Source organism: Schistosoma mansoni, chromosome 5, assembly GCF_000237925.1.
Source record: "Schistosoma mansoni strain Puerto Rico chromosome 5, complete genome".
In the NCBI taxonomy this organism is placed as follows: domain Eukaryota; kingdom Metazoa; phylum Platyhelminthes; class Trematoda; order Strigeidida; family Schistosomatidae; genus Schistosoma; species Schistosoma mansoni.
In genome coordinates, this window is record NC_031499.1 from 4,973,049 (window position 1) to 5,042,094 (window position 69,046).

The 69,046-nt window shown below is 34.8% G+C and overlaps 3 protein-coding genes across 4 annotated transcripts in view; 2 read left to right on the forward strand and 1 right to left on the reverse strand.

Moving 5' to 3' along the window:
* The window catches only part of Smp_156960.1, a gene marked incomplete at both ends in the record, with an annotated part of 88,301 nt that extends 75,930 nt beyond the window's left edge, over nt 1-12,371 (forward strand). For both annotated transcript variants that reach the window (XM_018797702.1, XM_018797703.1), the window contains 4 exons: nt 249-494; nt 2,833-2,946; nt 5,417-5,512; nt 12,294-12,371. In XM_018797702.1, the coding sequence (XP_018652718.1) occupies nt 249-494; nt 2,833-2,946; nt 5,417-5,512; nt 12,294-12,371 (534 nt within the window). The remainder of the gene's footprint in view (nt 1-248; nt 495-2,832; nt 2,947-5,416; nt 5,513-12,293) is intronic.
* Nucleotides 12,372-15,527: 3,156 nt separating this feature from the next.
* Nucleotides 15,528-28,143, forward strand: Smp_156950 (putative partner of ralbp-1; the record flags this gene model as incomplete). Its single annotated transcript, XM_018797704.1, has 7 exons — nt 15,528-15,630; nt 17,762-17,967; nt 19,688-20,100; nt 22,112-22,748; nt 24,359-24,787; nt 26,388-26,434; nt 28,041-28,143. 7 exons carry the CDS (start codon nt 15,528-15,530, stop codon nt 28,141-28,143), a joined length of 1,938 nt encoding a protein of 645 aa, XP_018652720.1.
* A 3,100-nt stretch (nt 28,144-31,243) lies between these two features.
* Nucleotides 31,244-55,282, reverse strand: Smp_156940 (hypothetical protein; the record flags this gene model as incomplete). Its single annotated transcript, XM_018797705.1, has 9 exons — nt 31,244-31,339; nt 34,131-34,233; nt 36,473-36,687; nt 42,023-42,439; nt 44,929-45,085; nt 46,093-46,379; nt 50,769-50,888; nt 52,364-52,641; nt 55,246-55,282. The coding sequence occupies 9 exons, from the start codon at nt 55,280-55,282 to the stop codon at nt 31,244-31,246; spliced, it is 1,710 nt and encodes a 569-aa protein (XP_018652721.1).
* Nucleotides 55,283-69,046: the final 13,764 nt, after the last annotated feature.

A 69,046-nucleotide genomic window follows, 5' to 3' on the forward strand; every position in this document is an offset into this window, starting at 1 on the left:
CTGTGAACCGATTGTACATGAGCATCAAGTACTGAAATTGGCGCTGTGACCTTGAAATTCTTTCGAAGCTTCTGATTGGCTCGTCCATAAATGATAGTCTCGTCCACGCTCTTATTCAATCGTTCCATTTCGCTATTCTAACTATGACAGTACCTTCTTCCTCAGATTTACATATATATATGTTTCTTTTATTGAATCTAACCTTCTTGAAATCATCTTTTGTTTTAAATCTTTAATTCATGAACTAGGAATTGTTGAAATCACATGCAAAACAATATTTTCAACATTATGAATCAATGAATGAACCAGTTTTATTAGATTTCTATAAATTAATATCTAATTCATTCAATAGTATAATTGGTACACGTTTATCATTGAATAGTCAACTGAATAAACATGATAAGGTTTATCTTATCAATTGTATACAAACATTTTGGAATGAAATTGCACCAAGGGTTATTGCTTGTATGGATAATAATCATTTTGAACAAATTGTAAGTACTTTTTTTGTATATAAACTATATATAAACTATTGAGAAATTTTGAACCATGAATTCATTTACTTAATTACGTACATACTTATGCCTGGTACTCCCAATGGAGCAGAGGCTGCCGACCAGCATTCTCCAACCCACTCTGTCCTGGGCCTTCACTTCTAGTTCTATCCAATCACTGTTCATTCTTCTCATGTCTGTCTCCATTTTACGACGTAATGTGTTCTTTGGTCTTCCTATTCTCATTTGACACTCAGGATTCCATGTGAGTGCTTGTCTTGTAACGCAGTTGGGTGATTTCCTCATTATGTGTTCTATCCACTTCCAGCGCTTCTTCCTGATTTCTTCCTCCGATGGATGGAATCTGGTTTCTTCTCTTCCACAGTAGGTTGTTGCTGATAGTGTCTGGCCAACGGATCCGAAGTATTTGGCGTAGACAACTGTTAATAAACACCTGTATCTTCTGGATAGTGGCCGTCGTAGCTCTCCAGGCTTCCACCCCATACAGTAGAACTGTTTTGAGATTTGTATTGAAAATTCTTTGTTGTTGGTTGACAATTGTTTTGAGTTCCATATGTTCTTCAGTTGTAAATAGGCTGCTCTTGTTTTACCGATTCTCATCTTCACATCTGCATCAGATTCACCGTGTTCATCAATGATGCTGCTCAGATATGTAATGAGTTTTACATCCTCCAAAGCTTCTCCGTCAAGTGAAATTTGAGTGGTGCATGCTGTATTATATCGGAGAATCTTGATTTTCCCTAATAATTTATTTACTACATAGTTTAGTTATATATACGATTGAAAAATACATATCAGATTTTAGACTCTGAAAGACTTAATTAACCATTGAAATAGATGCACAACATGTTTTAATTATAATTAAAGATAGATGGTGGCTGTTAGTGGAATCCAGGACTGTTAGTCACCAGACATCTTTGTTTATAAAGTTTGTGACTGAAGGTAGTGTCGAGGCAATACACGAAGATGCACATATGCCAATAAGAGACTGATCAATTGCAGTCCCAAAACAAAAACAATCGGAAGTTACAAGGAAACACTACAATGTGAATTTAATATCTTCAATGGTGAAATACAAAAATTTATTAAGATGGGGTAATTATTTAGTACTCAGACTATTGGAAACTTTTTCAAGTTTGGTAATAATTTCGAATCAGAGTCAAGAGGGGGATACTAATCAAAATGTATTAAACATTAACCTTAAAACTTTGTCTGTTACTGAAACCTAAATTAATATAATTCGTGAAGGAATAGTTAAATAGATATAAGGGAGAGTGAAACACAAATATTCTTGATGGAGTTTTGTTCTCTGAGCTGGTTGGTTTGTTCGTGGATCTTTCAACGTCCTTCTGAACGACATCATCACAAATATTCTTAATAGAAATGGAAGTTATAACAAATAAATAACTCCATACACTATAAAATGCTTTCCCGTATGATAGTTTACTTAACTGAATCTCTTGGTGGCAGTATACTACAGATCATCAAGTAAAGTGACTAGACTTAAATTCTATGAACATTGTCACAAGTTGATTGATTTAATTATCTTATGTTGAATAACATCTATCAAACTTAATCAAAATCTCATGAGTAAAATATGTAAGAATTTCTATGCAACTTGTCAAAGACTCTGTCAAAAGAACAATTATATGAAACATTTTGAGATGATGGAGAAGATTTGTAGCTCAGGTGGGTGATTTAGATGTAGGTTTGTTCTTTGAACTGGATAGTTTGTTCGTGGAGCTTTCATCGTCCTTCTGAACGACATCATCAGCACAAACTTCGAGTAGAACAAACCATCCAACTCAGAGAACAAACCTACATCTATATGAAACATTTTTGCGAAAATTCTAAACACTTCATTCATAACTGATTGAATGTAAAGTTGAATCATAAATAAACACCTTTTCAAAATGAAGAACTATGTGTAACAATTGTACTTATAAAGAGGGTAAAAGATACATCAGAAATCACTAGTTAAGTGGATGACGCGACGGCATTCGAAGCCAATGGTACTGAGTTCGAGTCTTAGAGTGAACATTAACTGTGGAATACAGGTATATCCAGCTGGTGAGTCACAAATGGGACGAAACATGTGTCCTGGATTCCACTGCTAGCTACTATCCATCTTTGCTTAGAATGCTTGTGAATTGAGGCTATATCGAGGCAATGCACACAGTATGCATATATGATAATAAGAGATTGATCAATTGGAGTCTCAAACATCAATGGGAAGATTCAAGTTAACAATACCAAGTGAATTTAATTACATTTGAAGCTTTTCCTGATAATGATTCCTCGATTTATTTTTGTTTAGTGCAATACGATAATATCAAATGAAATAGTCAAGAATAATAATCTCGAATTAATATCTCAATTTTATTGGGATAAGATTAAAACAAATTTGTTGGATGGAGGAATAAATAGAAAGGTTAGTTACTTTTGATTGATTCGTTGTAATTAGAATAGTTTTCATTTAAATGGTTACTTAATTCCGTAATAAAACTTGACATAGTCATTCGGTTAGTTGTTCACTGTAGGTATTTCTGAGTTCTTTGAGGCAGGTGATTTAAGTAAGGAGCTTTCATTGTCATTCTGAACATTTTCAATGCCTACTTCATATAGAAGTGAGCTTTCTAGTTATACAACAAATGTTATACTGTATCATTTTGATGGATTTATTCGTGATTGGCTGTATTCATTTGCTTTTGGATTTACGTTGATTATGCTGGTTGGTTTACTACTGGTTTTGTGGTTGAGTGTGTAAAATATGTTTCTTCATTATTATCAGTAAATTACTTGGTTGAAATTTGAGTGTTGATTGCTTAAATGAAACTCTCAGTTCTGTAGCATCATTTAGGGGAGTTGGAAAATCCTGATTCCAAACCAATGATGTATATGGGTTCCAGTATTTTGAAGGAACAAATGGCGTATGAATCAATCGTTGGTCACCGTCTACCATGGGACCGCATCTCCTGACGTTGCTCCACTACCTTGTGGATTAGACCTTTAGGTCAAAGGCCCCGGGTGTAGCCCTCCAAGAAAACCACGTGCTTCGGTCTGGGTACCCTGACAGCATCCCAGCCCTCACACAAATCAATGATAACTGTGTGGCACATATCTATTTGGCGCCTCCTTGTACCAATGTTTATGTGTTTAAATAAATAAATAAGCAGCATCATTCCTTATAAAACTTTAGCGAATTAACTAAACGATTAGAACAATAGATTATGACGTGTAATATTCCTCGATTTTAACAAATCCTTTTCCTCCTCCACTCATATACCAGTCTCCGTTATATGAATCATGTATTTCAAACATACTTAGTTCATGTACAAGTAAATCAGAATTCGTCATACAATAAAATAGGAAATAACAATTCTACAAGATCAAGTTAAAAAGTGGCTGTCCATAAATAGATCCTAGTAGCTGTCATCCATTAATTCTTTGCTAGGATATAACAGTCTGTACATTAATATTATGTTTACTGGACGATGACTGATGGTGTTATTCTTTATCTTGTAATCTATGTGCAGAATAAGCTTTTGGATTTCGGCTTTCTGACATCCTACTATTTGAGGATTGTGAACTTATGAATGTTTCGTATGTTTTCCTCATATGTTTCCTCATATGTTCCTCATATGTTTCATGCTTTTTGAATGTCTATTTTTACTAGCTGAGGAGTTTTGTTGTGTTCTTCCACTCAACAGAGTTACCAAGAGTGTTCTTATTTTTCGACTAACTAGCAATATAGGTAAAAAACATGGATGTTATGGTAAATTTTATTATAAAAACCCGGATAACCTTATTTGTAAATTATGTGCATGTATAATTGTCCTAGATATCGACCCCTGAATAGTGATTATGACAAACTGAATATTTATTCTATTCATAATAGCTACTCCAAACCTGTTTCTTACTTATTTGTAACCTTGACACAGTATTTAATATGTCAGGTTTTGCCAACTGTGATAGTTTCTATATATAACATGGTTATTGAGTAGGAACTTTCGTGTGGATTCTATACATTGCCTAAACTCCTTTAAACCATTCTGTTGATAATAATTTGTTTATTGCTATGTAGAGCTGAAGGTCTCATATGAGAATAGAGGTTCGCTATTGATATTGTGGATGGTTCGGCATTACTTTGGCAAGTTTCGCTGACTGTTCACAAGCAAAATTGGTTTTCTGTTAAACTGATTTCTTTTATACTGGTGGTTGCTTTCCAGTGTTCTCAAGGGCTATTGTCATTGGAACATTGTAAGGCATATCACAACTGCTAACACTAATGAGTTTGACTGTCATGTAAGCGGAATAGGTCAACTTTGTCCTGTTCATGTTGTGCATAATTGAATGATGCGATGACTAATCGGAATAATTATACGTGATGTAAATGTGTATATGAATGGTGTGAATGGTCCACTAGGGTGTTGGGTAACTATGTGGTTGAGCTGTACTATTCAGATTATAGCGTTAAAGCCTATAAGCTGTCTGGCTCTGCTGCGAAACGGGATTGAGCTGTACTGTTTGAGTCATCTTGTGAAAGTTTGGATGGTGTCCAACTCACCTGAAAACCAATGTAAAATTACCCTGGCCCACAAGAGATATATTATATAACTGTGAATGTGTTTAATGTTTAAATTTTTATCTAGTTGAGATCATGAGTCAATTGAAGCTAGACTACCATAGAAAACCTGGAAGCACTGGACGGCAGTTTCGTCCTATCGCCGGACAGTGCGCATCTACGATCCAACCTCACGAGATTTGAACCCAGGACTTATCAATCTCGCGCGCGAGCGCTTAGTTGATTTTATCCCAAAAATATCATATACATTATTTGGTTACGAATATGTAAGTACTAATTACCGTTTCTTTTTCTCTTTTCATCAAATAAATTATAGAATATGTTAAAAAGAGAAATGACCCGTGAGAAATTACTAGAATATTTCTATAAAACCTACTTAAATCCTACAAAGAAAATTACCATATTTGTTGATGTAAGTTGTACTGATAACAGTTTTTTCATGGAAAAAGGTTATATCTGATTGAATTCATTTATTTCCTACAATGAATGCCAAATATAAGGCACATACTGAGCTAAAGTCTCGTTTGATTCCCTATTGGTCAATAAACCAAATCTTTAAAATTAGAAAGGTGAATACGCCCCTTTGACTAGAACTTGTATTACTAAGAGTCAGAATTAGAAACACATATCGGGTAAAATACTTCAGTGATGATATTTTTGACTACGACATTAGGCGGAAGGGGGTTCGAACCACACAGGTAGTATATATGGCATCAATATTGAATGGAAGATTTGCTGGTTAATGCTAATTTCAATGAAAACTTTGATAAGAGCTTAATACAGATTACCACTAATTATTTAAATATATGGAAGGTGAGTAATAAATCAAACAATAATAGTAAAATAATGTATTGAACTAATTAAAAAAAGTAATCATGAAGGAAACGAAATGTGATGTTAAGATGAGACTATGGGATCTCATATACTGAGCGCAAAAGGTTAATGTAAGAATATTGTGTTTGGATGGCAGTTGAATCCAGGATGAACGTTTCGTACCATTCGGAACTCATCCCAGGTTTGATGTTCCGACTGGAACTCAAACCCAATACCACTCGCTCCAAACACCTAAATGTATGATCCACTGAATTACCGAGTTAAGATACTCATTGGTTTATTCAACTGGCATGAAAGTACCAGGAAGAGTTTGTCTTTGATTTAACTTCTAGCTCTATATTGGACACACTAAAGCTTGTAACATGATCCTATACGAAGGCAATCTTCTCCGGATCCCTATATGACGACATAGGCTGTTTAGTTGCAGTAATGAATATCAATGATGAGAGGCTACAGATACTGACTAATCGGGGATAGTTTAAAAATTTGAATCTTTTAATTAAAAATACTAGAATTATAAATAACAGTAATAATCTCTACTACAAATAATGACTACAGAATTTACATCAACTTATAGGAATTGTGTCAGCTATAAATCACATTATGAAATCATTGAATGGTTACCCTGTAAGGAAATGCAAAGTGAATCATGTGATCATTTAGTATGTATGATTATAAAACGTTTTCTTTGAAAATAGATAATATATGTAAGATACTAGTATTTGTCCACAAATACCTTCAAAGTAGTGTTCGCGTATGTTTAGACCACTGAATAACCAATGCTGAAGTTATATCCACGGTACTATGTAAGGTTGACAAATCGGTTGATGAGATAACGAATCTTCACAAACTGATGTGGTTAGAACATGTGATATGCATACCCAACTACCACCTACCTCGACGAGTTACCTTCAATATTAAAGAACTAGGTTAAATGAAAATCAGGGGTGCTAAAACAAGATGTGTGATCTGTTTATGACAACTGGTCGGAACTATGTTGATAGGTTTAAACTACCTAGTTAAATTTTAAGCAATAATAACAATTAGTGATTCAAAAGTTTGGGTGACATGACAGAAAATCAGTAACAATAAAATAAAACAGTTTTATATTTATCTTCTCTAAGATCCTGGGTTTAAAACTTCTCTCATATTTTTCAATCTACTAATGAACTGCGTCTTAAATCAAGCTGTCTGTGCCTGGTACTGATACTGTCACTAGCGCGGTGAACGAGAATATAGATGAGGACAACCAGTTACGCATTTGACACCAGTCACAAAGTTCCTTGATGAGATAGAAAAACTATACTCTGATACTTTATTTGCAAAATGTTCATTCATTGTCTCAGGATTCATTGTTCCTGTATTTCCACACCAATTGCTTTCTGCTTCTATTCTTCTCTTCTCGATCTTCTCAATCTTCTGTTGTCAGATATTCCATTCCTGACTCACGATATATACTACTTATGTCGATATAAGTAGCCCACACCATACTACTAATATATTTATGAATTCGTCTTGATAATCTCTGTTCACAGTGTTAATATAACTTTGAAACTTGAACTAAAGCCAAAATATCACAAGTTTCATGTGGTAAAAGGTTAACTGAATGACTTATAATTTAGTAAGGTGATGTAATTATATATGAAAAAGTGAAGCCTATGACCTTCATCGTATTCTTTGAGTTGCTTTATGGATTTTCAAATCTCTACTAACTTAATACTTTAATTCACTTTGTATTGTTTGTTTGTATCTTATCATTGATGTTTAGGACTGCAATTGGTCAGTCTCTTATTGGCCATATGTGCAAACTGTGCGTATTGCCTCGATATAGCCTTAATTCACAAGCATTATAAGCAAAGGTGGATAGTAAGAGATAATAAGATAATAAGAGACTGACCAGTTGCAGTCCTAAACATCAATCGGAAAGTACAAACAAACAATACTAAGTGAATTTAAGCTTCACGACATTGCTCATGCAAGAGGCTATCAAGACTCAGTAAGTGAGTGGTAGTAACGCAATGACGTTCGCAGTGAAAACTACTGGATACCAGTCCCGGAATGAATATCAACTCTGATATGCATGTTCACACAGCTGGCGAGTCACATATAGGACGAAACGCACGTCCTGCAGTCCACTGCTAACAGCTATCAGTCTTTGCTTAGATGACATTTAATTGTTACTAATAACGCTCAGAGTTCTCTGGTTGATTTTCTCCTTTTCCAATTTAAACAGGATACATAAACTAATGACTTGATTGAATCATTGGATATTACTAAAATGAACAAAACGAATTTCAATCCCAATTTGAATTCTTATTTAAAAGATGAAGATCTTATGAATACACCTATAACATTAAATGATCTAAGAACAAAGCAAATAATCAGAAATATAAAACATATTGAATCATTTCGAATGGAGATTACAAAACAGTATCTAGGCTAAACTTCTTCTACATATTCATGAGCACTGACCAGTTAACGTTTCTTTTTCCATTGTTAAAAGATTCTTTTTGTTTTTCATTTGATGGACAACAGGAACTTACCAATTTTCATCATTCATTATTGACAGTTAAACAAAAATGTTTCCTTTTTTTGTATAACTTTTACGTATAATCTTAAATGAGAACAATAATTAAAGCTCTACAGTTACTTAATTACTTACTTACTTACGCCTGTTACTCTCAATGGAGCACAGGCCGTCGACCAGCATTCTCCTGTAGATGGTGTCATGTCTTGATTGACTATGATCACCACTACAATGAGATTACGCGCACAAACACTCCTTTTACTTTCTCCAACCCTCATCCTCTTTTCATCATCATACTTATTAGGGTCGTATCACTTAAGGTGAATATTTAGATCAGAGAAAGAGAGAGAATTAAAATGAAGTTATATTGAATTTCAGACTTGAGAAAGTTCGAACTAACAAAATGGATAGCGGAACGAGAAGTGACTTTGATACAGTTAAACAACAATGGGTACGGTAAAACAATCACTGGTACAATTGATTATAATAATAATAATTGTTTCCATTACACCAATCGCGTTCTCGTCGAGAAAAGTAGGTCACCACACTCCAAAGCTCTACAGCAGTTTTTTTCGAAATAAAGAGAAATCCAGCTCTTAGCAATAGGCTTATGATAGAGATCATTAGTACATCTAAAAGCGTTTGATTCCTTTAGTCAAATAATGTTGACTAAAAATGATTAGTCATTTAATTTTGTATAGGTAAACGTCCATTCATTCTTCACATATCCTCTATCTATTTGGACAATGAATATTAACGGTATATATAAACCTCAAACTGTTCATTTCTATTATGAACATGTCATAAAACATTAAGACTATAAGAGTAAGTTTGTTATAATGGATAATCAAACTGAGAGTTTTCATTTGAAAGGACAATTTTTATTGGATTTTCAAAGGAAACCACACATAGATTTGCGGCTTTCATTTAAACCTATCAATTATTTGAGCACCTGTCAGCATGACTTTGATAAGTCAGTGAGTAGCAACCAGTGTTATAGTGATGTCGCCTTTTTCAGTGACATAACTCTGTCGCTAAGACTGAGACCAGGCAACTAAGCCAAGTTATTTATGATGTAATATTTGGTGGCTGAAGGTAGTTAATAGGAAGCCTTTGGTTTATCCACAGAGTTAGCTGATGCTCACCCAAAGATCGTTACAGCATTCTTCAAGGAGCTGGTGCTTTCGGTGGAATCTAAATATCCACGTTGATGGATAAACTGTTTCGTTCTATTGAAAACCGAATTGGAAAAATTTAATCTTCTGACATTAGCTAATTGTATAACATGAAGTTGAAAAGAACCGACTATTTTGATTCTTATTAGTTCCAAATATTGTATGCCTATTGATTGGTATATTTTAAAATCATAAAAACAGGGCGAAGCTTCAGTTGTGATGCAGACTTTCTACAATTCATCTTAATGAGCAATTATTCAGACGTGGTAATTAGTATTAGCCATGATGAGATTAGTAGTTATAATTCTGTAGCATTTGTACTAACCAATGATTCCTTCCTACTTGATTGGGTACTTATTACGAATTACAAATATAGTATATCCAGTTGTGCTCATTTGGTTCGACCTGCCTTAAATTGCATTGTTTCGAGAATTCTTCGTTAGTACATTAATTCAAATGCCTCTGACTATTATACAAGGTTTTTCTGTCCCTTTTACAAATTTTGATAGGGAAATGAGATGGAGTTGACTGGAAAAATGTGATGAGTTTGTGAGAAAACATATACATAGGGAAGAGTAATCGAACATTGGAATCAAGGGTTATGGAATATGTGCTTAGATGGCTTCAAAACCAGTTAATATCAAATGTTTCGATCAACATGGAAAGAAAACCATGTTCAACGATAGCATAACACATAATTGAAACGGAACACAAGATTGACAGGCAAAGATCTAGTAGTATCGCTCACTGATGGAGTTTACTGAGCACTTGAAAGTCAAACTGCCATAAAGTGATTAGTAAGTAACCTAGACAATTCGCAAGGTTTTGAAGAAGCAGTCAAATCAAGAGTTTTAAATGTAATTTGAATTCAGACACACTATGTCTGATAACGTCCATCCTTCAAGTAACAAAAGTAATGCCATCGTAATGATGCATGATATAGGACGAATCTTCAATGATATTATGTTATTGCGACGATTTACTAGTTAAGACAATTTTAATGCCTGACTGAAAGAAGTACCAAATCTCCCCATTTTGTGGAAAACTTTGTCTATTTTAAGGAAAGTTTGGGGAAATATCACAAAATCTCCAAAATGTTTCCAAAACCGGGAGATAAGGTGACAGTGGACCTTAATGTAGGTAAGTGCCGAATACATCTAACAGTGAAGCTAGTCGCTGTTATTTGTGACAGATCAGTTTGTAACAGCCATAAACGTACAGCAGATTGTGACAAATGTGAGGTTTTAGAGACACGGCTTGATGTGCGAGTGATTTTTCCCAGTGGCGAACATGACTTAGGAAGTGATATCACATTTATTAATCAGCCTTAATCTATTCATCATCGTGGTAGATGGTCATTAGAAAATCTGCCGATAGATATGTTGAAAGTGTTTCCATCAGAACCGATGTACTTTATATATCTAGCCGTCACAAAAATTTATTTCTTTATGGAAAGACCCAACCATTAAGTGACTAAAGATAATGAATCAATATGATTTTACATCAATCGGTGAAGCCGTAGAGTGTTATGGACAACACAAGACTTGAGACTTCTAAAGGAGATGTCGTTCACTGCATGAAATTTTTAACTGGAAAGCAACCGAATACAGGTTGTTTTTACCGTACTTAGGTCCTGTAGTTCCTCATGATATGTTATCGTTGGCATTTTACGGAAACTCTCAACGTATATCATGATAAATCTGTTTGTCATCACACCCGAAGTTATTATGAATATTACAGTTACCATATGTAATGTTTCCAGAATTTTTAACGCCTTTACACTGACTTGTAGCATTAACTGAAACAGTATGTCATCGTTCTGGACAAGAAAAGGAAGCAAGTGTTGATCACTACTAGCAAATGGCTGCTGAACAAACAATTTGGTCTGTGCGCGACCGATCCTTACGGAATCCGACCTGTTGATCACGAAGCTGGACGTCAATTGAATCTTTCGCCCGGTTCAGTTAACACTATGATGAAAACTTTTCCTGATACTGATAATGGTGTAGTGTCTCTGTAGCTTTCACATTTGCTGAGATCTCCTTTCTTTGATATCTTGATGAGCTGTCCTTTTGTCCAGTACGTCGGCACTTGTTCCTCTTCACAAATCTTCTTGAATTGAATATGAAGCATGTTTGCAGTTACTTCAATGTCAGACTTCAGTGCGCCATCTGGTATATTGTCAGATCCTGCTGTTTTCCCACTCTTGATTTGTCTGGTGATCATCTGATTTCTTCTCGGAACTTGTTGTTGAGAGTTATCTTGAATTCGTTGAGTTTGTTACTAGTTCGAAAGGAAGGCTGTATCGAACCTTTATAATGCTGTTCTCGCAGTTGTCCAATGTTTCTTTAGCCTTAGTCTCATCTTGGACACAACTAGGTGGTGATCTGAAGGTATGTCAGCTCCTCTCCTGGTTCCCATATTTTTCATTGTCCTTCGGAATTCTTTGTTGATACAAATATGATCTATCTGGTTCTCTGTGGTGTGGTCCGGTAGCATCCGTGTAGCTCTATATGTGTGTTTGTGTGGAAATATTGTGCTGACGCCCCAACTGGCAATTACTTATACCTTACTTGGATTGAATATCTCTTTCCATTTCTATAATAGTTTCTGGCTAACATTTACCTACAAATAATTCTTTTCTATCTTATTTTCAGTTAGCTTTACAAGTGCTCACAGACCTAACTGTGTGTTCTGAATTCAGCGAACATGTCTATACCACCATTGATACGTAATCAACGTCTCATTATGGGTTCATATGGTGGATGATTGCTATAAAATAGGGCATACGTTTATCTACTATTGGCGCTTTGGCTGTTTTTATATTACATCTGTTATACATAAGAGTAATATTTCTATTCTTTTTTTGTAGAACTGTCAACGAAAGTGCTAATTCTACGCAATGAACAGAGAAAAAGGGATATCACCATGGCAAATAATATGATGACATATCTTAGTGGTGAAAAATGTATATGTATTTATTCCTAAAATTTTAACAAACGATATTATTTATAACACATCAATCTTTTTACCAAGCAAGGCTTATCTATTGCGTTCGTTATTACATATACTATCGAGATAGGGCTACTTCGATAAGGTGAATAAACTGCGACTGTGTGTTGGCACTTTCCTTCTAAGAATTGTACAATTGGTTTGCTCGAAAACATTCATTCATCATCATTGTGTGTGCGACAGACACGTTCTTGCTAGTAGCTATAGTTTGTTTGCCTTCAAACTGCGTTTATTTTGTGAGGTTTGCTGAAGAAAAAATCTATGAATATGTACGTAGTAAAATGCGGGTACCCGTTATTAATTCCAAATGCTTTACTAGAAAATAAGTAATTTTGGAGTTTTTCCACAGAACGTCAATGGGTTTCGCTAAAGCTTAGGAAAGTAATAGGAACAACCAGAAACTCAGAATAATGTCATCGAAATCCGGAAAAAATTTTGGAGTTTGATCCCAGAACATAGATGAAGTTCCCCAAAGTTTTCGAAAGTTCTGGTGACATTTTGGGGAAATTTCGGTTTTCCCTAATATTTCCCCAAAGTCTAAGGAGATTTCATCATATCTCAGGTGGTTTTTAGGTTTTCATGCCATTTTCCGTAAAATCTATATTATGGCTTCCCCAAAATTTCTCAAAACTGCACAAAATTTCCCTAAACTCCGGTTATTAACTGTTGTTACTCATTTACAACAGCTGCCGACATCTCATTGAAACCAGATGGTTTTATTTCCCCAACATATATCAGCTTGGAATACTTTATTGAGATACGGAGCTACAAGATAGGATAGGCCACAACTGTTGGTTAGAGCTTTTATACGCCGACAGGTAGTCGTAGTTGAGTTGTAACGTGAGTTCGCTGAGGTTGATCTTAAGAATCCTAATTTATGAAATCCTTGGAAGATTCTATTTCAGTACAACATAGTAGTACACTCCTGTGGGCACTAGTTTTGTCTCGACGTTATGGCGGCGACTGAGCACACTTCTGATGGACATCGAAAGTCCAGGAATAGCCGTCCGATAAAAGCCAGGAATTTAATTCGACCTTATAGCAGTTACAACACCTCGCTTCATCATTCCAATTACTTTTCTGTCTAGCTTTTGCCTCACCAATTGATGCACAGGTGGAGGCATCTCCGTACCAGTACTTCCTGAGTACGTTTTATTGAGCTTCATGGATTTAGGGGTTTCTCCCCAATTTTTCTCCAAACTTTGGGGAAAACGACAAATGGTGAGACCTATTGCTATGAAGACTGCCTCTTCCCTGATTGTCTCTATCTGCATTTGTTGATGTGTACGAGATAGGAGATCTATGCCATCCAAATCGTCCAGCTGTCCAAAGGGTACACCATATTCTATGCTTTTTATGAGTATTTGGAGCTTTCATACTGTAATCAAAGACATGTCGTCAGATTATCATAGTCTCTCCTTTTATCATCCCCATCTTCTTTTTATTTTTAAACTTCTATCTGCTATTACTGCTTGCATTGTTAGGTGAGTAATTTACTTTTCAGGAACTTATCCTTTTTTGATCTTTTGAACTTAATTTCCGTCCTAATTATAATTTTTGTTGTGACTGGCCAACATCATTCATGACAATATGGTAGCTCCTTTTACCAAAGACTCTATTTACCTGAGGCAAACGTACTCACACAGATTACAAGCTGTACAACTCCACATAAAACTGCCAAACTGACTAGGCTTCGTGTAATCACCCATTGGAAATTACCGAAGGTTTGAAACTGTCTGAGAAAACAAGAAGCAAGCTGGAAGAAATTAGTCGGTTTATCCCAGCTCATCACAAAGATATTGGATATTGTAGTGAATATCGGAACAGACACGCTTACTCCCAGTCTGACGTGATCTCGTTGACCTTCCATCGCCTACCGAGAATATCTACCGTTCAACTACTATAATGGAATATTTCAGCACTTCCAAGGATGAGAACTGCATCTTCGCTATACTGGCAGATAGCTGTACTCAGAAATTTGACATTCATAATCACATCAAGGTTGAAACATTGTGCAGTAAGTTCAGCTATATCGACCGACTATTCTCTTCGTGGTTGTTTCGACTGCAACATATATTCATTCACTTGCATACATAGGACTTGTGGATGTGTTCCTAGACACACGAGATGTTGTTTCTTAGAACAGTCAAAGGCAACAATCATCTTCTACCAGTACTCAAATAATCACTTTATAATTCTCCACATCTCAATCAACTAATCACCTGCCTAGTAATTGTTGATATCCAGAATCTCTACTGCCCTGTGACAGTAAGAAGTGAGCGCTAAGAAGTCAATAATCATAAATGTGTTAAGCATTGAATAGTGGACTGTAAAGCGCAGGTTTTGTCAACGTCGTTACAGTCCCGTAAGTTGAGGTTTTGCGTTTTGTTTCGTGAACTAAGATTGATCCTCATAGTATATGTTCACATGCAACAAAAAACTGTAACTCGTCCACACGTATTAAAAAATTAAAGTGGGTCTTTCAAAAATGATCCAGTATTTAAAAGTAAGTTGGACAGTAGCTAGCTGATATTTATCGCTTTCAAACATCACTCTTATAGAACTCAGGTATATTTCTTACCAAACAATTCCAGTTATGCGATTTGTAAAGGTATTCGTCGAGTTACTATAACAGAGTTATCACTGTGCACCATATTTACTTCGATTACACTTAGTGCTTCTATGATGGGAAATTTAATATTTATTCAGTTGAAATCTCTCTTTAGAATCTTTCAAATTACTACAAAGTTGTAGTTCAGTTATATCTATTGTCATGTTTGTTGACATGTCATAAAAGGGTTTATTTAACGCATACTTGTTTTCAGATATTGGTAATGTGAATTTCGTTTCGTCGTTAGTGACGCTGGTTATTGAATAAAATGGAACAAGTACGCCATGGACAAGAGTCATGGGCTCAGTTTGATGACGATGATAGTTCTACGGTTAGAAAACATTTGTCAGCTCCCATCTGTACCTCTCACTGTAAGTATACTTACATTATACAGTATACTTATATTGCCCAGTGTACAATAAATATTGTTGTATGACTTCATAAACTTTCTCCTGTTCTTCATATTCTATCTTTATAATATGGAGTTACAATCAGACTGTTTTTTGTAGGATATAATGATTCAAACTCCTCCTGACAACATGTGGTTTTTGAAAGACCCAGTGGAGGTTCAGCATTTCACTTCAGTTACACATTCTTTCTGTTTAGTCAGTAACTTTGATTACATTACATTTCAATCTTTTGTCAATATTCAGACTGAATAATTGGAGAAAGGAGCGAATAACGAAAATATCTGGACGTATTTCTTTTTTATGTAAGCCCCCAAATGCCCTTGTACAGCCGAGTGGGGAGAATTAGCTCTCCCTCTCTAAATGCTCTCACATGGTCACGTGAATACAACTACTGTCATATAAGGCTTACTCACTGCCTTCCCATGGTGCCGGTGTTGTTTACGAAATTGAGAGGATGAAAAGCGGATGTCCGGCGATTTAACCGGGTTGGTGGACACGGAAAGTTCATCTAGGGGAGTTGGAAAATCCTGATTCCAAACAAATGGTGCACATAGGCTCCAGTATCCTGAAGGAACAAGAGGCGTATGAACCAATTATTGATCACCGTCTACCATGGGACTGCATCTGACGTTGCTCCACGGCCTTATGGATTAGACCTTTAGGTCAAAGGCTCCGGGTGTGGCCTTCCAAGAAAACCACCTTCTTCGCTCTGCGTACCCGAATAGTATCCAAGCCCTCACACAAGTCCAATGATTTATGTAGCGCATATCTGTTTGGTGACTCCTATCAATATTTATGTGTTTAGACAAATAATAAATTAATAAATTTCCTTTATAAACCAGTGGACTTACTCGTTTACTTAGTATGATATAAATTCATGCCAGACCGTAGCAATTCTGTTTGCATACTTTACTTTCAACCAGTTGATCATGAATTTGTACAACCTTTCACCTAACAAGGCTGGAATAACCAGATAATGTCATCGACCCTCTCACTATACGTATCATTTATAACCAGGAACATTGCTGTACCCTCTATGTATATTTCAATACTTATGTTCTCTACAAAACATATGGTTTTAGAGGATTTCTGTGACTGAGCAATATGGTGACAGTAACAATAGAATGAAGGTTAAGGACTTTATAATATCATTGCTTCGGTAGCAAATAATTTAGAGGCAAAGTGTAAAACATAACTTTGGAATTTTATTGAGTCTATAAAAGATGACACAATCTGAGTTGAACACAAGGTTCGAAACAAGAAGGGTAAGTTAGCTAGTAAGGTTGTAAACCTGTACCTATAAGAACGTCTAGGTAATATAATTTAAAAACCAAGTTATTGTCTGCTTTAATGTATGCAGTTTTAGCAGGGATGGGATTAGATTGGAGAAGAGCTAACTGTAATCTAAGTGTAAATAAACTGCATCTTCACTTCTATATACATCTTTCGTTGAAGCTGATTTTTTACATGCTGCAATCACGACAAAAAATTCTGATCAGCTGAACAATTCTTAAGAGGTACTTTTTTAAAGAAATATGACAATGGAAAGTGATGTATTCATTAACTAAGCTAAGCCTTAATTCTTCCATTTACTCACTAAATGTTTTTATGTTCACTTCAAGGCTGGAATCCTGAGAGTTCGGTTCCATACTACGTCATATGCATGGCTTACTTGTGGAGCACCATTTTATTCATATATTTTTCAACAGACTCTGTATAACATCGGTCCAGAATGAAAAATTGTCATATTAACTTAAGTGTCGCGAACCACTTAACTAAACAAAGGAAACTGGATGTTAGTTCTTATACAGATTACTAAAACAGTAACGCTTATATTTGGTGAAATACATGTGATATAGACGTAGCTAACAACATAATTACCTGAATTCAGGCCACACAGTCTGTTTGAAAAATGGTAATGTTAACTGCCTCTTCAAATTAAAGTAGGTGAAGTGGTACTTGAACCCATCAAAACAATTAAGCCAAATTAAATTGATTGCAAATACTGTGATGCATAATAACATTTTTTCATTTCCATGCGACTATATTATCGGCATTTTGAATGTTGTTTGTTCCTATTCTTTTTAATTAGCCTATTTCCCTATGGAAACATCATCTTTCATTAATCAACAACAAACAATCAATTCACATTTTCCTAACTTGGGATTGATTAATCAGAATTTATTGTTTCCTTCCTCTTTGAGTCAATCGAATGAATTATTTATGCTTAGGAATCCTTCAGATCCTACATCATCACCATTTGCTGCAATTCATGGCCGGTCGCCGAGATCAACAATTGTATGAGGCATATCATTGTTTTGTTAATTTTTTGAATTGTGTAATTATTGTACTCGTATGTCTGTTATTACTAAAAAATAAAGGATGAATAAGAAGTTTGTATATATATATATATATATATATGGATCAGTGACTAAGCGGTTAAAACGATTGACTTCCAACCTCTAAGTCACAGGTTTGACCCCGCTTCCGCTTATCCCGGTTTAAGTAATCAACCGGATTGTGTCAATAACCCTCACATTTAAAGTTCGACTTACAACTAAATACACAAACTTGTGCCTAGTTAATTAGTTTATTTAGAATACATATATGATGTACTAAATCACTAACTAGTAGAAACAATATAACTTGGTAGATAGGTAGGTAGTCTACACCTACCAACATGGCTCAGTTCACTTGTCAGTGACTTCATGGATTTGTTTACTATTATTTAATTACATTAAATGGTAGTAAAGGCTAAACGTCATAATGGATTTTAACCTTTCCTAAAAATTATATAGTTACTTTATGACGACCTTCACGGAACTGGAAACGTTCTGATGCCTCATCTTATATCATATTCGCTCATTTTTTTAAATATCTAAAGCTAAACACACTATGCTAAAATTTTCTGTGACAGTTTTACATTATTAGATCAATATGTGGCCGACCGACAAAGTAGACCATTATGTAACTTGGTTTCTGTGCAGGAGCTAACAATACTTCCTGACTGCCTGAACGGAATTAAATGGTACAGAACTTGAACTTTTGGCCTCGGTCAGTCGTAATTAGCGCACAGTCTAGCACTTATATGCATCTGTCCTACCAATATAGTGAAATGAGATTATCAGAACAAATCCCGGTGTAGTTGTAGACGTAGTAACCGCGTCAGTGATAGTAGGGGAGATTGAGCAGGGACTATATAATTGGAGAAAAAAGGATGAATTCGCGAAGCACAATCGTATAGTATAACTACGAGACTCATGAGTTAATGAAAAAACTGGAGCGAATGTATTTGCATCGTTGTGACCGATTCATGTCATCATCAACGTTTCCAAACGTTGATAACGACTTTATCAGTTTCTCAACATTTATTCCCACAGTTCTACATCATTACGCTAACATACATTTACCTTTGTAACTCAATCTTTCTAGATAATGTATACTGTCACCCTTTAAATATTTTAATATCCCCGTCGATGTCAAGCAAATTATGTATTTTATTTCACTAAGAATGTTCAGATTGTCATAAGATGTGTGAGGATTGTACTCAAACATTCCAACCGAAAAGCATATAGAGATATGTTTGGTGTTTAATGCCATGCAATAATGTAGCTACATCACATTAATGTGTCGGTCCATTATATTTTAAAACTTTCGCAGTCTAATGGCTTAAGATGTTCCAGATATGAGTTAGGATAGAAGCCAATGGCGAGGATGCCATAGTTTTCTGTTATATTATTCATAACAGTTAAATGTATCTTTTAACCAAACGGAATCCGCTTGGATTGTTTTCTGAACTAGATTGCACGATTTTTTTTATTTATTGGTTTACTGTTTGTGTGACATCTCATTTCCTTTTCCTTTCAACACTATCATTTTTAATTGTGTTGCACAATTACACCAAATATTTTTAAGTTATAAATAAAATTACTTCAGTATTATTGTAAATTGCACAATATTTACCATCCATAACTATTTACCAAATATTACATTGCCTTACACTTTCATCGGTTATTAGAAAACAGCCCGTCATGAGAATTTAAATAGTCATTCGGAAATGAATTCATCGCATTGCACAGATATACAATTTCACAGTCATAAATTGAATAACTGGTCTAGTTTTAATCAACCAATTGTTCAATTCAAACAACAGTCCAATCCTACAGATATTACTCCGTTAGTTAATACTGCCATTACTTCTAATACAAATACTACAAATTTCCCTCCCAATTTAAATACTTCAAATGATGTTTATGCTGTAAGAAATCAACGTATCGTAGATCCATGGGCAGTTACATCTGATCAGAAAGCTTATTATTTATCACAGTTCCTCAGATTACAACCAGATATTAGTTCAAAACTCAGTGGATTACAATCGAAGACATTCTTTGAATTATCAAATTTACCATCTTCAGAATTATCAAAAATTTGGTAAGTATATTTTTTCAAGTTCGTTTATTTTTTTTTAATATCATTCAAATAAAACCAGATGAGTTCATTCATGGGACGATTGAGAATTAGAAATAAAACTCTCCAGAAATGTATTTAGATTGGATAGATTGTGCGAATAACAGTGGAAACTAGGATTGGGGCGTTTTGTCCTATTTGGGACTCGTCAACCAGATGTACATATATACCAGTGTTAATGTTCGCACTGAGACTCAAAATAAGTACTTTCCATTTAAACCGCCAACAAGTCATCCATTAGGCTACTGAGTCCAGATATCCACCACATTATCCATTAAATAGGGTGTTCAGATCATTATTAGTAAGAGTTTGAATTATTCCTTTAGTGATATTTAAATTTGAATTCTAATTAGTCTTTGTTGGCATATGAGCACTTTGTACAGATTACTTTGGCATGGCTATTTTGTCACATTTTCTAGAATAGGTATGTTGTGGCCAATATTGGTATCCGGGACAGTTCATATACTCAAAACTTCTATCTAAATTATATACGTATGTACGTACGTACGTACGGAACGTCAGAAATTTAATTTAACTTTACTCATTGGGACATTCGTGAGTACTTCTGAATAAATCCAGTACAGTTTATAGAAGTCGATTCAAGTAATCTATATTAAACATTTTTACTTCTGATGAGTTCAAACACTTCTCACTCTGTCTGTGTCTTGTCTCAGGTAAAGTGATCTTGTACTGTTATGAAGCTGTAGACAATAATAAGTAATATGTTTTACCAAATGATATATCTGAACACTTGAAGATTTCTACTTTCAAATAATTCTAAAATTTGGATATGTATTTGCCAATCAGATCAGTTTTGTACATATATTTTTAAGGAATGCTTATCAGACAATAATTTTATGATATAAATTATATAGGTCTCGTAGTGTGCGTACTTCTAATTCTGTTGATTGATATTAGAAACGTTAATCATATTAAATTGTGAATCAATGCTTTAAAGGTTAATCACTTACTACAAAACTTGAAGATTTTAGGTTTGATTCTTGTTGGTCATGGATACTAACTGTTAAGGAACAACTTGCTGGGACGAAACAACTGTCCATTGCTCTTTAATCTTCCATGGTTGTCTAACTAAAATCGATCTGTGAGATAAACTATGAAATCTAACAATTTCCACAAACAGATGGAATAATTATCATTATAATTTTTCTCTATCCTCTAATACTAACAGTCAATTGAGTACCCCGACCGTTGCTGCTACCTTGACGTAGTGGTCGGGCTTGCCTATCGTGATGAACCAATCGGGTTATACTGGCTGGAACTATCGTTCCTCAAGGTCCTACCATGCCAGACAGGTCGGTTGAAGAGCGGTAAGACTAAAAGCAGCAATCCCAACGTCCGAAGTCGTACTGCTGACTGTACAGAGGTGTGACGGCAGTAAGGTGTTTCCTTCATACAACCAGCATAACAGCGATGCTGCCTTCCCACAAGGAGGGGTGGGGTTAGAAAAGGTCGACCCTAAAAATGAACACCTCGCCTTATCCCACAGATTTCCGTCTCCGGCGGTAAGTTCCTTTGAAGAACGGAGCTAACACGTCAAAAATCCCCCACAAAAAGGTCGTGCGTGACCGGCCTTGAGCAGTTGTCCCTTGGGCACTGCGGTCACGCTCCCAGGTCGTTAAGACCAACACTAACCCAACTTCCTTTTCAGGTCCCTCAAGAAATACCCTTCCACGGTGTGGGCAGCCAGGAAGTGATATTAGCCCTCATACCCGTAACTGCACACGAGACCAAGTTGGTCACATCCAAGTCCTTCCTACACCTGCTAATAACTCTCTTATCTCTTCGACTGACTGACTGTATGTACTCAGTCATATTTTGTTATTTTGACCTTATGTTGCAGTGTCTCTGATAGCGTTCTCAGTATAGATTACTCATCATAATTATTGTTTTGTATTGAATACTATTCATCTGAAAAATTTACTATAAATAATTAGTCGTTGTATTTCATCTTCAGGGAATTGTCTGATCTTGATCATGATGGACAATTAACATTGAGTGAATTTTGTATTGCAATGCATTTAGTTGTGTATCGATTAAATGGTGTTCCAATTCCTAATAATTTACCGACAGTTTTATTGGAATTAGTGGAAACTAATTGGTTATCTACAAAATTGTCATCAACATCACCAACTGTAAAAGCAAATACTACCACTACTGCTACTACTACTACTGCCAACAGTAATTGTACTAATAATCACGAATTAACTAACTGTACATTGAATTTTACTTGTCAACAAAATCATATCAGTCCAGTAGGATATAAATCAATAGATATGCCTAATTCATGTCAACACTATGATAATCATAATCTATCATTATTCCTATCATCTTCATCACCAATTTCATCCGTGCCAACTTGTGAAGTTAAAACATTAACGTCATCATCATCAATTCATCATGTCAATACATCTCTAACTGAAATGATTCAATCTACAAATTTTACAGAATTAAAACATCATCATCATCACCATGAACCGAATCAGCAGCAACAAAGACGTTGGTCTTTATCTAGTCAAAGTGATGTTAGCAGTTTATTAGCATCAGAAGAAGGAATGACCTTATTCGAATCAAAATTAAATACAAATGCACAAGTAAATAAGTTTATAAACTAATATTATTTCCTGTTCAATTTTATATATATGTAGTCGGAACTGGACAATATCCTCCAATTATAAAGGCTTAGATCTTTTAAAGATGATCATTACTACTAAATGGTAATTGGTATGAGTTGATATTAAGAGGGTGATTTACCAAAATAGTGTAGATATAAAGGTTATTTAGATTTTTAAATTTTAACTACACCATTTAATACGCCTAAATGTGCAAATTCCACTGGTGTTGTATCCTGCTTAAATTGTCTAGTATAAATCTATTTCCGCAATTCTTCTACAGTCTTGCGGTTTAGTTTTACATACTGTTCTCTGGATCTTTACAATAATATATTCGATTTTTAATTCATTTAAACTCTGTTCTTATTTTCGAACGCGTATAGAGCCTCTGTCAGGGAAGTCCTACTCACTGAATTCTCACACCAGGGGTGTTGTTTACGAAATTCAGAGTAAGAAAAGCGAATGTTCGGCGCTTTAACCGGAATGGTGGATACGGAGAGTCCATCTAGGGGAGGTGGAAAATCCTCATTCCAAACCAATGGTGCACATGGGCTCCAGTATCCTGAGAGAACAAATGGCGTATGAACCAGTCATCGGTCACCGGCTACCTTGGGAATGCATCTGCTCACGATGCTCTACTGCCTTGTGGATCAGACCTTTAGGTCAAAGGCTCCGGGTGTGGCTCCCTAAGAAAACCATCTGCTTCGGTCTGGGCACCCGGGCAGTATCCCAGCTCTCCCACAAACCAAATGAGATTTGTGTGGCACATATATATCTGGTGCTTCCTTGTACCAATATTTATGTGTTTAAGTAAATAAATAAATAAAAATCTTATTTTCGAACATCAATGTAGTTATGACATCCGCGACCGGCACAAACGCTAATACAGTTTGTTTGATTGTTAAAAATCAGCTCACATGAACTTAAACCAATGAAATAATTTTACTAAATTTCATATTAGGAATTGCATGGACCTGAGTAAACTAAGGCGATAAACTCTTGAATGCTTCGTCGGTATACCAACAAGAATGCTAGTCTAGCGATTCCCGATTTCGAGTTGTAGAAAGACCAGAGTTTATTTTTTACCTTGTTCCTTATCATCTAGAATGAAATCTTCATCTCTCATAGTTATCTTGTATTCAGACTGTAAAGTTATTGGTCTTTGGTAGTTTCCAACTATTGAGTCACAAGTTTGAACCCACTCTGCCTGATGTAGTTTGACCAGTATCGCTAGCCCTCACATTAAGGAATTTTAGCTCGAATCCACCACTTATATAAACACATACTTGGTAACCAAGTTACCATAATTATATCACTCTTTATCCCCTTTCTCCCCCCCCCAAATAAAGGATAAAATAAATAAATAAACCAACTGATTCATCAATTACTTAGGTATGAATCTTACTTTAAATGTAAGGGCTAGTGATAATACCGGTTTTTCCATTCCGGAGTGCGTGAAACAGAGTTAGAATATGAAACTGAATGACTGAAAGTTGAACACTTCAACCACTAAGTCACTAGGTTTAATAAGTTTTTATTTCTTATTTTTCATCTTGAAATTTTTTTTCTCTCTGACTTTTACTTTCTGCCAGTTAAAACATCCTATCCCGTTAAGAGCTAAAACATTACCAACAAATGCTGTTCCTGAGATGGTGAATTCAATGATGAGTACAACTCAAGATTATTCTACCGTAGATCATCATCAAAATGATTTTTTGCACGCATATCAATTTCCATTTAATAGTTATAATGATAATAAATTTTGTACTGCAATTAATAATCCAATGATTGAATCAACTCCTCGGTTACAACCACCGCCGATTACAATTCATTCATCTCCTATATTATTCAATAGTCAACATTCCGATTCAATAACATCTCCGTCGTCATCAGTAATACAGAAAGCTCCACCTCCACCACCACCGCCTAGAGCTAATTTATTACTGGTCACTAATATTGATTCTGTTCATAATGATAATATGGGACAGAAATGTGGTGTTTCACTAACTGAAGAGAAAGAGGTTAGTTGTACACACCATATTAGGCTTGTTATAAATTAACTTTTTTAGCGTTTTTTGTGTCGATTAAGAACATATATGTCTGATAGTTCCTTATCACTATCTTCGTCGATCTGTCATGTTACCTGATGTTGTAAAATGTAGGTCGGATAGAAGATAACGGTGACCGAAATATAACATGATATCACTCTATAAGTTCGTTGACTGTTGGCCTGTTTAATGTTGGTAGGTGAGGACTACCTGATTGGGATCTTTGCGGTTATCATTATCTATGATTGGATAGATTGGATGACTTTTATCAGAGTCGATTACAATAAAACAGATACATTCACTGTTTAGTTTATTTTAAATATTGAGTTCCATTATTTCCTTCATACCATACCATTTTGTACCGTCATTTGGAGCCATATTGCCATTATCTAGATTTTCTCAATATTATTTGTTAACTGACTAGTAACCCTTTGTCATACTATCTCAGTTGAATATTTTTTGCATAAATAAATGACTATTTCATTACCTTCACCCCTAGGAAAATAAACAATTAACAGAGTCTAGTCGGTTAGCAGTTCTATTCTTTAGAATAGATTCAAATTTTACTTGTCTTGATATTAACCCACTAAGTGAGTTAGATCAAAATTCACTTCATTGTTAGTACAGATCGTGTAATCCGGCTTAATTATTAATTCATTATTTTTTTTTTCTATATGTATGTATCTTAGTAACAAAAATGTTTATATCTATTTCGTAGTGTTGATTGGCTAGAACTTTGAACCAATCGTAAAATTGAACTATAATCTAAGAATTTGCTTATCTCTGTTGATTGCGCTTGGTTTTGTAACTCAAACGGGTTCATTCCGCCACTATTTTCCATCTCCAAAAGACTATCAACAACGGCGTATTTATCAGTTTAAAGTATGCTTAATAGTATTCACACTCAACTCTTATTTATAGGTTACTAGTGTTTGTTTATAAATGTCCTGGATGCACTGCACGCGTGTATGTTACGATCACTGACTGAGTGAACGATGCTGACGTTAGTTAAAGATAGCAAATCGATTGGTGAGGTCGTGAACCCCCTATCGGCTGAGGTATTCAGAACATGTATTACATATACGTCTAACCATTATCTACGCCCGACGTGCGATGTTTGTTAGTGTTGGAGTAGGCTAAAAGAATGCTAGACATCACCAAACCAAAGTCGAAGTCACTAACAATTGAACTGAGTCATGTATGGAGGTACAGACTACCTAGTTGGGAGACGTTGATTAACATGGTTTAGAATAAGTCTCAATTGAACGGTTGTATTCCTCCTTTATCATCCTTTGAATCCTATAATTATTGTGTACTTTTTATTTCATAAACTACTTTTTTTCGGACTATATTGTCGTCTGTGTTCGATTTCTTCCTACTATTACTGATACTCTTACCACTTCTTTTACCATTACTACACAAGCATTTGTTTTGATCGTTTCATCTCGCTTTATTCATGTGATGTGGCAACTTGAATCAATGTAAATGATTCTACATTTATTATGACTGACCGACCAGTTCAACTAATTACCATCACCTAATTTTTCTTTCACTGTTATTCTTTTATGTACAGGACTTTGTTCCATCTCTTACAGCAGAATTCAACTCAGAAGAAATGAAGTAAGTTTTTTCTTGTACTTGAATTATGATGATAATTTGATAATTACTATTATTGTATAATGTCTTGAAATCAGTTGACTATTATCACGTGCCAGGTCACCAATCAGAACCCCGGTGCTAGTTTGGTTCGTTATTTACTCTATAGCTTTAGTGTCTATGATTTAGTCGATTGCACGCCCGATCAGCACTATTGGCACGGAGCTGACAGCTAGGTTCTTTTTGACCCACTATTCGCTAGCTCTTTTTTATGCCCAGCCTTTAAATGCAGAATTAGCAACCTACTACTATTTATGATTCAAACAAAATTGGTTTATGTACAGACATACTGAACCTCATCAGATCATAAAATAAGAATACATGAAAAGGCCAAAACGTGGCTGTGAATGAAGGAAACTGTAAATAAATAGACTGGCATCAAAATACGAATAGTAATTCGTATGACAGTAATGTATGAGTTAAACGAAAGCTATTTCAACTGCTTATGTTTCAAGATAGCCATCCTTTTTCAGTGCTCAATAAAAGTGCAACATCTAGCATTTTCTCATTCATCTAGTGCATGAGAGTACAATTTTCACTAAGCACTTCATTTCAATCACCTGAGGTCATCTACATATATCCACTTATGTGTATCTCAACTTGACGGAGGAAAAGAAGCAAAAACAATATATATATATATATATATATATATATATATATATATATATATATATATATTGAACATTGAAAGATGAATGCGCTATAAATTTGTAGACATGTATCTTATCCCCTGAATGTTCACACCAAAATCGTAAAACTCATGTTCCGAATTCTGATTACCTCTTCTCTAAGACATACTTTTACCAATAAAGGAAATACCTATTCAATTTTGAGGTTTGCTCAAAAACTGATTAATTCATCTCTATATTTATTTATTTATTTAAACACATAAATATTGGTAAAACGAAGCACTAGATATATATGCGCCGCACAAATCTCATTTGATTTGGGTGAGGGCTGTGATACTGCCCAGGTGCCCAAACTGAAGCAGGTGGTTTTCTTAGGGGGCCACATCCGGAGCCTTTGATGTAAAGGTCTGATCCACAAGGCAGTGGAGTATCGTGAGGAGATGCAGTCCCATGGTAGCCGGTGACCAACGATTGATTCATACGCCATTTGTTCCTTCAGGATACTGAAGCCCATGTGCACCATTGGTTTGGAATCGGAATTTTCCAACTCCCCTATGTGGAATTTCCGTGTCCACCAACCCAGTTAAAGCGCCGAACATTCGCTTTTCTTACTCTGAATTTCGTAAACAACACCCCTGGTGTGAGAATTCAGTGAGTAGGACTTCCCTGGTTGAGGCTATATACGCGTAGTCATGTGAGAGCATTTGGAGAGGGAGAGCGGACTCTCCCCACTCTCGGCCGTACCAGGGCATTTGGGGGCAATTCATCTCTATAAGGTATATGTTTTACCTAATTTTTGTATATTATTTTTCTCATCTTCATAGATTAACCGAATCTCAACAACCATACATCTCCCCATCAATTATTAATAATAATAATAATAATAGTGATGATAATAATAATAATGTGGATATATTAAAACATCAATGTGATTCTATTAGTCAAATTAATGAACAATTAACTACAACATTAATAAAATTACAAAAAGATAGAATAGCATTGAAAATATTTCTGGAACGTTTAATGCCATTAGAAACGATTTAATTTATTTTTATTTTCAATCTTGACAACAACAAAAAATGGTTAACGAATAATTGATTAATATGATTACAAGTTACATAACCTTAATTGTTAACTTACATTGTTGACAATGTGATAACATATACAAATTGTACGCATATATATAAATATACATACTACTCAATAAGAAGGATCCATTCACCCCTGTTACCCTCTCTCTGTCTCTCTCCCTTTCAGTATTGCTTTATTTTTCTCTATATACACATTTATTATTGATCATGTATTCTATTATTTAACTTGATAATGATCAACTTTCAAGTGCCTAAAGTCGGTTACATAATCTTTTCTTACTCTTTATGTTTCTATTTCATATGTTGATTAAGTAATAAATACTATTACTCTTTCAATACACACACTTCGAACAAGTGTATTATTTATAATAATGATTAAGAAATTAATTCTTTAAAAGCATTTTTACCCTTCTATTTTGTTTGTTTGTTCCTCTTTTTTGGGTGTGCACCAGTTTGTTTCATGTTACTTATTACCCTGTTTGTTTGCGTGTGTTTCGGCGTCAATTTATCCTTATCTGAGGTTGAGATTACATTTGATTTTAAATGAAAAATACAATCTATCCCTAATAATAGATCAACTCACCTTCATATAGTTACTTATCTTTGCTTTTCATCATTAGGTATAATTAATTATTTATTCTGTTGCCGGTTTTTCTTCTCAAGACATAATTGATTGGTCCTTCCACGTTATAGTTTATTCTTCTTTTATTGTTGCTTTAATTATACTGTTTTGTTTTATTCTTGTGAGGTCGAAAGACAACTTGGAAAAAACAATTATTTGCCTTTGTGCTAATGTATTATTGTATTGGTACTTGAACCAATGCACATATATATATATGCGCCAAGTTCAAATTCATTGTTTATTCTATTAAGTGTATACCATTAACTAAGTGGTTTTGTATGTAGTCTATTGTCTTGTCTATTTATTTGATTTAAAAAAAAAGGAATTTGTTATGTGTAACATTGTTTCTTATTCCTGACGAATATGTATACTTGTTATTCATGTTTTACGTTATGCGGTCATCCGGTCCCGATACGCGCGCTTCCCCATACTCGGACGCGACCTAGTAAGTGAGTGAAAAGATTAAAGGGTAATCAAAAAGCTGCAATAGGTAAGCCTAGTTCAGATGTGCTCAACTCATTGGTATATACATAAATATCCCTCAAATTTTTAAGCCAGACCTGTACGAATAGTATGATTGACTTCCGCCGACAACCGTCTTCTTTTAACTTCTCTCATTTACCATTTGGTCGTGACCTAGCATGCGTGCGGAAGCACATAATGTGTCTAGATTCTTCAAGCGTATCATAATAATTTTGAAGACTGTTATTGATAAAAATGTGGTAAAACCTTTTCAGCGTTGACAAAAATGATGTATCATTTTGTGGATTCGACTTCCTTATATCAAGTATATACTAGATTTCTTTTAGATAAAGTATTAAGCATCAAACAATTGACCGTTAACAAGTAACCTACATTCAGTGCTATATTGAATAAGGTTATTGTCAAAATCGGTTAATTGGCAAGGTTTGCAACTACAAGACTAAGTAACGTTATCTCGAATGCAAGGACAACTATCAGTTTCCTAGAGCCTCCCGATAAAATTTCGTTTCTTTTTGAATGTTAAAAAGTACGGGATCGAGACTCGATCAGCCATGATCGATGTACAGACTAGCATATGTGTATGTTAAACCAAGTTCACATATCACAATAGCAAGCAAAAACAGAACTAACTAGAAAAATAGCAAAGGAATCGAAATGTTTGTAGTAGCAGTAGTAATGAGAAACACTTAATATTGTTCGCGAAGACAGCCGTTTCACCTTCGTATAGGTCTCCTTAGCAGTAAGCGTCCACGACCCTTCAGGGGTCCGAACACAGCCTCCTGGGATTTTATTGGGAAGCCATAACCGGTGAAGTTCAAACGTATCGAATGTGAGATAGTTGTTACCCACCAAAAACAGTGAATGGTGGTCACGCAATATCGTATGATGATTGAAGTTAAAAAAGAAACGCCATTGAATCCCAGTTCAATGGTCTACGGGCGATACCGGTCCTGGGTTCGATCCCCACTGACAAGTCTGTGTATGTTGAGAAGTTGCATACCGTACCGAAGCCGCTGTCTACAGCTCTTAGGTTTTCAACGGCTAAGTAGCTTAGGTGGGTTCATAATACCAATAGTATCCAATCATGTCCACAAATCTCTATACTGAAGATTATGTTAGAATGTAAAATAAACAAGCATTATATATTTCCATAGTGTATTTATTTTATTATTTTATTTAAACACATAAATATTGGTACAAAAGGGCATCAGACATATATGCGCCACACAAATCTCATTTGATTTGGGTGAGGGCTGTGATACTGCCCAGGTGCCCAAACTGAAGCAGGTGGTTTTCTTAGGGGGCCACATCCGGAGCCTTTGATGTAAAGGTCTGATCCACAAGGCAGTGGAGTATCGTGAGGAGATGCAGTCCCATGGTAGCCGGTGACCAACGATTGATTCATACGCCATTTGTTCCTTCAGGATACTGAAGCCCCTGTGCACCATTAGTTTGGAATCAAGGTTTTCCAACTCCCCTAGGTGGACCCTTCGTTTCCACCAATAGTGTAATAAGAAGACGAAGATTATCAGAACTATATATTTACCTATATTTTTATAATCATGTTTCTTTAAAAAAGGAAAGCAAATATAGCTAGGAAAGCGATATTAGTAATTTACGTCGAATAAAACAAAGTCAAAGGTTTTATAATACACTAAAAAAATCATTTAAAAAAGGATGACATGTTCATTTAAACAAAAGAAGGAAATCATAAGAAACATTGGATTGTCATCCATTGAAATATCATCGTTGTACTGAAGTACAATGCTCCAATTGTAGTTATTGACTTTGGACTCAATACAATAGCATTGTATTTATAATAACAAGTGTATGTATGCATATATATATATATGTATATTACAGTTTAATTAAACGATCTCATATAGTATCATGTACAAAATATTTGTTGTATATTCTAATCATAATGATATATTTTATTGTGCAGTTATCAACTTTGATCTAAACCTTTAACAGCTAATGCACCAGCCCATTGTTCTGAACCACAAGCTTTTCTCAAACGTAATTTGACTTTATTATTTTGTATCTATTAAAATGGAAATAAATATAGAGAGATGTATCATATTCGAATTAAATACAAATATATTATTGATATCATTAGGGGTAAATGCTAGGGTGCTTGTACTCTTCAGATAATAATGGATTATTAGGACAAGGAGAGGAATTTGTGATATCTGAGTAGCTTTTTGAGTAGTGGTAATAGTAATAAAGAGATAAAGCTTTGTATGTAGAAAGCAGGAGTGACTTATGTTAATCTAGGTCACCTTCGGTGTCGTTGTAATATTTGTCTGATCATAAAGCGTGGGACGTTATGATTAAAGCATTTTAGCACTGCTGTGAAAAAAAGATGTCGAATGGCTTTATATTCAACTATCACTTTCTCCAAAGAGTTGGTCACATGTGATAAGTAATCCAGAGGAGATAGTGAAGATGATAACTTTACAGGTGCAATCATCTTGAAATCCTTAATTCAGTAGTTTGTTTTTATTTCATTGAGATAATGAACCGATCTAAGTTAGACCACCATTGAAAACCTGGAGGCACTGAACGGCTGTATCGTCCCAGTATGGAAATCCTTAGCAGTGCTCATCCGCGACCCCGCAAGTGGGAATGGTCTCAGTACCTTCGATCTCGCACGCGAACGCTTAAGCTCAAGACCACCGAGTGTGGTGTATGCTGCTTATACCGACGGATATAAGTAGTATGTGGCAGCAGTGGGATGTGGAATGCCTGCCAACAGATTGAATTGAAGAGAACAGGAAGGGAAACAAAGAGCAATTGTAATAACAAGAGAAGTGGAAGGATTATGAAGCATTTAAAGGGCGGATGATGGAAGATTTTCAAATAATGTATTCAATGCATGGCTTTCATATTTTACGAAAGCACTGAGTAATTTTTCATGAAACAACAAATTGCTTTTCTCTACCTGAGTTTATGTTCATCAAACAAGTAATAAAATTATGAATAGTAGTAGAGAGGAGAATAGGCATAAATTAAGAAAAGATATAAAACAATATAATATTTGTTGGGAAGACTCAGAATATTCCTCAAAAAAGCCCAAAGGGGTCCTGAAAACACTGGGAAACATTTTACCCAATCAGCATTGAATATAATTTCCTCAGAAACATCTAGAAAGTCACGTGTCATATTTCTGACTTGATGATTACCTAACCTGTTACTATGTTTAGCAGGATTCAAAAAACCGATGCTATCCGAAATGCTATAAATACCTTAAATATTCTGTACATAAACTAACCTTGCAGTAAAGCGTTCTTTCTATGGTTCGTGCCTTTTCTCTCGTGTTTAAGTTGTCGTGTAGATTTAGCCTAGGCTTATTAGAAGAGCTCAGGAAACCGATTCAAGCGTTCAGTCAGAAGACTTATCAATATCTTAACACAATGAACCAGTATAAACATAAGAACCTGTTCAAACTAATGAGTTGTCATTCTTCCAAGCACTAATTTTTTCAACCATAAATGCTTCGATTCTAGATTTGTTTTTAAAATTAATTAACTTCATCTATTAATCGCGTCTATTTACGTAATGTTATCAAATCTGTATAGTTTGTTGTGAATCTGACAAGTGAGAAGCTGAACAAGTGCCACTTTAGTGGTTGGCATATTTTCCTCTTCGTCTATTCTTTGGAGAAACAAGATATAATTAACACAGACCTCATCCATCAAATATACCTAATATTTAGCTATGGAAAGAGGTGTTATAGCAGTATGACTAATCGTAAACAAATACGGATTAATATGAATGATCGCTGATTATTAACTTAAAACTTCAGATATATAGATCTTTGGATGTTTTACAAGTCAAATTCTTATAAAAAGGAGGTGATTTATTACAATTTTTCATACTTAAACAACGGATTCGGAATATATGGTAACTATCTTTTCTCAGTTTTCAATAAAAGTGCAACATCTAGCATTTTCTCGTTCATCTAGTGGATAAGTGCTGCATAGAGGAGTACAATTTTCACTGAGCACTTCGTTTCAATCACCTGAGGTTATCTACATATCTCCACTTATGTATATCTCAACTTGACAAAGGAAAAGAAGCAAACACAATGAAAGTAACATCCTGAAATGACGATCATTATTTATTTATTTAAACACATAAATATTGGTACAAAGGGGCACCAGATATATATGCGCCGCACAAATCTCATTTGATTTCTGTGGGAGCTGTGATACTGCCGGGGGGGACACACCTGGAGCCTTTGACCTAAAGATCTGATCCACAAGGCATTGGGGCATCGTGAGGAGATGCAGTCCCATGGTAGCCAGTGACCAACGACTGATTCATACGCCATTTGTTGCCTCAGGATACTGGAGCCAATGTGCACCATTGATTCGGAATCAGAATTTTCCAACTCCCCTAGATGAACTTTCCGTGTCCATTAACCCGGTTAAAGCACCGGACACTAGCTTTTCATCCTCTCAACTTCACGAACAGCACTCATGGTGTGAGAAGACAGTGAGTAAAACTTCCCTGGCAGATGCTATATACACTTGGCCATGTGAGAGCATTTCGAAAGGGAGAGCGAACTTTGCCCACTCTTGGCCGTACCAGGGCAAGTGTATACACTTTAAATGAATGAAAACATGCTAGATATTGTATATATATTGAACATTCAAAGATGGATGCGGTACAAATTAATGGGCAAATATCCTAGTTTCAGAATTCTTTATTACATAATCAAACATAGAGTATTGGACTAGAGCAAATATTACTATTACATTGATACATTAATTAAACTTGTTAAAAAAACACATTTTCTTTTTTACACTTCCACACATATATAAACTCACTTTATATGTACAAAATGTTGGCATAATTTTCGATGGAAATTGACGTACAGAATATTCATAAGTAGAATTAGGATTAGTTAATTCGCATAGTACAGTTAATGAACTAAATAATGTAAATACACAATAGAACACAAGAATAAAAGGAAAATAACATGATTATTGAAATCATACTCATTGAGTAAAACGATGTTATAATTATTGTTAACATTATAGGGATATTAATAATAATGGGACTGAAATGAACAATGGAAAGTTTATATAGTTGAGATTATGAGTCAATTGAAGCTAGACCACCGTGGAAAACCTGGAAGCTCTAGACAGCTGTTTCGCTCTATTGTGGGACTCCTCAGCAGTGTGCATTGATGACCCAGCCTCGTGAGACTAGAACCCAGGACCTATGTATATGTAGGGAATTATTAACAACGTGGTGAAGTACAATACCAATCTTATAGGCTGCTAAGCAATACCATGGTTAAACAACATGACTGTTTACCGCACACCGGTTTTAAATAGTACCCGAATTGAGATTAATCCACTTACAAATTAGACGAATATCCAAAAACTCTCTCCATCAAAATTATTATAGGTTTACGTGAGACTGTTTGTGAAATATATCAATTTAAATCTGCTCTATTGAAAACATATAACATTATTATTACTATTATTATGATTATTATTATTATCGTTATTATTATTGTTTCAACACGTAAACATCGGTACAAAGGGAAAATAAAATATATATGAGCCAAAAAAAGTAGTTATCATTTAACTTGTGTGTAGACTGAGATAATATCTGGGTGGTTTTTCAGGAGACCGATCACAAAGCTTTTGACCAAAAGGTCTAGCCCACAAGGCAGTGGAGCAAAGTTAGGAGATACGGTCACATGGTATCAGGCAACCAACAAGAGGTTCATATATCATTCCCCCCCGGGATCCTGGAAACCAGGTGCACCATTGGTTTGTAATCAAAATTTTCCAACTCCTCTAGGTGGGTCATCTGTAACTATGGACCATGTTTAAGCGCCGGATATTCGGTTTCTATTCTCTCGACTTGATAAACAACACCTCTGAAGAGAGGAGGCAGTGAAGAGTTATATTTGTACCACATATAACAAAGAGATCATTTTGAATGAAATAATGAAAAGTTACATTGAATTTCGATTTTGACATCACACAGTCAGTAATTCGCAACGTAGAACCTGTACTTATGTACATCGCCTCAAGTTGCCATACCCTATTAGCACACTGAGATAAAACTGTCAGGCTGTTATAACTTGTGCCGGCAATTGTTATATCTTGTACCCGCCTATTAGAGAGTAGTGATTTATTGATCGGACCAATGACACGCGAAACCCGTACGAGCAGTCTAGAGTACTTATCCGTCCTGCTTTCTGCCTAGCTCAGTCAGTTAAGTCCAGAACCCCATAAACAGCCTCTGCAATATGAATCATTATTCTCAAACATATTGAGTTTATATACCAATCAAACAGACCATATCGTACCATAAAATAGAAAATAACATTTGTACAGGATTCACCTAAATGTGGCTGTGAATAGGGTGAACAGTAATTAATAGACTGAGTATAACTCAGGAATGGTAAATCGTACAGTAATAGTCTATAGATCAAAATAAAGCTCATAATAAAAGGAACATGAATATGAATAGTTAAGTTATTTAACAATTATATATTGGAAAATACATATATCATATTGGTCCATAAATAGTCCTCAAAAGTTACTATTCATAATCCTCTTCGGGATATAACACAAGCCCAATCCTAGAATATTAGAGGTATTAATAGCGTCAGTGGTAATAGAAAAGATTTGGCATCGAAGATACAACTCAAAAAGAAAGCATAAATTAGCAGGATAAAAACCAAAAGAAGTTATAAGGAATTAAGAATCTCAGAATTCGGGGGAAGATAAAGAATGGATGAACCTGCGCCACTGCAAACAATTTTGAGCCACACTATTCAAAGCCTCGAACCATTGTTTACGACAATCACGCGGATCCTATCTAGATAACATGGCTAAGTCCAATTTTCAGTGACCTCACGAACTGATACCAGGTCCCAGTTTGGCTGCCCCTAGATGTCTTCCAGCCCGCTGCTTAGTGTGAGCGCTAGTGATACTAGTGGGTAGACTACAATTCGAACACCCATGGCCACCCAACACTTTTAACCATCAAAACCATTGATCTACGATTATAGTTATTGTGCTTATGGATAAAATATATCATCAAACAACAGCAATAATAATAATAATAAACTATGGATAAATAAGTGCACATACTCAAACATAAATTAAATATTGAAGTGAATAATAAGTAGACGCTAACTTACTATTCACCAAGCTCCATTTTTAGTAATCCATTGCCTAATTGTTGACGAATACTTGCAGATGTTGTACTGAAAGAATCACTGTGAAAATTCCCTGAACAACCGGGTTTAATAAGTCCACAAAATCCTCGACTAGGCGCTTGTAAACCTTGCATAATCAATGTAACTTGTACGTCATTGGCATTTAATTCACTTGCTTCAATATATGGTTGTTTAGCCTTGGAAAACAGTAGTAAAAATTTAGAAGCATAAAACTACAATAAACACAGTCAAGAAAACTTTAGAGAAAGCTATCATCTTTTTTGAAGAACACCAAAAGAAAACATACTATAACACCACAAACAATTAGGCGACAAATCGTGAAATGGGGAAAAGTGAGGGACGGACAAATAAACACACAATGCAGGATCTGGCACAACAAATCAGTAATCAGGCAATAAAAAGTATAAAATCTCGTACTGAGTATAACATTTACAGGAAGGTACCAAGTAAATATATCTACGCCAATGTGATTGAGTTTTGTCTATTCGAACATACATCGTAATTATTATCAGTATAAAAGAGATGAATAGGAATAACAAGTGTTCAGGTGGATGTTTCGGTAGTACTGTGTTCTGTGAGCTGTATAATTTAATTGCAGAGGTCTCATTGTTATTCCAGACAATATCGTCACCGCCTACTACATGTGGAAGTCAGCTTTTCAGTAATTCCATACCTATCATATCAACTCGTTCTGAGTGACCTTGTTTGTGATTAGCAGTCAACGTGAATTTAAGAACAAATAAAGACAAACAATCATGAATAAGACCATCAGAATGCACTGACATAACATTTGTGGAACAACTGACAAGATTACTCCTAGATGAAATAGATGATGTTGTTGTCGAGAGCGACAATGAAACCTCTACAACTAAACTGTTTAGCTTCGAGAACACAATGCTGCCAATTAATATTTTTTGCTACGAAGGACCAAATCAGAAATGTAAGCAGAGAAAACCTAGACCATGAAAATTAGAAACTTCAAATCTAGTCATTGGGTAGATAAGAATAGAGTCACACCGATTAAAAGATCAGCAGTAAACTGAAACACTGATCAGTTACAATTATATGCTACTACTTTCAATCCATTTCGTTTAATGATGATAACTTACAGTCAAATATCTAGAGGGAAAATAAATGTTTCACACAAAAATAATCCATTCACACGTTAAGATTAATAATTGTTGTTCATGAGATCAAATAGTTGGAGAAAACTAACCAAATACTAACTAGGTGACTTAACCAAGATTAAGTAGATTGCAGTTCAACTCGGAAACCCGTTCGATAAAAAGGCTGCTCTATAAACAACACGGGAGTACTTCAAAGTTTAACCATTTATGAAGAAAATAATCAACATGGGACACAATAATAATGCGAGAATCAAGAATGTATTAGTAAGGGTTTAAAATGAACATCCTGCATCACAATGCTAGCTACAATCCATAAATCTTGATAAGATCTGTAATGATATGGCTATACTGAGGTAGTCTGCACAAGATGTATGTATGCGAACAAAGACTGATTAAAAACTCCGTACCAACGGAATAATTTGAACCGCTACAAATAATGGTATAAACATAGTACTCATTGAACAAGTTAGCGGGCATTCGGACTCAATACCTTAGCGGATAACACGTTAGTACTTGAAGTGAAATGTACTAGGTCCGAATTCCAGTGTGAACATTTAGTGAGACAGGGGTACATATTAGTGAGGTCTCCTATGTGGAACAAAACGCACATCCTGTATTTTATCGCTAGTCACGATCTATCTATTCCAAAAAAAATAATAAATCACTTTTTGAAATAATTTAAGAAAACTGCTCTCTTAGTAAAAAAGTTATTTTCATTTCAAAATTATTATTGGTAGGTACTGGGTTCGGATCTCGTGAGGCGGGATCGTGGATGCGCACTGCTCAGGAGTCCCACAATGAGGCGAAATGGCCGTCCAGTGCTTCCAGCTTTTCCATGGTGGTCTACCTTCAACTGACTCATGCTTTCAGTATATATAAAAAATTACTAAAAATCTCCACAAAAAAACCCCGTTAGTCAAATCAATCGCTGGTTCGAACCTTGCCCTGACTATATACAAAATGACTGACTACTCTTAGACGAATACATAGATTCATATTTTTTTAAATTAAATATATATGATAACTGGTTATATTCTTATTATGCATATAAACGGAGAATCCTTGGCGGTTTGCTTGAATACCTAGGTTATCTGTTTCTTCCATCTAGATATATTTAAATAAACAACGTTTATGAGAAGTTCACAACCTTTCGCTGTACAAATTACAAAAAAGTACAATCAGAGATATTATGGTGGCTGGCGATATACATTGGAAAGACTGAACATTATTCAAATATTGATTCCCGAACTGCTAACATCTCACAAGCAATCACTTAATATTTAACGTCAAGATCGATCGAGAAATAAAAAACAGGAACTTGTTGAAATACCTTGTCCATAGAATTCTATATTGTACCAAAAATATAAAATTGAATAAAGTCAATTAGTTATAAGACAGTCATTTAAATAAGTCAACTTATAGATTAAGTGATTGTAACATAATGAAATCGCTAGTTGAAATAGATCAACAAATTAGAATAACGTTTATAAATTAAGTGAAATACTGTTAAACTGATTTTTAGTATAGATGGACTAATAAAGGTAGACTAGCTTAACACAGTTTTGGATCTTGTTGATGAAGTTTTATGAAGATTAGGTTACTTTCTATATGATGCTTGTTACGGATTGACATCAAATGGGATACTTATAAAAAATCAAGGGTGAATATAACAGTTGTTTCATCCTCACATGGGATCCATCAGTAATGTGAGATCTAAAAGGCACTGAGTTAGATCCTTATTGGGATCATGTGTGTATGTGAGCTGATAAGGACAATGAAACAACTGTTGAATCCACTCTAATTTTTAATCGTAATCAAAATGATGTCGAAACGTAAGACATAATGTTTGCAATTATTCATTGAACAGACTAACAACACTTGATCTGACATTCACTTAGTATCGCTTGCTTGAATCTTCCCATTGATGTTTAGGACTGGTCAGTCTATAATTGGCATATGTGCGTATTGCCTCGATATAGCTTTAATTCACAAGCATTGTATGCAAAGATGAATAGTGGCTAGCAGTGGAATCCAGGATGCGCATTTCGTCTTATTTTGGACTCGTCAGCTGGATGTACCTGCATCTCAGAGTAGATGTTCACTCTGAGACTCGAAACCAGTACCGTTCGCTTCAAGCGCCATCGCGTTATCCACTCAGCTACTGAGTCCTGATAGACACTCGAGGCAATACGCACAGTATGCACATATGCCAATTAGAGACTGACCAGGTGCAGTCCTAAACATCACTGGGAAGATTCAAACCAACAATACTAATGTGGATTTAAAATTCACAACATTGCACAAGCAAGTGATTATCAGGACTCAGTAGCTGAGTGGATAACGCGATGGCGTTTGAAGCGAAAGGTACTGGGTTGGAGCTCCAGGGTGAACATCAACTCTGAGATGCAGGTACATCCAGCTGACGAGTCCTAAATAGGACGAAATGCGCATCCTGGATTCCACTGCTAGCCACTATTCATCTTCGCTTACTTGATCTGACAGTTTCAAACTCGTACACCAATCAGCCTAAGATCAAACAGTAAAGACCAGAATTTATACATAGATATTTTACCAGTGAATCTATAGAGTCCAAACTAATTAACACTGTACGAAATTGAATTTCTTCTAATCTTCATTTTAAGGGGTGAATCAGAAAACTTACTTTCATTTGCATGAATTTATCTACCAGGTTATTCATCATATTTTGTACAATATAATTTTTTTTTCTGAAGAATAAAATCTAACATAAAGTAGTTAATTTATCAATCTGAAAATACATAATTTTCATTTGCATTATAACAGATCAAGGATTCCTCAATGTCAGACAACTATTATAACTCAATAAAGTGATTATGCATACAATTGTACTCAATCACAGAAAATAAATAAAATAGGCATAAAGAAGTTAAAATCTGAAGTTCATTGGGTTTTAAATCAGATTTATTTTATTCGCTAAACAAACTCTCCTCTGATTAGATATAATCAAGATGATACCTGTCTGTTAAAAATTGCAAAATAGAATCTAAATATCGAGATAAGCAGTCTCATCAACAGGTTTGCATTACAGTCAGATAGTGGCTAGCAGTGAAACCTAGGGAATGTGATTCGTCCTATTTACGGCTCTTCACCTGAATAGATGTGTCTCAGTAATGATGCACATACCGAGGCTTTAACCTAGTAACTTTTGGTTGAGCCCAGATAGTCGTTGACCTGTGCGACTGAGGTGTGCACTGCATATGCAGACAGATATAAGTAGTACATAGTAGGAATCGGGAATAAAATGCTTACCAGTAAAAATTGAAATGAGAAGGGAAGGAAAATGAAGAGCAATCAAGACGATAACATAGGGAGAATGACGCAGTGTGTCACAGATAACTGAAGAAAGATAAGCAAATGATGCATTCAATGTATGATTTTCATGTTTTACAAAGTCACGGATTGATTTTGCATAAAAAATAGGTCGGTTTTCCCCACCAATTCTTCGTTCACTAGGCGACCAGCGTGAATTTTATTCGTAAGGGTTTGTCATTTCCGGCGGATAATTTTAAGGCCCCAAGAGGTACACATAGAAAACATACCAGACTCATTCACCAGATACTTGGTTATAAGTCACACCTCAGTTATGCGAGCTAGTGATACTAACCGGTTGCCCGAAATGACGTAGATGGAGCAGCGGGGTTCAAATATGAGAAGCTGAACATCCTAACCACTAAGCTACCACTCCACTTATGTCACGACAGAAACTAATCAATAGTTGTCTTATACATCAAAAGCGGTAAAATGAAAGCTCTTACGAATCAAATCTCATCAACAGTTTTCTTGGTCAATAACAATGACTTCATCTAACTTACTGATTACAAGAAGAAGATATCAGAAAGTATCAAAGATTAGATAACATTCAAATAAAACAACTGACAATGGGAGGATGTATGTGTGTGTGAAACAGACAACAGCAGCAACGACAACGGACAAAGTTAATTATACAAGCGAACTACACTCAAAAGGCATAAAAATCAAGAAGTCACGAAAATTTCGTTGCTTCTTTTGTCTATACAAAAAGGAATAACTGACTTTATTTCTTAAATGTATTACTATTATTAAATGCAATAAATGTACAATTTTACATACACATACAAAATAAATACATTACAATGTTGATTGCCTCTTATTCATCTTCTATTTCCTTTAAACATTATAAACATTCTTGTCTATCACAATCAGTCAGAGAGGAAGTATATCAATCATCACCAGTCGAGTAAAATCACTGTAACTATATCATACAGGACATTTCATACTTTGATATGAATTTTGTTTTTATGTATGTACATTAAATATTAAACAATTTTATGTAATGAATTCTAGAGAGATTGTTGAATCCTGGAACATTTGTTTCAATTAGATTTGGATGTACACAAAGTTGATAATCAAGTTTAGTTGGCATTGTTGTATGATAATTCATGTTAGCAGTATATAATGAAGTAGTTGTTAATGTTAGGTTATTATTATTACTATTATTGTCAGGAATACCAGTTGATAGTAATAATCTCCATGGTTGTTGTGAATTCATAAGATCAGAAGAAAGAAATAAACCATATGGTTTAACTCTTCCATAACATCTATTATCAATGTTCGTCATTGATTTTCTGCCATCATGATATACATGTGTAAACATGTCATTTGATACATCCTGTTGGTAAACATCTATTGAACCATTGATTTGAATTAGTCCGATATATTTGGAAGTATTAGGAATATTTTCAGTTGATGTTTTTGGATAATTATGCGTAAGGATTTGTACAATCTGTGTAAAAATAATGAGGTAGAATAAATGAAAAAAACAGCAGAAATTGAACTTATGAAAATAAAAAATTATGAAAACGAATATACCTAGAAGTTTCGAACCCATCTATGATGATTCCTCAATTAAAGCATAAGTTACCTGATTCTGCCACATCTACGTGTATCTACGAATTCAGCTGCTCCTGTGGAGAAAGCTATATTGGGCGCACTACCAGACAACTGAGCCAACCAGTTAGTAAACACCTACCTTCGTGGTTAGGAAAGGGTACCTTCAAAACAATACACAGCTTTTTTTCTATCATACTTGATAGATAGCGGTCATGTAATAGACAGAAATAGACCATTTTAAGCTATTTATCGTATTCCTACTAGTTTTACTTATAGGGTTCGATAGTAGAGGCTATAAGAATTCGACCTAACAATCCAAGTCATTGTATTCATAAGAAATTTGTAACACCTTTATATCTCCCTTGGCTTTACCCAATGACTTTATCTATTACTTTTATAGTTGAAATCAGGAGTCAGTTGAAGCTAGACCACCATGGAAAGCCGGGAAGCACTAGAAGGCCGTTTCGTCTTATTGTGGGACTCCTCAGCAGTGCGCATCTCAACAAAGAAACCCTTCTGACTTTGTTTATTATTATTTTCTATACTATTTGTTCTTTTATTCTTCTTCACCCCCTCCCATCCATTTTCCTCCCAAGTATACGCTTCATTGTCCAAATTTCTGAACATTTTTTATTACATAATCTTATAGTTTTTATAAATGTTATCTCAGCATCTATATTTTTCAAGTCATTGATCTAATTCCCACTATGAAACATGGATACAAACCTTTATTATTCTTATCACAGCTAGTACACCTATTATAACACTGCCAATTTGTACTCTTTACTTACTATATTTATTTATGTAATTTATTCCCCTGTTATCACTGAATTATAAATTGCCTTGATTAGTTTAATAATTATGTATATGCATATAAATATTGCAGTATATTAAAGTAAATCCTGACGAAGATATAGTCGAAAACAATATTGTTCGCCTACATATAAGCAACATATAACGTGAGACAGATGTACATTAATGCAAGTTAACAAACTATTACAGCACTATGAAATAGGATTATCAACACTAGTTTCAGAGTAGTGAAAGAGGTAATGTAGTGAACGGAGACTCAGGTACAGTAAACTAATATATTGTTTTATGCAAAATCACACAACACCTTTGTAAAATATGAAAATCATCAGAGATTAAACACGCCATTTGCACACATTCCTTCAGTAATTCTTTACATACTCCATATTTCTTCTAATTCTGTTGTTACTCTAACTGATTTCCGTTTTCCTTACTGTCCCCTTCATTTCAATCCTCTGCTGGTAAGCATTCCACTGCAAATTCCTACTACATACTACTTATATCTGTCCACATATGTAGTGAACACCGCAATAATAATATCAACGATATTAAAAAAAACATCAGGCATAAATGGTAACACGGTTCGATAAGAATGAACCCGTGGATGCGCACTGCTGAAGAATTCCAATCTAGGACGAAACAGCCGTTCAGTGCTTGCAGGTTTTTCATGGTGGTCTATCTTCAATTGACTCATGAACTCAACCATTAAAAATGAAATAATTTTAAAACTCAAAACCTAAGGGGGAAACAAAGAGTGCATGAATCGGCACCATTGTGACTGATTCTGAGTTATGTCACCTGACGCCTCCAACTACTGGCTGCAATTAATAAGTGGACCCCAAACCAACTTCATGGACTGATCCTATATTTTGATTTGGTCACCTCTAGCTTTCTTTCTACGAGCTTATATACATCACTGAAACATTCCCCATAAAGATGGATAGTGGTTGGGCATACGTAATACACATCCTATTGAGGTTATATGTTTGAGTCGCGAAACATTTTTGGTTCGAACAACTGGATAGTTTTTCATAGATTGGTAGTATATAATTTGATAAATATTCAGTTTGATAAACGTATATTTTTCCGCACAAAGTGAGCTACCTGGAGTTTAAGAATCGAACTGGCATATATTTTACTTACGTAATTGACTAATAACATAACCATAAAAGACTTAAAAGTATCGAATTCAATCCGACAACTAATGAGGATTGTAAACTATCTGAGAATTCCAAGATTCCTACTCCAAAATTATTCAATATCTTCCACTTTGTTAAGGGGCGAACCCGACTCACCATCCATTGGTTGCAATTTCTAATTTGTCTTAATTTATGATACACAGTGATGATTACCCTAAATGATACCTGTTTAATTAGCCATAAGGACTCAACATTTTACCTCTGGTGAAGTAATAGGTGCATATAGTTGATGAGTTTCGAATTACAGCGAAATTAGTGTTTAGTGAATGATCCCTGGACTTCAATAGTTCTTCAACTAAAGCTATTCTGTGATAAAAATCAACTTCAAATAGAAAAATTTACAATAAAATATAAATTTATTAAACATGCATACTTGTTTACATCTATGTGAGGACGATTTGAAGGTTTCATTTGCATCTGTAACATCTACATTTGATAATTCCATTTTAGGATTGCGAATATCATAAACGTATAAATGACCTTCGTAAGTTCCTAATAGCAAATGATTTGGTGAAAGCCAACTGAGTGCTCTTTAAATTAAAATAATAAAACATATATATGATTGTGAATAAAAATGATTTAAGGCACAAAGAAATAAGTCTAAAAGATCAAGTACATTTAACAAATACAATCTCGAAAGACTAAGACCAGTATTATTATTAATAATGGTTTGAAATAACCTGTTGGTGATATTCATGAATGAAATTTGGTTTGTCTCTGTTGGATTGCTTAGATAAAGCTACTATATTGTAAGTTTTTATCGAATAGATAGATTCTGGTCAGTAATAAAATTTAGGACGCTCGTTTTGTCTTGTCTGAGATTCACTTGCTGTGTAAGGCTGCATTCTACTATTGATGTTCACTTCGACACTCGAACCTAAAGCCCTCAAATTAAAACACATGTGTTGTTCACTGAGCTTCTAAGACCAGATAGACGGTTCTAATTTTTACTTGTTACCAAAAGTTTGAACTATGTCGTTGTTGATATTCAGGACTGACATTTGACCAGTTTATGTTCGTAGGTTTTCAATGGTAGTCTAACAAAAGTCAGACAGTGATTTGAAACTTCAGAGTTCTGAGGGAGCTGATGCTCTCAGTGGAATTAGAACCAATTTCTCTCACCTTTATAGTCCAAGGCGTTACTACTGATTCCCAACTGACTTTCTGAAAGACAGAAATACCCAAAATGATCAACCACTGAGTAGTGATCGATTTTGTGTTTGTCTAGTCATTCGTGCTATCCAAAATCTATCGATTCATTTTTAATGCGGCCATTAATCTGAGTGACGATGTCGTTTGTACTATCTTTCGATGTAAGACGGTTGAAAGTAGTTAGAAAGAAACTCTCCAGGATCAAATCGCAAGAAACTTGAGGATATGATTTTATGTAGACTATATCATATGACACTTAGAACAATGTATCATCCTGGATCTTTCGATCAAAATAATGCTGTAAAAATACCAACTTTTCTCCACACTGACCATAATTAAAGTAAGATAAAAATAACAACAGAGACATACATACATTACGACTCACGTTGGTAAATCATGTTTAACATTTGAACAATCACTTGATTGAATTACAAGTGGATTAGATACATCATTGATACGAATATCCCATAAACAAATTTTTCGTTTCAAATCTAATGGATTTAAAGTTGATAATAAAAAGTTTTCACAATTATTTTGATCATTTATTATACCATTAGTATTATTAGAAGATAGTAAAGAAATATCTGGAGTGAAAGCGGAACCATTAACAGGCCATGTTGTAGAATTGATAGACCATGATTTAATAGGCATTAAAGATGGACAATCCCATAACTAATTTGAAATAAATAAAGCAACAATGAAAATTGAATAATTTAATATTGAATCAAGATTAAGAATGAGATGTTCTGTGTTCTGTGTAAGCAAAGTGAAGATTAAATAGCAATTAAGTGCTTAGAATAACATTCGTGTAATTCTCCATTGTACGATCAATCGTTGGTCACCGGCTACCATGAGACTGCATCTCCCCACGATGCTCCACTGCCTTGTGGATCAGATCTTTAGGTCAAAGGCTCCGCGTGTGGGCCCTTAAGAAAACCACCTGCTTCGGTTTGGGCACCCGGGCAGTATCATAGCCCTCACACAAATCAAATGAAATTTTTGTGGCGCATATGCATCTGGTGCTTCGATTGTAAGATGTGAACATGCTCAACTAAGAATTAGATCTGCTAGCTTGTTTAATTTGAAACGAGTGAAATGATGTATTTGAACTTAAAAGGTTATATGTTAAGTGTGTTTAAATCGTTATTATGACATATCTTTCTAAACAACAAATGAGCTCGCTCAAGACTATCATAATAACAAAATACTTTGCTGAAAACTGTGCTTATGGTTTGTCAAACTCACATATAATTACTTATTGTGTGATGTGTTTTTTTAAGAGTTCCCAGAACTCGCTTATAGACATACAAACAGATAGAAATATAGATATCAATATATATCCGGATAGAGATATGGGTTAGCCAAAGTTTCCATATCTGATTAACATGATAAGATGAAAAGAGCATAAGATATCGAAATAATGTAGTATAGATGATAAAAAGAAAAACTGAACCTTAGGAATATAATTTGAAAACACAGGATGGAAAAGCATGTGGAAAAGGATACTGGGATTCAAGATCGAAGTTAAAATAAAGAATGAATCCATCTGCTTCATTGTGAACGATTCTGAAACAATTTATCCAAAGTTTCCAATAACTACCGACAGCGGTTGTTTTTTTTATTTTTACTAACTTCAAAATAAAGCTTTAATGATACTACTTTTTTCCTGGTTCTTCAAAGTTCAAGATTTCCAGAATAATGGAAATCGATATATCACCTACTAAATCACTAGAAAAAACGTGCCTTGTTAAAACACACAATCAACAATAACAGTTTCATTTACCGTGTTTTAAAAGATAATAGCATTTCATCTCGACCATTGTATAACAGAACTTAGTTGATTGTATACTACAGTCAATTTATTTACTCATGAATTAAATCAGCGAAACCCTGAAAGTAGTTTTAAAGTGAGAAAACTTTCTATCAGAAACTTTTGGAGTTGGATAAGCATTACTAGTACTTTACCTAAACTCATTTACTAAATACAAGTTTATGAATACAGTCAACTGGATAATGAGGTACAATACCTCCCTTCTCCACCTTGCCAAAATCAAATTAAATAGGACAATGTTCAATCCTGTAACCTTTTTGGACCACGTGCACTTTTGACTATCACATAATTTGTTCAGGCACAAAGAGAAAATACATACATTGATACATTTTAGACCAATTAACATGAATGAATAAATCAAGAAGTGAGGAAATTCTTATATAAAATCAAATATTTTTACAAAAATATACCGTTATTATTTTAGTTCAGTCAGTCAGTCAGCTACAACGTAGGACCAGGCACACATATGCATCGGTCCAAGTTGTCATACCTCGTTAGCACAAGATGAACACCGAATTCATAGAAGTACTTAATTTAGTGGTGGTAGTATATAAAAGATAGGTTGTATATAAGGATATAGTACAGGAAGAAAGACATATGAAGCAATTTTGATCTCAAGGAGGATAAAGAGTGTATACACCTACGCAATTGTGATCGATTCTGAGCCATGTCACACAGAGTCTCCAACCATTGGTTACGATAGTCATGCGGATCCCAACCAGGTAGTCTGTATCTACCAACATGGCTCAAACTAGAAGTTAGTGACTTCACGCTCTGATGCCACGTTTTCGTTTGGCCACTCCTAACTCTCTTCCAACCATCGCCAATACTAGCCAGCATAGCGCGTCGTGGTAATCGGTGTTCAGATATACGTAACACGTGGCCTAACCATCTCAGTCGATGAAGATTCATGACCTCATCAACTGATTTACCATCATTCCCTAATACTCTGCGTCTACCCTCGCTATTACTTACCCGGTGATCCCAGCAGATGCGAACAATATTTCTAAGGCATCTGTGGTCAAATACTAGTAACTTACGAGTATCTCCTACTCTTAATGGCCATGTTTCACAGCCGTAAAGTAGAATAGAACGAACTGCTGCTCAGTATACTCGTCTCTTAATTGATTGACGGATATCTCTTCTTCGTCATAGGTGACGTAAGTTGGCAAAAGCCAAACGAGCTTTTTGAATCCGTGCTGAGATTTCGTAGGAAACCAACACATTAGGGCTGATCAGACTTCCAAGGTAGGTGAAGTTGTCGACGCGTTTGACTACTTCACTAACTATCCTTAGTTTACATGTTGACGCAGGCCAGTCCTGAAGTAACAATTTACATTTAGAGGGGGAGAAACGCATCCCAAACATCCTGGCATTATTACTCAGTTCTAACAGAAGACTCTGCATTTTGTCAGCGTCTTCACCAAACAGGACTATATCGTCTGCGTATTCTAAGTCGATAAGTAGACTTCCTGGCAGGAGATCAATTCCTGAAAATTCAGTCGACGAGAGTGTTATTTCCAGCAATATGTTTATAATGAAGTTAAACAAAAATGGGGATAGTGGACAGTCTTGTCAGACACCACTTAAAGTTGTAAAATCAGATGACAGTTCGCCATAAGCTCTCACTCGACTGGTAGTATTCGAGTAAAGAGCCTTTACAAGGCTTATGTACTTCTGAGGTACACTTTTCAATGATAGACACTGCCATAGAGCCTCTCGGCCTACAGAGTCAAATGCTGCTTTTAAGTCAAGAAAAACTATCATTGTCGGACAAAACTTTACACATGCCTCTTTTGTTAAACTGAAATGAAATATAGCATAACTTAAACTGATACAAATTTATATTAGATTTTAGTACTGTTTAATGATTGAGTAATAATTTTCTTAAATTAAAAGTAGAGCTATGTAAATAGAGGTTTACGTTCTAAAAGTTTATGAAATTCATGTACAAAATAAACATAGATACGAATAACAACTTCATTTATGTTTCAAGTTTACTTTTCTTTAGATAATTTGGTTGCTGGGTTAGTGAGTGAGTGAGTGTAATCTAAAAGTCACGTAAGTAAAATAGCCAAATATTTGATTCATACATTAATAATAGAAATATATATCAACAGTACCATTTTCTTAATCACACTAAGTTCACTTTCATTTTGTATTTTGTATATTGTAAGAATTACACCTACATACATATACATATATATGTATGTGTACTAAGTAATTATTTAGTTTAACCCGTATTTTAACAAAGCAAACACGTAAAACTTGACAAAAACACAATCAATAACACATTCATATTATTCTAAGAAGAGAGATAGTGAAAATTATAAACAGCAAATATATAATTTTATTGCTTCGATTCATTGAAAAGTTAAGGTATAGAAAGTTAATGTTAGATAAGATGATAAAATGTTTTACCAGTTTTCATGAGCTGCAGTTAAAAATAAGCCTATCTTCCTTAATGTCATTATTATTTATTTAAATAGAAATATTGGTACAAGGGGACACCAGATATATATGCGCAACAAAAATCTCATTCAATTTATATGAGGGCTGTGATACTGCCTGGATGCCCAAACTGAAACAGGTGGTTTTCTTAGGGGGTCACACCCGGAGCCCTTGACCTAAAGGTCTGATCCACAAGGCAGTGAAGTATCGTGAGGAGATGCAGTCCCATGGTAAACGGTGACCAACAATAGGTTCATACGCCATTCGTTCCTTCAGGATACTGGAGCCCATGTGCACCATTGGTTTGGAATGAGGGTTTTCCAACTCCCCTAGGTGGGCCCTCCATGTCCATCAACCCGCTAAAGCGCCGGATATTCTCTTTTCGTCCTCTCACTTTCGTAAACAACACCCCCGCCACGAGAAGGCAGTGAGTAGGATATCCCTGTCAGAGGCTATATATAGAGTAGACTGTATTAAGGCAGATAATGACAAGAAAACTGTCAACACCAACAATAACCAATCAAGATCAACAGAACAAGTTGTAACCCAAGTGTGAAGAAAACCTTATAGTGCACTTCTAAATGAAGTTTGTACTGATAACTACGTTATCTAGAAATATAGAAAAAGCTTTACAATTAAACCACCTAGCTCAGAGAATGTAGCTACATCAAAAATCATCTTCCAGAGGAACACATCTTGTTGGTCATATCTTACACGCGAATAGAATATTTTACATCTAGTAAATATTTTTAGAAGATAATTAATATGTATCGACTTACTTTTACACATCCAGCTACATCTAATGTTATGATATGAGGATTCGTAGATCCTGAGGTCTGAGATGCTATTACTTTCTCCAAAGGCCAGTCATGGTATGTAGCAGAATTGATCGTTAATGGCTATTGCGAAATAGATAGCAATGTAAAGTACAAAGGAATTACGATTAAAGGACAACTAATAATTGCAATTTTAAAGTTTTTTTATAGAAAACATACAATAAAATTAGTCAGAAGTAATTTTTCCTATAAGGACAATAGAAAATTAACTAAACTACTCACCTTCTTATCTAACATAAGAGTTTTAAGTAATAACTAACTTGATTGATTTCATGGCAGATATTACACACGAACTGACTATAACTTGCAGCCCAATAAAATTTTGCGTTAATTACCTTTGAACATTTTTATCTAACCTTCTCATAGATATAATAGAGACAAAATATTTTTCTTTAAACTTTTATTAGTCAACGAGTATAAGTTTTTCGATTTCATGCCCTAACCCCTCCTCAAGTGATGGATTGTTGACTGATGAAGGTCTATTGGTTCTTGTTAACTTATAGTATTTATAAAGCAAAACCACACTTTTGGTTAAGATTAGTAAAATAACTGTAATTAATGGTTGGTCGGTGATATGGCCTAAAATTAGTCATAGTAGTGCAGATGTGCCAACGTCTTATCTTTACTAGTCAGGAGGACTAGCTCAGTGGTTAAGGTGTTCAATTTACAATCTCACTAGTTCACAAGTTCAACTCCACCACATCCAGCTCGATCTAGGCAAATCGTTAGTATCATAAGCGCCCAAACTTAGAGCGCAGTTCAAACCCAAGTCGATGAATTCGGCAAATGAGTTAATAAATAGACTAATCAGTCACTATGTACTAACCAATGTCGTAGCGTTAGCGCAAACGGAACTGAATGGAAGAAATTTCAGATGCTATTACTATTTCAAAAAAACATGGAATCTTCAAATTTATTTAACTCATAAACATAAGATTATTTTACATTTCCTCACCCCTATTTTTATTTGGCTTTTTAGCTCCCCTTTTATCTGTTTTATTAACATTGTTTGTATCACTGCGATTATTTGTATTTCTTCTACTTTTTATGAGATGCAGTAGGTCGAAGAAATACAATTCCGCCAAGTCTATATTTGTTTGTCATGTATTTTCAATGTTGAATATTGTCAACGGATCAAATGAAGCCATTTTCATGACTAACTAACTTGGATCTATGGTACAACTATCAAACAAGCTAAATGTTTACTCGAAAAAAAACATGACAATTTACTCATATTGTACGAACAATGTAATAATCTACCTTATATAGATAGCATGTATTCTACTTTACTTAAAATAAACTTTGAATCGAATTAAATAATTCTCCAGCTAATTGGATATGAGCCAAATTTTGTGTAAGGGCTAGTGAAACAACACCGTTATCCATATAGGTGGAGTGGGGTTCAAACCTCGAACTTAGTGGTTAAGTGCAGAGCCACTACCTTACTTTTCTTCATTCAATAGTTTGATGAGAGAAAAATATTTCGACTTGGTATATATATATATATATATATATATGACTATCGAAAATATAGATACCTGCATTTGTGACTGATGAGAATTAGCTGACACCTCACGTAGTGTAACCAACTGAATAGAACCATCATCTAAACCAATTACAACAGCGTCTGTTAATTCACTGCAACTTAAATTCAAGGCTGCTATTGATGCGACAGATGAGTCGAAAGACGTCTCTGTAACTACTTGCTGAGAGATATCATCAACCACAGCCGATTCATCTTCATATGCGATTCGACCAAAATAGTTTTTTACATTCTTCAGGTTGTAAACGACCAAACCACCACCCCACAGATCCCCTATGGCGGGCAAAAAACAATTACGGTATGTTAGTGCTAATTAACATTATAATCAAGGAATTATATCCGTTTTCATATGACATGATATACGTACTGTTCAATTTATTTATCTTTTCAGACTTTATATCTACATAGCTTAACGGTGAGACTATAACTTATGGACGACTTAGAAGAGTTTCTTATTATGTCCTCATTTTAACAGTTTATAAAAAGCAAATACTCATGGTTTTTAATAGTGCTTTTGATGAATTATTCTGAGCTATAATAGAGAAAGAAATATCCGATAAGATTAACTAAGTAAATTGCAAGCTAATTACAAGAGGGACGATATATTATTTTGACAATTCACAGTTGATTAAGATACTTTGTTTACAAAGCGAACGGGTGGTCTCTAGAAGTAAATTCTAACAAAAGTGTAGTGATGCAACTAAATAACTACGATGATTCGTATTACTACACAATATGTGGATTTGTGTTACCCAAAGTAAGAAACTATAAAGATTTAGAAGTCATACTAAGCAATGATCTCAAAACGACAAGCCACTGTGAGGCTGCTGCTGCAAAAGGCTATAGGGTATGATGGTCTATTCGTAGATCTTTCCGGTATCTGGATGAGGAAATGTTAAGATTATTATACCCAACTTTCGTACGACCACATTTGGAATATGGGATTCAAGCAGCGAGTCCTTGTTTCAAATATGAAGCGGATATGCTGGAACGAGTCCAACGCTGCGGGACAAAAATGGTAAAAGGTCTATTTGGCCTGTCTTATGAAGACAGACTGAGACAACTCAACTTATTTCCGTCATCTTACCGGCGAATACGGGGTGATATAATATTGGCATATTGTAACCTGAACAATGACCTTGGTACTAACATGTCCTATCTTTTCCTTCCATCTAGGGATGAACATTTGACAGGACATTCAAAGAAAGTCCAAAAACCGAGATCAAATAGTCTTCATCTGGAGTTTCGTTTCTCGCACCGAGTAGTTAATTACTGGAATTCTCTACCAGAACACGTAATATCAGCACCTTCTGTTGATATATTCAAGACGAGATCGGACCTCTAGTGTAACAAACTGCAAGGATTAAAATAGGTCAATAGACCTTCTATCCTTATTACTGAAGACTGAAGACAAGTGATTTTGATGAGACTAATTCTGGTATCAGTAAAACAGTTGACAACAAAATAACAGGCATTGAGATAGATGATATTTCGCTATTTCTTGGTACCAGAAGTGTGTTCACTTAGTAATTAACGTTTTCTATGGATTTTATTGCGAAAAGCTGTCTATAAAACCTCATTCTATAAATATGTAGTTCACTGCAAAAACAAATTACGGTGAAACTTTTCAAACACAATAGACTATCTTAATACTGAGAAAAGAAATTGAATTGACTTCAACTGATAGAAAAGGTGCTTTTATATTCTGATTTTCCGTATTTTATTATTCTTCGGCCTCCTTTTACTAGGAATACTTAACAAACACAAACGAAGAAAATTATACCTTAGGACCAGCTTACCAACTAAAGCTAACGATTAAAAGATACAAGATGAATTGCAAAAAATAAGCCGAAATACATCTAATTACATCAAGAAACAATTACGATGAAAGACCGGTTTACAAAAAAAATTAAACACTACACAAGTTATTCTTGCATCTTGGAAGGTGCTATTATTCACCTGATATGGAGGAGGATCCTATGAATAATTTTTGATTATGTACTCCTAGCGCTGAAACTACAGACGCGTATCTAGCGTGTGAGAATCCAGAACCCAAATTAATATCATCGATGTTAATTTCGTGCATCGTAGCGGAGCAATATGAAAGCACCGCAGTCTTTGACCTTAAATTGCAGTACTCTATTCCCAATAATTATAATAATGGTGAGCTGTTTTACCTGTGTTGAAATGAGATGGAAGAGTCACTTGTAAAATACGATAGTTCTGGAACACGGACACATATGACATTGATTCACAGATTTGTTACTTAAACTATGCTGTAGCCGTATTTCACGCCTTCAAACTTGTCAATTTGAAGTACATCAACTCTGCGCCTGGATAAACCCTAGTTGAGGCCATTGTCTGTTTGATTTACCGGCTATATATTTAAAAGGTTAGAAAACACTAGCCATCCAGAGCCTCTGTAAGATCATTGTCATTGTCGGTTTGATCATTAGGAATAAACGACCGGAATACATCGGCTTTCCTTCATCAATAAGAGACCGCTTGATGAACATATCCTTTTAAGGTTGGATAGAAATAACTCAAACGACCTGCTCTTAAATTGATCCCCATCCTTTCTCATGTCCTTCTTTCAGTTATTTCTACCGTTATTGTTGGACCTCAGAATTGAGTGGTCAGCCAATTCGCGGGTTAGATCGCCATATAAAACCGAGGCAAATTATATAAACAAAGCGAACTCAGTCATTGGAAAGCTTTGTTCTTCAACAGCCAGTTCAGGAGAACAACAAGTCAACTATCGGACTTGAAGTAAATGAGCCCAACTGACCAGAGACAACAAGCATTGAACGGCTCACTCCCTAGTGAATCACTACTACGACATTTTAGTCAGCCATGATACAATTATCAGGGTCATACGGGTTTTATCTTCGGAGTTCAAAATAGATTCAAGCATTACTGTAACAACCTATATGTATGATTGTTACCATTTCCTTTACATGTCACCGATACGATTCTTTTCATACTTGCTTTGTCACATGGTAGTTAAAACTGCTCTACCTATCTCGTATATCGCAGGCAACTTCTATATTCCACGTTTTATATGACTTTGTTTTCCTCTTCATTTACTAATATCATATTTATTTTCGTTCTCTAGGTAATTCATGTCTCCGTAACTCATTAATAGCCCGTGAAAGTTGGTGTGGCAAAGTAAAAGTCGCACTCATACGAGTGAAAAAATTGTGAAGCTCGAAACAAGTGTCAACCAATATCGAAGTCAGAATCTTCAATACGAGCATCAAGACAATTCTACTACACGGAGCTGAAAATTGGGGTACTACCACAACCATTATCAGAAAAGTACAAGTATTTATAAATAGTTGTCTACGCAAGATACTCAACATCCATTGGCCATATGCCATCAGTAACAGCCTTTTGTGGGAGAGGACAAACCAGCTGCCGGCTGAAGAGGAAATTAGGAAAAGACGTTGGAAGTGGATAGGACATGAATTGAGAGAATCGTCAGACTGAATCACCAGGCAAGCCGTAACTTGTGTGGGGAGTAGTGTAACGTCGTGTACTATATTACACCTACATAGTTTATTCTAGTTTCTGGACAAGCCAATTCACCTATAATGTTATGAGTCATATTTTGATCTTGTTAATTATTCGCTTATTGACCTTGACTATATTTTTTATATGAGCGCATGTGTATGCACATTTCGTACCTTATTCATCGCATGTCTGTCATTCATTTTTGTCTGACTATAAATATTGATTAATGCTTGCTCATAGCGAGTTGGCTTCCCAGCCATCTCCACTATGCGTCATCTTTCCTTCGCTTACTTACATTTGCTAGTGTGCTCACTGCCTTCTAGCCTATGTTATTGGTCAATAAAAATGTAGTTGCTGTTTCCCTTTGTCTTCTGATATTATACACCGTTCAGATTGTTATAATAACGGTTATCAAGACGATCGATTAGCGAAGCACTCCACTACACTTGAAATCCTGATGGGAAGCGGAAAAGAGGAAGTCCAAAAAACACGCTGCTCCGAGAATCGAAAGCAACTATGAAAAGGATGAATAACAACTGGAAAGAACTGGGAAGGATTGTCCAGGTCAAAGTTGAATTGATAGTGCTAATGGGCAACCTATGCTCCTCTCCGAGGGGTAACAGGCGTAATGAAGTAAATAAATAAAAAAAGTTGGTATGCTCTTAGGCATCAAAATTTACCTATAGATATATCCTACGCTCACTCCAGCAAATTTTTGACAAAGTTACTCACAACCGTTTGCTATACGAGTTGAGTAATGTCGGGATTTGAGGCAATAAGGGACTTTCGAGTTGGGCGTTGGCATATAGTAGGGGTGAAGTCAAAGTCGTCTAACTGAGGAACTGTCCCTAGCGTAGTGCCCCTGTGTACACTGTTTGGGTCTAGTTGTATCATCCATATTACAGGTTTTGTGTGTGAAAATCCCTCCATGCATACATTTGCGACTTGTTCTTATTGGTTTCTTCAGTTGCACACTTTGTTAGTCCTTTGGTGCCATTTCAGATGGTAATATTTTATTTTACCATACTTTTCTCCTTTTTTCTTTCGCTTTCATTGAGTTTCTATGCTTTTTCCTGGACTGCATTTATATTGTTTTAGTTGATACTTAGTCTTGACGGTAGTTAAATTGGTTTGCCCCCCCCTTTGATTGTGTTGCGCGAGTTGGCTGAGATTGTGTATTTTGATTGTGAATTGAAGCACTTTTCCAGAATGGCAAACACTTAATGTTATAAAGCAGCAAACTATTATCTTTTGAACGGAATTTTACTTCATCTATCCGGGAAGGGTAGAATAACATTTATTTTGGTTGAATAACTGAGTGGTATTATTTGTTTACGTAATAATGTATTTTTGTATTTATAATGAAATTCGGGGCCGTTATTTGCACAATCACCTTGTGTTGATTTCAACTGGGCAATAGAACGTAAGTAAACTACCTAAACAGTTATTCTTCAATCCAAACCTAAGTTTGAATCTTACACTGTTATTCCTCGTGTATGTAAATGACATTCCTCGTCTATCAACATCATCGGTCTTTCTATGTGCTGACGATGTCAAGACACGGGGAACGACAAAGTGCAAAGGTGATAGTTAAGAGCTTCAAAACGACATGTGGAAATTATCTGGCTGGTCTAAAAGTCAGACGAGAAGATGGAGGAAAGATATATTTGATACGTTATCAATATATCGAGAAGCGTTTGATTTAATCTGGCTAGTGAACATAGGAGCAGTGTCCCACGCTGGGTCGAAACGTGACCTGGTACTGATGCATGGCCGAAAGCCTTCAGCCAAACAAGTCCGCTTAAACAAATGTGGTGAGCATCCAATGTCGAGCACTTAAAGAGCCATTGATTTTGTGGAATTGTTTACAGCTACAGTACCGAGACCGATCTGATGGCCAATATAGCAAAACCTCGGTGTGTGTTGTTCGACTGACTAAACTATACCTATTTCCATTGTCATATAGAAGAAACAGAGCCGACTTAATCACAGTTTGTTTACCCTTTGGTGATAAATTTGTTTTTCAAATGTCTTGACTTTTCTTACCTTCCAAGACAGTAAACTTATGAAGCCATTCTAAAAACGTTCACAAGCTCAGACCAAATTACTTGTCAGCTAATCACTAGCTTTTTCACTGAATCATCGGCTCATAGAATTCATTCGTTGAAGCATATCTGTCGACGCATTCAAAAGAACGTTGGGTCAACTGAAAGATCACGACTCCCAGGACTAACATAGACCTCCTAGCCTCCTATTCTTTGCAAAGTGAAAATGAGACCAATTGTAACTATTCGTTTCGTCTTAAAGAACATAAATATTCAATGATTTTTGTGAAGACAAAATAAAACCATATTGTTTTCTTTATTTGTGACACTTTATATGCAACCACATTTGTATTAAATATCTTTTGTTTCTCTGAACCATTTTCTTAAACGAACATAACTTTTTGGCAGTTTTAAGACTCAAGCTACCGTTGTTATTCAGATAAACGCTATCTCCATCGTTCTTTGAGTCTCAGAGTAAACATGAACTCTGAGATGCAGACACACCCAGCTGACGAGTCCCAAATGGGACGAAAGGCACCTCCTGGATTCCACTGCTTGTCACTATCCATTTTTGCTTATAATGCTTATGAATTAAAGCTGTATCAAGGCAATACACACAATATGCACATATGCCAACAAGAGGCTGATCAATTGCAGTCCTAAATGTCAAGGGGAAGATTTAAGCAAACAATAGCAAGTGAATTTTAACTGTTTGTTTAAAAATTGTGCTTTGTTTTCTTTTTTAAAATACTAATTATGATAATTTTCAATTGTTCATATAGTTGTTTTGTATTTGACCTTCCATGGATCCAAAATGAATTTATTAATAATGAACTTCTCTCTGTGGATTTACACATACCTACAACTAGACCTACTTCTCTTTCTTTCTCTCTCCCTCTCCCTTTATTGATTAATTTGATCATTTCTTCGCTTCTGACTTTTAATTTCGCTGGGTTGGCACGTTGGAATTATAGAAGGTGTTGCTGATTAAGGTGTTATCAAACTCCAAATACTTGTGATATCTTTAATACGGAAATTTATATACATATCCGTTTGTTTAATTAACATCGCTTGTTGATCTGTTCTATTGTAATAGAAATTTTGAAGATGATTAGAAGGTTTTGAATCTTTCTTTAAATAACCTTGAGATAAATTAGCATTGTATTATTCATTAAAAAAATGCATGTATTAGATTAGCCTTCAATGGATATTTCAACACTACTTATAAAACGGAAACACCAATGCAAACTGGGTATTACTAGTCAGATCTTTCATTCTAGTTTGGAGTTTTCAGATAATAAACATTCACGACTACTGTTAAGAATGAACCCACTGTTCATTATGCTTTATATTGAACTTAATACCGTTTAGTCAATTAGCAACAACTCAGTAGTCAATATTGATCAATTATACTAAATTTCTGATAGGACTTGACCATCACTTACTGACATTGGTAAGCAATTAACTGACTTATTATGTAGTGATTTCCAAACACAGTATTTATGTGTTATTTCATCCTGATATAGAACTCCTCCACAATGAGCAGTACAAAATTTACCAATGATCAGACACATAACCTTTTGATCTCATAGTAATAGCTTCAACATGGAAACTGTCAAGATGACAAATAAATATAGTTTCCAATTCCAACTTAAATCAAATAGTGATATTAGGCAAGTCACGTGAAGAAAATGAAATCTCCCGAAAAGAACCAACATCAAACTATAATATATATTTTGGTCCCATAATGTTACCTCAGTTTAACATAACGTTTACAATGGATAATAAAAATATTTTTAAAAAAGTGAAACCCATGAAAATCTGCTCATGGTGATTTATACCATTTACCAATATTACTTTTAAAATAGTAACGCACTGATTACTTTAAAATAAGCATCTCAATGCACATAATAATCCGATAGCGGACCTATATAACCCAAACGTATCATGTGACATCTGGAATAATAGCAAAAGATGATATTCAGTTATATAAATAAAGTCAGAATCACTCATTATGATATTATGGATGCATTTAAATATGAATTCCATTTTGAACTGCTATCATCAATAGAGCCAATGGAGGGGGCTATTAGTCGGTTGTATCGTTTTTGTGTGGAAGTCCTTTAGATTTCACATGCATGACTGAACATAGTATGAAACTCAAGACATTCAAGTCTTTTTAAAGGCACTAAACGTTTCAGCCATTGAATTCAATGATCAATATTTCTAAATCAGACCAATAATTACTGAAACACGACAATTATCCAATACTATGAATGATAAGTGTATCATCTCTGGCGTCGCTGAATATCCTCAAGTGTAGTTTCTTAAAAAAATTTATGAGACCCTTGTGAAATTTCACCACCAGTGACCAAACAGCTGTTAGTTAATTAAATGGCTTAAAAATATTTGTTAAATTTGAGAATATATATGTGTATACAATAGTATCCAACCTATTTAACTGATTTTATAAATCAATCATATGTTTGGAATTATTGGTACAGAACTTCAAAACGGTGTGTACTCATGGTCACACACATGGCACTCGAACCCAGAACCTTCGATTTCGCGCGTGAACGCCTAACTTCTAGACCACTGATCCGGCATCCAACGGTGTTGATATGTAATCTCAATCAATCCATCGTCTTGCTCAACTCTTCATCGATTATCTGGATAATGATATATAGAGCCATTCAGAAGTAGTGAAAGGTAAGGTGACAGCATTCAGAACTCAGCCAAAGGTCAAGTGTCCTTCATTGGAGTCAATGGATCAATTTCATTAAGATAAAGTGATATAAATATGAATTAGTATGTGTGCATTTCATCCGGTAGCCCAATATACTTTCTCGTTCACTCTTGTGTTCTCGCTCAAGTAGTCAGTTGGGGTATGGTGAGTAGCGAACCGTGTATCATTATCAAACTTTAGGCACAGAACGTCACAACAGATAAATGTCTCACTAGTGACTACCCACTGGTGACTAGCTTCAAGATGGATTTCCTGGAGTTCGAATGAGAAGCGGTAACCAGTGGAGTTCAATCGGTGTCAAGTGTGAGACAGTTATCCATCCTAGACAATCGATGAAGAGTTGAACAAGATGATGGATTGATTGAGATTACATATCAACACCGTTGGATGCCGGATCAGTGGTCTAGAGGTTAAGCGTTCACACGCGAGGACTTTCTAGAATAATAATTATCGACCGATAGTAATAAAGCTTTGGTTATCATGACTCTAACATCAAAAGAGTTCTATATATTCCACATAAAAAACAGAATTTGTATGAGGGCAAGTGATGTGACTCTGATGACTATAACAAAAGTATCTGGAGCTGATTTCAGTCGCGAAACGTAAAACGTGACAGCTACAAGCTTTACCTATTAAAATGGAGTTTTAAGTCCTCTAGACTCATTCATATCATTCACAAAGCTCGCGGTAAGATGGTTAACTGAGGCTATCAAGGTTTACGTATTCAAGAATCATTTGAAATGAAGCCAAATGAATTTTCAAATGGTTTTTAACTTACAAAACCTTCACAAGGCATCTAAAACAAAAATGACAATTACCATTTTATGCTTTTATCAAGTAAATATCAAAATAAAATGTGATGATTTATTTTATGACTGATTATGTGAGTTTGGGTTGGAGAATGCTGGTAGGCGGTGGCCTATTCTTCATTGGGGGTAACAGGCGTAAATAAGTTATATGAGTTTTCAACTAACCCGATATTATGGTCATTTGAAACAATTCACATGTAATAATTACTCATTTTATAGGAGAATAGGTATCCTCTAACACTTGTTGAGTGTCTTCATTCTCAATCTCTCGAATATGAACGCTTCGCCATAATGTTTATTGAATGGTCATTTGGATTTTGAGCTGTGATTATAAATTAAGTGAATCTCTCGAGAAAATCGATCATTTATTTAGAGAAACATAAGTAGTTTCAGTTATATTCATAGGCACATATAATGTAAAATCCATAACATGTTCTCTCTCAAATAGATTGCATTCATTCCTAAAACATCTCATCTAAATGTTTAATTTGATGTATTGTATCCCTTGTTGAGAACGTTGAAGATATTATCTTATGAATGGATTCCAGCTAATATCTCAACAAAGTGCAACAATGTTAGATCATTTAGACTAGTGGTCCAATTACAACCTATTGGGCAAACGTCAATCTGCACTTAAAGGACTGAACGTATGTGACACTAGTCTTTACACAACGACCAATCAATTATAAATGTCTCATTCCTAAAGAAGGTCAGACCCTATCACAATAACTTGATCGTAACATCTCATGTGGGTGATACGAGTTAGAATCGTACATAGAGTCAATTTCTTACAGTTAAGAGGTACGTCTTGTTTACGAATATTAATTAATATGAAGCTTAAGTTCATCGTTCCATGACTGCTAATTCAAACCACTAAACACGATATGAAGTATTTTGATTTTCTATAAACTTCTAATCAGTGTATGCTTGAAATTTCCACTGACATTTGATATGCATGCCAATATACTTTTCAATATGCATACGTCCAGCACTACTTTTGTTGATTTACCTTATATTAGAGCTTTATGGACTCAAATATATTAAAACACAGAAGAGAATGACAAACTTTTATATCCTTATTATAATTTAGCTTGTTACCGATCATCCCCATTTCCGCAATAGTCAAAATATTTAAGTGGCATACTGTATACTAACTACACTCTCATTTAAAACTCTCAGTAAGTTAGTAAATAAATTATTATATAAACGTACCTGAAGTAAAATCGTAACTTCCTAACCATAAAAGTTATGAATGAATGATTTTAATATTATGCACTTCAGGTACCAAACTGAAAAGTCTATTACTAAATTTCTAGGAAACCAATGATAAATTCTAATACTGTAAAGCTTCTAATATGTGGTAAATAAATCATCAAAAATAAATGAACGTTAAATATCATACTACTCAATTATTGTAGTAATATAACACAAAAAAGGAGCAAATTCATTATTATCAGAAGGGGTTTTGTGGAGATTTTAGTATTTTCATAGTTGAAATCATGAGTCAAATGAAGCTAGACAATCATGGAAAACCTGAAAGCATTAGACGGCCGTTTCGTATTATTGTGGGACTCCTTAGAAATGCGCATACACGATCCCGCCTCGCGACATTCCAACCCAAGATCTACCAGTTTCACGCCAGAACACTTAACCTCTAGACCACGGAGCCGGCCGGCATCCAATGGTGTTAATGTCTAACTTCCATCAATCCACAAAGTTTGAGCAACTGTTCACCAATTGTCTTCAGTCAGTTGTTATCTCACAATAGACTTGGCGCGAGACTGGTAGGTCCTGGATTTGAATCTCGAGAGGCGAGATCGTGGATGCGCACTGTTGAGGAGTCCCACATTAATACGAAACGGCCGTCCAGTGCTTCCAGGTTCTCCATGGTGGTCTAGCTTCAATTACTCATGATTTCAACTAAGAAAATTCACCATTGTTTATTGATGGCACTGTGTCTAGTTAAGTCTATCAATGAGTCGACTAAAAAAGTACTGACTTCTTAATATTGAAAAAGTTTTCCGTGATTACAGTAATAAATGCAATGAATGAGTTCTTTTTTAGAAAAGTTATTTGGGTTTTTAAGGAATGCATTTCTCATAAGTTTTTCAATTCCTACTATAGTAGGAAAAGTAGCGTTTTAAAGTGTTCTCTCTATGGGTGTTGATTGTTACAGTGCCGACGTTGAATTCTAACTAAATATAACATATCTTAATCCAATAATCAGTTGGCTATTCGCAAAAAAATATTTCCAAGTATTCTGTTCAAATACTATTAGTTTGGAAACACTTAATTTGTACTTGATCGTCAGCTTACTGCAAAGGTTAGCTGATAAACTCTACAAATTAAAATGATATAGTCACTTACTCAGTAAATGTCCTGTAAAGCAAAGCGTCAAACAAATCAAGAAAATACTGATGAATGTCATAAATTCTAATCATTTATTTAATCAGACATATGAACCGGTCATCAAATAACATTGTAATGCCTCAGTATTTGCTTATGAAGATTGTTGAATTTCATTGAAATAAAGAACCGATCCAAGTTAGATCATCATCGAATGGAGATTGTTGAAAATCGATATTTATTGATTTAAGTGAACTAATAAATTGGAAGAAAATCAATTACTAAGCGATTGATAAAGTTAGTATTCCGTAAGTTCTAAGATATTCAACATATTTTCTTCAAGTTTAAATCTCATACTTGATACAGACATATATCCTACTTACTTTTGATATAGTTTATACATACTTATGATTACTGATAATGGATATACAGTAGTGCAATTATCAATAACGAAAAAAACAAAACATCTAACAAATATTAAAAGCAATATTCAAAACTATTAAAATGATGGGTATTAGGTTCTGGTTTCAATATGATTATTCTGTTGATGAATTCTTAATTAAGAAATGTAGGCATCGTGGATTCTAACCAAAAATATGGTAACTTACATTTCATACTCTAATAAAAATCATTTATGTGCTATATGTTATTAAAATGTTTAGATGATTAATAAAATCACTACAGTTATGAGCAATCGTCATTATTTTGTCATAGATAATTACAAAGTAAGACTTCAATCGATAATAGAAAGAGAAATGTCCTTCAAAAAATAAAAGCTCTGGACGTATATTTCGTGCAAGTTGGCACTCCTCAGTAAGGTTTATCTAAAGTTTAGAAGGAACAGGCTCTTCTCAAATGATATGAACTTACATCATTCATTGTTACAGTAAAAAAAGTTTTCTGTGTATGACACGGGTTTCTACTTTATATGAAGCATTTATAACTTCAAATTTACAGGAACACCTTGCTAACGAGTATCGACTAACACGAAACGTGTATTCATTGTTTCATGTTGACCATTTCCAATCAACATAGTACAAACGATACAGATTCACTTGAAATAATGATCATATTGTTACTTAGTCCATGGAGTTCCATCAATAATAAAGGACTATACAAATATGAAGTAGGTTTCTATTCAGTGATTAACCAACTACAATCAATGACACACGAAACCCAATCTATAGATGAGAAATTGTGAAAGAATTTACTACTTGAAGTTTATTGAATATTACTTTTGGTCATTTTGTTAATAAGTTAGATTATTTTAACAAATTTTGGTTGAAACATTCAAACTAATCTATATTTAGATCTGACACTGAGTAGTATACACATCACTCAAAGGACCTATTTGGTTCAATTTTAGGTGATGCCAATAACCATGAACACATTTCCATCCATTATATCAAATGGTAGAATAGATTAAAAAATATAATATTCAGTTATTTACTGGACAAAATGACATACTTGGATGCAGTACTTCCAAGAAAATAACATTTAACAAATAATAATAATATCAGAAGGGGTGTTTGTGCATATTATAGTAATTTTAATAGTTGGGATCATGAATCACTTGAAGCTAGACCACTATGGAAAACCTGGAAGCACTGGAAGGCCGTTTCGTCCCATTGTGGGCTTCAAAAGGTAGTTCCTGGAGTTCTAGTGAGAAGCAATCACCAGTGGAGTTCAACCAGGTCTGTTGTGAGATAGTGACTCACTGAAGACAATTGGTGAACGGTTGCTCAAACTTCGTGGATTGGTTGAAGTTAGACATTAACACCATTGGATGCCGGCCGGCTCAGTGGTCTAGTGGTTAAGTGCTCACGTGCGAGACTGATAGATCCTGGGTTCGGATCTCGCGAGCTTGGATCGTGGATGCGCACTGCTGAAGAGTCGCAAAATGAGACGAAACGGCCGTCCAGTACTTCTAGGTTTTCCATAGTGGTCTAGCTTCAATTGACTCAGGATATCAACCATATAAAAGTCAGTTTGTCATCAAATAAACATGATAATACTTTTCGAATCCTGTTAGAATCTAGAGTGTTTAGATTTGTTTCTTTTAATAATCTAATAAACGCCTAATATAAAACAAACTACCACTATGTAAAAGAAACAATACCATGCATAACTGATGATTGTCTTCATGTGAACATAGACTTAAAACAACATCGACTTTTAAGTAATATAATGTTAGATATCTTTACTTCTTCAGTTAATGTATAATTCGTGTAATATTGAAACAATGAGGTGTCAAATGATTGTCAAAATAACAAAAAAATGTAATTGACAATTACAACATATAAAATGGGCGTTTCTGTTATACAGATTATTGTCTGTTTTTTTCTAAACACATCAAAGATGTAGCGGTAGTATTGTGGTGTGATCTACTTATATCCACATAAGTAGTATATGGTGATGGTCGGACATAGAATGTATTTTGACAGAAGATCGATAAGAAACGAACAAGAATGAAGCGCAATCGGTATGAAAATGCATCACCAATGAAATCAGAGAAGACGGACTGATATTTACAGAAGGAACAGTTAAGATTGAGACAGTTGATTGTTATTTTGCAAATTAACTGTTCACTATATGGTTATCCGAATTTAGTGAGATAGTCTGTAATTTGTGCTTAGATACATTCGATTGTTCACACTCATGTTCTTGTCCACTACAGTATTACTGTGAATTTTACTTGAAAGGAAAATAAAAACACTCGTTGTTTATGAAACAACTGATATTCATATAAGAAGGATCTGTGAAGATCTACATTGTATATCAGTTGCGAAGCAGTAACTCAACAATGATATTGGAAAATGGTTGTGCATTTTTATCGAATAATTGTATTTAGAAATGTTAACCCCTGGATGTTGACATAATGGTCTAAATGTTAAAAGTACTTGGAGTAAGATATAAGAACCCTGAGTAAAAACTCTAGTCTACTTACTTAATTACTCACTTCTGATATCTACGTAGAGGGGCATAGACCGCCCACCAGAATTCCTCATGGAACTCTACTCTATGTATGGATAAAACACCAATCTAAGATGAAATAACATTTCAATGCTTATTGACTTTTAATTGTTATCTAACTAAGGTTGATTCATGATGTAAACTATTAGATTCAACAATGATCACTACATATATCTATACTAATAGCTATTTTTATAAGTTTGTTTTATTAAAACCAGTTGTAAATAATTTAAAAGATTTCAGTAATGAAAAGTGTACAATCTTTACAAATGTTTAGAGCTCACTGACTGCTGCAGCTAAAACAAAAATTCAAATTATTGCAAGGAAACGATCTTTTTCGACTAATTCACATCCAACACTAAAAAGGAAGAATGTATTTGTAAAATCTCAGCGAATGAACTTGAAGTTAATCCAACGTTTTGTACTCAACAGTCTGATCCAAGCTTTTTCAAGGAAATATAATCGACCATCACGATTATTGAATATAAACAGATACATGTTTCTTCGGTTAACTGTATACTAAATAAAGTCACTTAGTATTGTTTGATTGAATCTTCCCCTTGATATTTAGGACTGCAACTGGTCAGTCTCTAATTGGTATATGTGCATACTGTGCATATTGCTTCGATATAGCATTGATTAACAAGCATTGTAAGCAAAGTGGCTATCCAGCTATAGCCACTATCCATCTTTGTATACTAAATAGATCATTCGATCGTATTAACAATGTTTAAGATAGGTATGTGCTTCACCATGTATGAGACATATGGTATGTAACGAAAAGTGTGTTAAGATAACAGATTGTATGTATTCGGTAGTGGGTCTAAGGTATGAGAAGAAGTTTCATTCACTATTTATCGCTTCTGATTTTTGTCAAGCAACTTATTCAAATTATGAGACAAGTGGAATTTTTGGAAAGAATGAATTTTGTTTGACTTCATAATACTAATTTAAGTAGTACATTATATTGGATGATCCATAACTGTACTGTACCATGAAAACTATCAGTCTATTCAGATTCAACATAAAATCAAAGTTTCAGCAAACACCAACGTTCAAGAACTATGATATGGTAATTCATTGCAAATGAACAAAACTACATAAACATCTGTCTAAAATCAAATAGTTATAGGCCAAAAACGTTCTCGTATCAATAAAGTGTGTTAAGCTTATCACGAAAGTTTGACAGTAACGGAGTTTCATATCAGCATATTAGCATCACTGCTAACCAATTGAATTTGGAAGCCTAAACCATCAAACACTAACTCAGTGATCTAAAGGTTACATACTTAACACAAGACCTGAAGGTATTTGGTTCGATTTTCAATAGGGCTTTACATGAGCATTACATAGGAGTCTCATACTAGGATGAAATAGAAATACATTTTTTCTTGATTTTCAAAATTCATCAAACTAATATCAGTTCTTAGTGTGGACTATCAAGTTTTCTTTGAATAATAAAGTAGCTGTTCATCTTTTCAAGTACTATACCGAAAACGTATAAAGCATGCTTCTCAAATATGTTTTATTCCAATTCAAGATAAAAAAAACATTTCAATACGACGAATTCTATCAAAAAAGCATAAAGATGATAATACTTTACAATTGATTGATCACTGGGTGGTGATCAATCTCATGCATGTCAGGTCCTTCTTAGTGCTGATCGAATGCTATCGATCGAGTTGCAATGTGGCCACCAGTCTAGGTGGCTCGACACCGCTTGCACTATATATACCGAGGTAAGATGGTGGTTGGAGGTGGTCAACAGGAGGTGACCGTTTCACTTTTTGTCCCATACCGCTGTTAGATAGAAATTTGTTGCAGTATCATTCTTTGTAATGTCGAGAAGTATCTTAAGGTTAATAGCGAAAGTAAACTTTTGTGATGAACCTTGTTATATACGTATTTTTTTAAAGAAAAAAACAACTCGAAAATGAACACATTTTTTTCACTTATTAGTTTCATTCTTATTTTGAATGTTCAGGTCGAGAGAAAAAAACAAAACAAAATTTTACTACCCAGTAATATAGCTACAAGAAAGTATTTTTGAAAAAATACCTGGACGAAACAGTTATGTAGAGAAATACTAAGTAATTGTTAGCTTGATAGAACAGTAGTAACAATAATGCTAATGCAACATTGCCTAATCTGTTACTTTTCTGTTAGTTTGTAGAAAATTAAACATTGTCCATTTGTTTTCAAGTTTACCTGTTACTATCCTTTCCCCTTAATTTTTACATGAAGAA